Source organism: Eucyclogobius newberryi, unplaced genomic scaffold (assembly GCF_026437365.1).
Source record: "Eucyclogobius newberryi isolate DKJ021-1_F unplaced genomic scaffold, fEucNew1.0.hap1 SCAF_8, whole genome shotgun sequence".
Classification (NCBI taxonomy): domain Eukaryota; kingdom Metazoa; phylum Chordata; class Actinopteri; order Gobiiformes; family Gobiidae; genus Eucyclogobius; species Eucyclogobius newberryi.
The window spans coordinates 2,467,542-2,539,630 of record NW_027316500.1 but is presented as its reverse complement, the minus strand read 5'-3'; positions in this window follow the sequence as shown (position 1 = coordinate 2,539,630).

The window sequence follows — 72,089 nt, the reverse complement described above, 5'->3', positions numbered from 1 at the left end:
CTGAAGAAACTGCAAGAGATATCTAACCCATACTTTCTGTGCAAGAGGGGCTTGTACATCTGCACAACATGTCTTTTAAAGTTTGAACCTATCTTATTGCATTTTTGAGTTATAGCAGTTTTTACTGTTTTATTGCTCCAAAAGCCTTTTCAGCCCATGAACAGTTGTTTGTGAGTTTCGAAAAAAAGTGCAAGAGCTATTCGAACCCTTTTTGCTGGGCAAGTAGGACCTGTAAATCTACACAATATATAATTTAAAGTTTGAGTCTATCATATTAGGTTTTGGATTTATAGCTGTTTTTGTGTCTATTGCTTCAAAAGCATTTTCACATAATTTGTGTTTTCTGAAGAAACTGCAAGAGATATCTAACCCATACTTTCTGTGCAAGAGGGGCTTGTACATCTGCACAACATATCTTTTAAAGTTTGAACCTATCTTATTGCATTTTTGAGTTATAGCAGTTTTTACTGTTTTATTGCTCCAAAAGCCTTTTCAGCCCATGAACAGTTGTTTGTGAGTTTCGAAAAAAGTGCAAGAGCTATTCGAAACCTTTTTGCTGGGCAAGTAGGACCTGTAAATCTACACAATATAGAGTTTAAAGTTTGAGTCTATCATATTAGGTTTTGGATTTATAGCTGTTTTTGTGTCTATTGCTTCAAAAGCATTTTCACATAATTTGTAATTTCTGAAGAAACTGCAAGAGATATCTAACCCATACTTTCTGTGCAAGAGGGGCTTGTACATCTGCACAACATATCTTTTAAAGTTCGAACCTATCTTATTGCATTTTGAGTTATAGCAGTTTTTACTGTTTTATTGCTCCAAAAGCCTTTTCAGCCCATGAACAGTTGTTTGTGATTTTCGAAAAAAAGTGCAAGAGCTATTCGAACCCTTTTTGCTGGGCAAGTAGGACCTGTAAATCTACACAATATAGAGTTTAAAGTTTGAGTCTATCATATTAGGTTTTGGATTTATAGCTGTTTTTGTGTCTATTGCTTCAAAAGCATTTTTACATAATTTGTGTTTTCTGAAGAAACTGCAAGAGATATCTAACCCATACGTTCTGTGCAAGAGGGGCTTGTACATCTGCACAACATGTCTTTTAAAGTTTGAACCCATCTTATTGCATTTTTGAGTTATAGCAGTTTTTACTGTTTTATTGCTCCAAAAGCCTTTTCAGCCCATGAACAGTTGTTTGTGAGTTTCGAAAAAAAGTGCAAGAGCTATTCGAACCCTTTTTGCTGGGCAAGTAGGACCTGTAAATCTACACAATATATAATTTAAAGTTTGAGTCTATCATATTAGGTTTTGGATTTATAGCTGTTTTTGTGTCTATTGCTTCAAAAGCATTTTCACATAATTTGTGTTTTCTGAAGAAACTGCAAGAGATATCTAACCCATACTTTCTGTGCAAGAGGGGCTTGTACATCTGCACAACATGTCTTTTAAAGTTTGAACCTATCTTATTGCATTTTTGAGTTATAGCAGTTTTTACTGTTTTATTGCTCCAAAAGCCTTTTCAGCCCATGAACAGTTGTTTGTGAGTTTCGAAAAAAAGTGCAAGAGCTATTCGAACCCTTTTTGCTGGGCAAGTAGGACCTGTAAATCTACACAATATATAATTTAAAGTTTGAGTCTATCATATTAGGTTTTGGATTTATAGCTGTTTTTGTGTCTATCGCTTCAAAAGCATTTTCACATAATTTGTGTTTTCTGAAGAAACTACAGGAGATATCTAACCCATACTTTCTGTGCAAGAGGGGCTTGTACATCTGCACAACATGTCTTTTAAAGTTCGAACCTATCTTATTGCATTTTTGAGTTATAGCAGTTTTTACTGTTTTATTGCTCCAAAAGCCTTTTCAGCCCATGAACAGTTGTTTGTGATTTTCGAAAAAAAGTGCAAGAGCTATTCGAACCCTTTTTGCTGGGCAAGTAGGACCTGTAAATCTACACAATATATAGTTTAAAGTTTGAGTCTATCATATTAGGTTTTGGATTTATAGCTGTTTTAGTGTCTATCGCTTCAAAAGCATTTTCACATAATTTGTGTTTTCTGAAGAAACTGCAAGAGATATCTAACCCATACTTTCTGTGCAAGAGGGGCTTGTACATCTGCACAACATGTCTTTTAAAGTTTGAACCTATCTTATTGCATTTTTGAGTTATAGCAGTTTTTACTGTTTTATTGCTCCAAAAGCCTTTTCAGCCCATGAACAGTTGTTTGTTAGTTTTGAAAAAAGTGCAAGAGCTATTAAAACCCTTTTTGCTGGGCAAGTAGGACCTGTAAATCTACACAATATATAGTTTAAAGTTTGAGTCTATCATATTAGGTTTTGGATTTATAGCTGTTTTAGTGTCTATCGCTTCAAAAGCATTTTCACATAATTTGTGTTTTCTGAAGAAACTGCAAGAGATATCTAACCCATACTTTCTGTGCAAGAGGGGCTTGTACATCTGCACAACATGTCTTTTAAAGTTTGAACCTATCTTATTGCATTTTTGAGTTATAGCAGTTTTTACTGTTTTATTGCTCCAAAAGCCTTTTCAGCCCATGAACAGTTGTTTGTTAGTTTTGAAAAAAGTGCAAGAGCTATTAAAACCCTTTTTGCTGGGCAAGTAGGACCTGTAAATCTACACAATAAATAGTTTAAAGTTTGAGTCTATCATATTAGGTTTTGGATTTATAGCTGTTTTTGTGTCTATCGCTTCAAAAGCATTTTCACATAATTTGTGTTTTCTGAAGAAACTGCAAGAGATATCTAACCCATACTTTCTGTGCAAGAGGGGCTTGTACATCTGCACAACATGTCTTTTAAAGTTCGAACCTATCTTATTGCATTTTTGAGTTATAGCAGTTTTTACTGTTTTATTGCTCCAAAAGCCTTTTCAGCCCATGAACAGTTGTTTGTGATTTTCGAAAAAAAGTGCAAGAGCTATTAAAACCCTTTTTGCTGGGCAAGTAGGACCTGTAAATCTACACAATATATAGTTTAAAGTTTGAGTCTATCATATTAGGTTTTGGATTTATAGCTGTTTTTGTGTCTATTGCTTCAAAAGCATTTTCACATAATTTGTGTTTTCTGAAGAAACTGCAAGAGATATCTAACCCATACTTTCTGTGCAAGAGGGGCTTGTACATCTGCACAACATGTCTTTTAAAGTTTGAACCTATCTTATTGCATTTTTGAGTTATAGCAGTTTTTACTGTTTTATTGCTCCAAAAGCCTTTTCAGCCCATGAACAATTGTTTGTGAGTTTCGAAAAAAGTGCAAGAGCTATTCGAAACCTTTTTGCTGGGCAAGTAGGACCTGTAAATCTACACAATATAGAGTTTAAAGTTTGAGTCTATCATATTAGGTTTTGGATTTATAGCTGTTTTTGTGTCTATTGCTTCAAAAGCATTTTCACATAATTTGTGTTTTCTGAAGAAACTGCAAGAGATATCTAACCCATACTTTCTGTGCAAGAGGGGCTTGTACATCTGCACAACATGTCTTTTAAAGTTTGAACCTATCTTATTGCATTTTTGAGTTATAGCAGTTTTTACTGTTTTATTGCTCCAAAAGCCTTTTCAGCCCATGAACAGTTGTTTGTGAGTTTCGAAAAAAAGTGCAAGAGCTATTCGAACCCTTTTTGCTGGGCAAGTAGGACCTGTAAATCTACACAATATATAATTTAAAGTTTGAGTCTATCATATTAGGTTTTGGATTTATAGCTGTTTTTGTGTCTATTGCTTCAAAAGCATTTTCACATAATTTGTGTTTTCTGAAGAAACTGCAAGAGATATCTAACCCATACTTTCTGTGCAAGAGGGGCTTGTACATCTGCACAACATGTCTTTTAAAGTTTGAACCTATCTTATTGCATTTTTGAGTTATAGCAGTTTTTACTGTTTTATTGCTCCAAAAGCCTTTTCAGCCCATGAACAGTTGTTTGTGAGTTTCGAAAAAAAGTGCAAGAGCTATTCGAACCCTTTTTGCTGGGCAAGTAGGACCTGTAAATCTACACAATATATAATTTAAAGTTTGAGTCTATCATATTAGGTTTTGGATTTATAGCTGTTTTTGTGTCTATCGCTTCAAAAGCATTTTCACATAATTTGTGTTTTCTGAAGAAACTACAGGAGATATCTAACCCATACTTTCTGTGCAAGAGGGGCTTGTACATCTGCACAACATGTCTTTTAAAGTTCGAACCTATCTTATTGCATTTTTGAGTTATAGCAGTTTTTACTGTTTTATTGCTCCAAAAGCCTTTTCAGCCCATGAACAGTTGTTTGTGATTTTCGAAAAAAAGTGCAAGAGCTATTCGAACCCTTTTTGCTGGGCAAGTAGGACCTGTAAATCTACACAATATATAGTTTAAAGTTTGAGTCTATCATATTAGGTTTTGGATTTATAGCTGTTTTAGTGTCTATCGCTTCAAAAGCATTTTCACATAATTTGTGTTTTCTGAAGAAACTGCAAGAGATATCTAACCCATACTTTCTGTGCAAGAGGGGCTTGTACATCTGCACAACATGTCTTTTAAAGTTTGAACCTATCTTATTGCATTTTTGAGTTATAGCAGTTTTTACTGTTTTATTGCTCCAAAAGCCTTTTCAGCCCATGAACAGTTGTTTGTGATTTTCGAAAAAAAGTGCAAGAGCTATTAAAACCCTTTTTGCTGGGCAAGTAGGACCTGTAAATCTACACAATAAATAGTTTAAAGTTTGAGTCTATCATATTAGGTTTTGGATTTATAGCTGTTTTAGTGTCTATCGCTTCAAAAGCATTTTCACATAATTTGTGTTTTCTGAAGAAACTGCAAGAGATATCTAACCCATACTTTCTGTGCAAGAGGGGCTTGTACATCTGCACAACATGTCTTTTAAAGTTCGAACCTATCTTATTGCATTTTTGAGTTATAGCAGTTTTTACTGTTTTATTGCTCCAAAAGCCTTTTCAGCCCATGAACAGTTGTTTGTGATTTTCGAAAAAAAGTGCAAGAGCTATTAAAACCCTTTTTGCTGGGCAAGTAGGACCTGTAAATCTACACAATATATAGTTTAAAGTTTGAGTCTATCATATTAGGTTTTGGATTTATAGCTGTTTTAGTGTCTATCGCTTCAAAAGCATTTTCACATAATTTGTGTTTTCTGAAGAAACTGCAAGAGATATCTAACCCATACTTTCTGTGCAAGAGGGGCTTGTACATCTGCACAACATGTCTTTTAAAGTTTGAACCTATCTTATTGCATTTTTGAGTTATAGCAGTTTTTACTGTTTTATTGCTCCAAAAGCCTTTTCAGCCCATGAACAATTGTTTGTGAGTTTCGAAAAAAGTGCAAGAGCTATTCGAAACCTTTTTGCTGGGCAAGTAGGACCTGTAAATCTACACAATATAGAGTTTAAAGTTTGAGTCTATCATATTAGGTTTTGGATTTATAGCTGTTTTTGTGTCTATTGCTTCAAAAGCATTTTCACATAATTTGTGTTTTCTGAAGAAACTGCAAGAGATATCTAACCCATACTTTCTGTGCAAGAGGGGCTTGTACATCTGCACAACATGTCTTTTAAAGTTTGAACCTATCTTATTGCATTTTTGAGTTATAGCAGTTTTTACTGTTTTATTGCTCCAAAAGCCTTTTCAGCCCATGAACAGTTGTTTGTGAGTTTCGAAAAAAAGTGCAAGAGCTATTCGAACCCTTTTTGCTGGGCAAGTAGGACCTGTAAATCTACACAATATATAATTTAAAGTTTGAGTCTATCATATTAGGTTTTGGATTTATAGCTGTTTTTGTGTCTATCGCTTCAAAAGCATTTTCACATAATTTGTGTTTTCTGAAGAAACTACAGGAGATATCTAACCCATACTTTCTGTGCAAGAGGGGCTTGTACATCTGCACAACATGTCTTTTAAAGTTCGAACCTATCTTATTGCATTTTTGAGTTATAGCAGTTTTTACTGTTTTATTGCTCCAAAAGCCTTTTCAGCCCATGAACAGTTGTTTGTGATTTTCGAAAAAAAGTGCAAGAGCTATTCGAACCCTTTTTGCTGGGCAAGTAGGACCTGTAAATCTACACAATATATAGTTTAAAGTTTGAGTCTATCATATTAGGTTTTGGATTTATAGCTGTTTTAGTGTCTATCGCTTCAAAAGCATTTTCACATAATTTGTGTTTTCTGAAGAAACTGCAAGAGATATCTAACCCATACTTTCTGTGCAAGAGGGGCTTGTACATCTGCACAACATGTCTTTTAAAGTTTGAACCTATCTTATTGCATTTTTGAGTTATAGCAGTTTTTACTGTTTTATTGCTCCAAAAGCCTTTTCAGCCCATGAACAGTTGTTTGTGATTTTCGAAAAAAAGTGCAAGAGCTATTAAAACCCTTTTTGCTGGGCAAGTAGGACCTGTAAATCTACACAATAAATAGTTTAAAGTTTGAGTCTATCATATTAGGTTTTGGATTTATAGCTGTTTTAGTGTCTATCGCTTCAAAAGCATTTTCACATAATTTGTGTTTTCTGAAGAAACTGCAAGAGATATCTAACCCATACTTTCTGTGCAAGAGGGGCTTGTACATCTGCACAACATGTCTTTTAAAGTTTGAACCTATCTTATTGCATTTTTGAGTTATAGCAGTTTTTACTGTTTTATTGCTCCAAAAGCCTTTTCAGCCCATGAACAATTGTTTGTGAGTTTCGAAAAAAGTGCAAGAGCTATTCGAAACCTTTTTGCTGGGCAAGTAGGACCTGTAAATCTACACAATATAGAGTTTAAAGTTTGAGTCTATCATATTAGGTTTTGGATTTATAGCTGTTTTTGTGTCTATTGCTTCAAAAGCATTTTCACATAATTTGTGTTTTCTGAAGAAACTGCAAGAGATATCTAACCCATACTTTCTGTGCAAGAGGGGCTTGTACATCTGCACAACATATCTTTTAAAGTTTGAACCTATCTTATTGCATTTTTGAGTTATAGCAGTTTTTACTGTTTTATTGCTCCAAAAGCCTTTTCAGCCCATGAACAGTTGTTTGTGAGTTTCGAAAAAAGTGCAAGAGCTATTCGAAACCTTTTTGCTGGGCAAGTAGGACCTGTAAATCTACACAATATAGAGTTTAAAGTTTGAGTCTATCATATTAGGTTTTGGATTTATAGCTGTTTTTGTGTCTATTGCTTCAAAAGCATTTTCACATAATTTGTGTTTTCTGAAGAAACTGCAAGAGATATCTAACCCATACTTTCTGTGCAAGAGGGGCTTGTACATCTGCACAACATGTCTTTTAAAGTTTGAACCTATCTTATTGCATTTTTGAGTTATAGCAGTTTTTACTGTTTTATTGCTCCAAAAGCCTTTTCAGCCCATGAACAGTTGTTTGTGAGTTTCGAAAAAAAGTGCAAGAGCTATTCGAACCCTTTTTGCTGGGCAAGTAGGACCTGTAAATCTACACAATATATAATTTAAAGTTTGAGTCTATCATATTAGGTTTTGGATTTATAGCTGTTTTTGTGTCTATTGCTTCAAAAGCATTTTCACATAATTTGTGTTTTCTGAAGAAACTGCAAGAGATATCTAACCCATACTTTCTGTGCAAGAGGGGCTTGTACATCTGCACAACATATCTTTTAAAGTTTGAACCTATCTTATTGCATTTTTGAGTTATAGCAGTTTTTACTGTTTTATTGCTCCAAAAGCCTTTTCAGCCCATGAACAGTTGTTTGTGAGTTTCGAAAAAAGTGCAAGAGCTATTCGAAACCTTTTTGCTGGGCAAGTAGGACCTGTAAATCTACACAATATAGAGTTTAAAGTTTGAGTCTATCATATTAGGTTTTGGATTTATAGCTGTTTTTGTGTCTATTGCTTCAAAAGCATTTTCACATAATTTGTGTTTTCTGAAGAAACTGCAAGAGATATCTAACCCATACTTTCTGTGCAAGAGGGGCTTGTACATCTGCACAACATATCTTTTAAAGTTTGAACCTATCTTATTGCATTTTTGAGTTATAGCAGTTTTTACTGTTTTATTGCTCCAAAAGCCTTTTCAGCCCATGAACAGTTGTTTGTGAGTTTCGAAAAAAGTGCAAGAGCTATTCGAAACCTTTTTGCTGGGCAAGTAGGACCTGTAAATCTACACAATATAGAGTTTAAAGTTTGAGTCTATCATATTAGGTTTTGGATTTATAGCTGTTTTTGTGTCTATTGCTTCAAAAGCATTTTCACATAATTTGTGTTTTCTGAAGAAACTGCAAGAGATATCTAACCCATACTTTCTGTGCAAGAGGGGCTTGTACATCTGCACAACATGTCTTTTAAAGTTTGAACCTATCTTATTGCATTTTTGAGTTATAGCAGTTTTTACTGTTTTATTGCTCCAAAAGCCTTTTCAGCCCATGAACAGTTGTTTGTGAGTTTCGAAAAAAAGTGCAAGAGCTATTCGAACCCTTTTTGCTGGGCAAGTAGGACCTGTAAATCTACACAATATATAATTTAAAGTTTGAGTCTATCATATTAGGTTTTGGATTTATAGCTGTTTTTGTGTCTATTGCTTCAAAAGCATTTTCACATAATTTGTGTTTTCTGAAGAAACTGCAAGAGATATCTAACCCATACTTTCTGTGCAAGAGGGGCTTGTACATCTGCACAACATATCTTTTAAAGTTTGAACCTATCTTATTGCATTTTTGAGTTATAGCAGTTTTTACTGTTTTATTGCTCCAAAAGCCTTTTCAGCCCATGAACAGTTGTTTGTGAGTTTCGAAAAAAGTGCAAGAGCTATTCGAAACCTTTTTGCTGGGCAAGTAGGACCTGTAAATCTACACAATATAGAGTTTAAAGTTTGAGTCTATCATATTAGGTTTTGGATTTATAGCTGTTTTTGTGTCTATTGCTTCAAAAGCATTTTCACATAATTTGTGTTTTCTGAAGAAACTGCAAGAGATATCTAACCCATACTTTCTGTGCAAGAGGGGCTTGTACATCTGCACAACATATCTTTTAAAGTTCGAACCTATCTTATTGCATTTTGAGTTATAGCAGTTTTTACTGTTTTATTGCTCCAAAAGCCTTTTCAGCCCATGAACAGTTGTTTGTGATTTTCGAAAAAAAGTGCAAGAGCTATTCGAACCCTTTTTGCTGGGCAAGTAGGACCTGTAAATCTACACAATATAGAGTTTAAAGTTTGAGTCTATAATATTAGGTTTTGGATTTATAGCTGTTTTTGTGTCTATTGCTTCAAAAGCATTTTCACATAATTTGTGTTTTCTGAAGAAACTGCAAGAGATATCTAACCCATACTTTCTGTGCAAGAGGGGCTTGTACATCTGCACAACATGTCTTTTAAAGTTTGAACCCATCTTATTGCATTTTTGAGTTATAGCAGTTTTTACTGTTTTATTGCTCCAAAAGCCTTTTCAGCCCATGAACAGTTGTTTGTGAGTTTCGAAAAAAAGTGCAAGAGCTATTCGAACCCTTTTTGCTGGGCAAGTAGGACCTGTAAATCTACACAATATATAATTTAAAGTTTGAGTCTATCATATTAGGTTTTGGATTTATAGCTGTTTTTGTGTCTATTGCTTCAAAAGCATTTTCACATAATTTGTGTTTTCTGAAGAAACTGCAAGAGATATCTAACCCATACTTTCTGTGCAAGAGGGGCTTGTACATCTGCACAACATGTCTTTTAAAGTTTGAACCTATCTTATTGCATTTTTGAGTTATAGCAGTTTTTACTGTTTTATTGCTCCAAAAGCCTTTTCAGCCCATGAACAGTTGTTTGTGAGTTTCGAAAAAAAGTGCAAGAGCTATTCGAACCCTTTTTGCTGGGCAAGTAGGACCTGTAAATCTACACAATATATAATTTAAAGTTTGAGTCTATCATATTAGGTTTTGGATTTATAGCTGTTTTTGTGTCTATCGCTTCAAAAGCATTTTCACATAATTTGTGTTTTCTGAAGAAACTACAGGAGATATCTAACCCATACTTTCTGTGCAAGAGGGGCTTGTACATCTGCACAACATGTCTTTTAAAGTTCGAACCTATCTTATTGCATTTTTGAGTTATAGCAGTTTTTACTGTTTTATTGCTCCAAAAGCCTTTTCAGCCCATGAACAGTTGTTTGTGATTTTCGAAAAAAAGTGCAAGAGCTATTCGAACCCTTTTTGCTGGGCAAGTAGGACCTGTAAATCTACACAATATATAGTTTAAAGTTTGAGTCTATCATATTAGGTTTTGGATTTATAGCTGTTTTAGTGTCTATCGCTTCAAAAGCATTTTCACATAATTTGTGTTTTCTGAAGAAACTGCAAGAGATATCTAACCCATACTTTCTGTGCAAGAGGGGCTTGTACATCTGCACAACATGTCTTTTAAAGTTTGAACCTATCTTATTGCATTTTTGAGTTATAGCAGTTTTTACTGTTTTATTGCTCCAAAAGCCTTTTCAGCCCATGAACAGTTGTTTGTTAGTTTTGAAAAAAGTGCAAGAGCTATTAAAACCCTTTTTGCTGGGCAAGTAGGACCTGTAAATCTACACAATATATAGTTTAAAGTTTGAGTCTATCATATTAGGTTTTGGATTTATAGCTGTTTTAGTGTCTATCGCTTCAAAAGCATTTTCACATAATTTGTGTTTTCTGAAGAAACTGCAAGAGATATCTAACCCATACTTTCTGTGCAAGAGGGGCTTGTACATCTGCACAACATGTCTTTTAAAGTTTGAACCTATCTTATTGCATTTTTGAGTTATAGCAGTTTTTACTGTTTTATTGCTCCAAAAGCCTTTTCAGCCCATGAACAGTTGTTTGTTAGTTTTGAAAAAAGTGCAAGAGCTATTAAAACCCTTTTTGCTGGGCAAGTAGGACCTGTAAATCTACACAATAAATAGTTTAAAGTTTGAGTCTATCATATTAGGTTTTGGATTTATAGCTGTTTTTGTGTCTATCGCTTCAAAAGCATTTTCACATAATTTGTGTTTTCTGAAGAAACTGCAAGAGATATCTAACCCATACTTTCTGTGCAAGAGGGGCTTGTACATCTGCACAACATGTCTTTTAAAGTTCGAACCTATCTTATTGCATTTTTGAGTTATAGCAGTTTTTACTGTTTTATTGCTCCAAAAGCCTTTTCAGCCCATGAACAGTTGTTTGTGATTTTCGAAAAAAAAGTGCAAGAGCTATTAAAACCCTTTTTGCTGGGCAAGTAGGACCTGTAAATCTACACAATATATAGTTTAAAGTTTGAGTCTATCATATTAGGTTTTGGATTTATAGCTGTTTTAGTGTCTATCGCTTCAAAAGCATTTTCACATAATTTGTGTTTTCTGAAGAAACTGCAAGAGATATCTAACCCATACTTTCTGTGCAAGAGGGGCTTGTACATCTGCACAACATGTCTTTTAAAGTTTGAACCTATCTTATTGCATTTTTGAGTTATAGCAGTTTTTACTGTTTTATTGCTCCAAAAGCCTTTTCAGCCCATGAACAGTTGTTTGTGAGTTTCGAAAAAAAGTGCAAGAGCTATTCGAACCCTTTTTGCTGGGCAAGTAGGACCTGTAAATCTACACAATATATAATTTAAAGTTTGAGTCTATCATATTAGGTTTTGGATTTATAGCTGTTTTTGTGTCTATTGCTTCAAAAGCATTTTCACATAATTTGTGTTTTCTGAAGAAACTGCAAGAGATATCTAACCCATACTTTCTGTGCAAGAGGGGCTTGTACATCTGCACAACATATCTTTTAAAGTTTGAACCTATCTTATTGCATTTTTGAGTTATAGCAGTTTTTACTGTTTTATTGCTCCAAAAGCCTTTTCAGCCCATGAACAGTTGTTTGTGAGTTTCGAAAAAAGTGCAAGAGCTATTCGAAACCTTTTTGCTGGGCAAGTAGGACCTGTAAATCTACACAATATAGAGTTTAAAGTTTGAGTCTATCATATTAGGTTTTGGATTTATAGCTGTTTTTGTGTCTATTGCTTCAAAAGCATTTTCACATAATTTGTGTTTTCTGAAGAAACTGCAAGAGATATCTAACCCATACTTTCTGTGCAAGAGGGGCTTGTACATCTGCACAACATATCTTTTAAAGTTTGAACCTATCTTATTGCATTTTTGAGTTATAGCAGTTTTTACTGTTTTATTGCTCCAAAAGCCTTTTCAGCCCATGAACAGTTGTTTGTGAGTTTCGAAAAAAGTGCAAGAGCTATTCGAAACCTTTTTGCTGGGCAAGTAGGACCTGTAAATCTACACAATATAGAGTTTAAAGTTTGAGTCTATCATATTAGGTTTTGGATTTATAGCTGTTTTTGTGTCTATTGCTTCAAAAGCATTTTCACATAATTTGTGTTTTCTGAAGAAACTGCAAGAGATATCTAACCCATACTTTCTGTGCAAGAGGGGCTTGTACATCTGCACAACATGTCTTTTAAAGTTTGAACCTATCTTATTGCATTTTTGAGTTATAGCAGTTTTTACTGTTTTATTGCTCCAAAAGCCTTTTCAGCCCATGAACAGTTGTTTGTGAGTTTCGAAAAAAAGTGCAAGAGCTATTCGAACCCTTTTTGCTGGGCAAGTAGGACCTGTAAATCTACACAATATATAATTTAAAGTTTGAGTCTATCATATTAGGTTTTGGATTTATAGCTGTTTTTGTGTCTATTGCTTCAAAAGCATTTTCACATAATTTGTGTTTTCTGAAGAAACTGCAAGAGATATCTAACCCATACTTTCTGTGCAAGAGGGGCTTGTACATCTGCACAACATATCTTTTAAAGTTTGAACCTATCTTATTGCATTTTTGAGTTATAGCAGTTTTTACTGTTTTATTGCTCCAAAAGCCTTTTCAGCCCATGAACAGTTGTTTGTGAGTTTCGAAAAAAGTGCAAGAGCTATTCGAAACCTTTTTGCTGGGCAAGTAGGACCTGTAAATCTACACAATATAGAGTTTAAAGTTTGAGTCTATCATATTAGGTTTTGGATTTATAGCTGTTTTTGTGTCTATTGCTTCAAAAGCATTTTCACATAATTTGTGTTTTCTGAAGAAACTGCAAGAGATATCTAACCCATACTTTCTGTGCAAGAGGGGCTTGTACATCTGCACAACATATCTTTTAAAGTTCGAACCTATCTTATTGCATTTTGAGTTATAGCAGTTTTTACTGTTTTATTGCTCCAAAAGCCTTTTCAGCCCATGAACAGTTGTTTGTGATTTTCGAAAAAAAGTGCAAGAGCTATTCGAACCCTTTTTGCTGGGCAAGTAGGACCTGTAAATCTACACAATATAGAGTTTAAAGTTTGAGTCTATAATATTAGGTTTTGGATTTATAGCTGTTTTTGTGTCTATTGCTTCAAAAGCATTTTCACATAATTTGTGTTTTCTGAAGAAACTGCAAGAGATATCTAACCCATACTTTCTGTGCAAGAGGGGCTTGTACATCTGCACAACATGTCTTTTAAAGTTTGAACCCATCTTATTGCATTTTTGAGTTATAGCAGTTTTTACTGTTTTATTGCTCCAAAAGCCTTTTCAGCCCATGAACAGTTGTTTGTGAGTTTCGAAAAAAAGTGCAAGAGCTATTCGAACCCTTTTTGCTGGGCAAGTAGGACCTGTAAATCTACACAATATATAATTTAAAGTTTGAGTCTATCATATTAGGTTTTGGATTTATAGCTGTTTTTGTGTCTATTGCTTCAAAAGCATTTTCACATAATTTGTGTTTTCTGAAGAAACTGCAAGAGATATCTAACCCATACTTTCTGTGCAAGAGGGGCTTGTACATCTGCACAACATGTCTTTTAAAGTTTGAACCTATCTTATTGCATTTTTGAGTTATAGCAGTTTTTACTGTTTTATTGCTCCAAAAGCCTTTTCAGCCCATGAACAGTTGTTTGTGAGTTTCGAAAAAAAGTGCAAGAGCTATTCGAACCCTTTTTGCTGGGCAAGTAGGACCTGTAAATCTACACAATATATAATTTAAAGTTTGAGTCTATCATATTAGGTTTTGGATTTATAGCTGTTTTTGTGTCTATCGCTTCAAAAGCATTTTCACATAATTTGTGTTTTCTGAAGAAACTACAGGAGATATCTAACCCATACTTTCTGTGCAAGAGGGGCTTGTACATCTGCACAACATGTCTTTTAAAGTTCGAACCTATCTTATTGCATTTTTGAGTTATAGCAGTTTTTACTGTTTTATTGCTCCAAAAGCCTTTTCAGCCCATGAACAGTTGTTTGTGATTTTCGAAAAAAAGTGCAAGAGCTATTCGAACCCTTTTTGCTGGGCAAGTAGGACCTGTAAATCTACACAATATATAGTTTAAAGTTTGAGTCTATCATATTAGGTTTTGGATTTATAGCTGTTTTAGTGTCTATCGCTTCAAAAGCATTTTCACATAATTTGTGTTTTCTGAAGAAACTGCAAGAGATATCTAACCCATACTTTCTGTGCAAGAGGGGCTTGTACATCTGCACAACATGTCTTTTAAAGTTTGAACCTATCTTATTGCATTTTTGAGTTATAGCAGTTTTTACTGTTTTATTGCTCCAAAAGCCTTTTCAGCCCATGAACAGTTGTTTGTTAGTTTTGAAAAAAGTGCAAGAGCTATTAAAACCCTTTTTGCTGGGCAAGTAGGACCTGTAAATCTACACAATATATAGTTTAAAGTTTGAGTCTATCATATTAGGTTTTGGATTTATAGCTGTTTTAGTGTCTATCGCTTCAAAAGCATTTTCACATAATTTGTGTTTTCTGAAGAAACTGCAAGAGATATCTAACCCATACTTTCTGTGCAAGAGGGGCTTGTACATCTGCACAACATGTCTTTTAAAGTTTGAACCTATCTTATTGCATTTTTGAGTTATAGCAGTTTTTACTGTTTTATTGCTCCAAAAGCCTTTTCAGCCCATGAACAGTTGTTTGTTAGTTTTGAAAAAAGTGCAAGAGCTATTAAAACCCTTTTTGCTGGGCAAGTAGGACCTGTAAATCTACACAATAAATAGTTTAAAGTTTGAGTCTATCATATTAGGTTTTGGATTTATAGCTGTTTTTGTGTCTATCGCTTCAAAAGCATTTTCACATAATTTGTGTTTTCTGAAGAAACTGCAAGAGATATCTAACCCATACTTTCTGTGCAAGAGGGGCTTGTACATCTGCACAACATGTCTTTTAAAGTTCGAACCTATCTTATTGCATTTTTGAGTTATAGCAGTTTTTACTGTTTTATTGCTCCAAAAGCCTTTTCAGCCCATGAACAGTTGTTTGTGATTTTCGAAAAAAAGTGCAAGAGCTATTAAAACCCTTTTTGCTGGGCAAGTAGGACCTGTAAATCTACACAATATATAGTTTAAAGTTTGAGTCTATCATATTAGGTTTTGGATTTATAGCTGTTTTAGTGTCTATCGCTTCAAAAGCATTTTCACATAATTTGTGTTTTCTGAAGAAACTGCAAGAGATATCTAACCCATACTTTCTGTGCAAGAGGGGCTTGTACATCTGCACAACATGTCTTTTAAAGTTTGAACCTATCTTATTGCATTTTTGAGTTATAGCAGTTTTTACTGTTTTATTGCTCCAAAAGCCTTTTCAGCCCATGAACAATTGTTTGTGAGTTTCGAAAAAAGTGCAAGAGCTATTCGAAACCTTTTTGCTGGGCAAGTAGGACCTGTAAATCTACACAATATAGAGTTTAAAGTTTGAGTCTATCATATTAGGTTTTGGATTTATAGCTGTTTTTGTGTCTATTGCTTCAAAAGCATTTTCACATAATTTGTGTTTTCTGAAGAAACTGCAAGAGATATCTAACCCATACTTTCTGTGCAAGAGGGGCTTGTACATCTGCACAACATGTCTTTTAAAGTTTGAACCTATCTTATTGCATTTTTGAGTTATAGCAGTTTTTACTGTTTTATTGCTCCAAAAGCCTTTTCAGCCCATGAACAGTTGTTTGTTAGTTTTGAAAAAAGTGCAAGAGCTATTAAAACCCTTTTTGCTGGGCAAGTAGGACCTGTAAATCTACACAATAAATAGTTTAAAGTTTGAGTCTATCATATTAGGTTTTGGATTTATAGCTGTTTTAGTGTCTATCGCTTCAAAAGCATTTTCACATAATTTGTGTTTTCTGAAGAAACTGCAAGAGATATCTAACCCATACTTTCTGTGCAAGAGGGGCTTGTACATCTGCACAACATGTCTTTTAAAGTTTGAACCTATCTTATTGCATTTTTGAGTTATAGCAGTTTTTACTGTTTTATTGCTCCAAAAGCCTTTTCAGCCCATGAACAGTTGTTTGTGAGTTTTGAAAAAAGTGCAAGAGCTATTCAAACCCTTTTTGCTGGGCAAGTAGGACCTGTAAATCTACACAATATAGAGTTTAAAGTTTGAGTCTATCATATTAGGTTTTGGATTTATAGCTGTTTTAGTGTCCATCGCTTCAAAAGCATTTTCACATAATTTGTGTTTTCTGAAGAAACTGCAAGAGATATCTAACCCATACTTTCTGTGCAAGAGGGGCTTGTACATCTGCACAACATGTCTTTTATAGTTTGAACCTATCTTATTGCATTTTTGAGTTATAGCAGTTTTTACTGTTTTATTGCTCCAAAAGCCTTTTCAGCCCATGAACAGTTGTTTGTGAGTTTCGAAAAAAAGTGCAAGAGGTATTCAAACCCTTTTTGGTGGGCAAGTAGGACCTGTAAATCTACACAATATATAGTTTAAAGTTTGAGTCTATCATATTAGGTTTTCGATTTATAGCTGTTTTAGTGTCTATCGCTTCAAAAGCATTTTCACATAATTTGTGTTTTCTGAAGAAACTGCAAGAGATATCTAACCCATACTTTCTGTGCAAGAGGGGCTTGTACATCTGCACAACATATCTTTTAAAGTTCGAACCTATCTTATTGCATTTTGAGTTATAGCAGTTTTTACTGTTTTATTGCTCCAAAAGCCTTTTCAGCCCATGAACAGTTGTTTGTGAGTTTCGAAAAAAAGTGCAAGAGCTATTCGAACCCTTTTTGCTGGGCAAGTAGGACCTGTAAATCTACACAATATATAATTTAAAGTTTGAGTCTATCATATTAGGTTTTGGATTTATAGCTGTTTTTGTGTCTATTGCTTCAAAAGCATTTTCACATAATTTGTGTTTTCTGAAGAAACTGCAAGAGATATCTAACCCATACTTTCTGTGCAAGAGGGGCTTGTACATCTGCACAACATGTCTTTTAAAGTTTGAACCTATCTTATTGCATTTTTGAGTTATAGCAGTTTTTACTGTTTTATTGCTCCAAAAGCCTTTTCAGCCCATGAACAGTTGTTTGTGAGTTTCGAAAAAAAGTGCAAGAGCTATTCGAACCCTTTTTGCTGGGCAAGTAGGACCTGTAAATCTACACAATATATAATTTAAAGTTTGAGTCTATCATATTAGGTTTTGGATTTATAGCTGTTTTTGTGTCTATCGCTTCAAAAGCATTTTCACATAATTTGTGTTTTCTGAAGAAACTACAGGAGATATCTAACCCATACTTTCTGTGCAAGAGGGGCTTGTACATCTGCACAACATGTCTTTTAAAGTTCGAACCTATCTTATTGCATTTTTGAGTTATAGCAGTTTTTACTGTTTTATTGCTCCAAAAGCCTTTTCAGCCCATGAACAGTTGTTTGTGATTTTCGAAAAAAAGTGCAAGAGCTATTCGAACCCTTTTTGCTGGGCAAGTAGGACCTGTAAATCTACACAATATATAGTTTAAAGTTTGAGTCTATCATATTAGGTTTTGGATTTATAGCTGTTTTAGTGTCTATCGCTTCAAAAGCATTTTCACATAATTTGTGTTTTCTGAAGAAACTGCAAGAGATATCTAACCCATACTTTCTGTGCAAGAGGGGCTTGTACATCTGCACAACATGTCTTTTAAAGTTTGAACCTATCTTATTGCATTTTTGAGTTATAGCAGTTTTTACTGTTTTATTGCTCCAAAAGCCTTTTCAGCCCATGAACAGTTGTTTGTTAGTTTTGAAAAAAGTGCAAGAGCTATTAAAACCCTTTTTGCTGGGCAAGTAGGACCTGTAAATCTACACAATATATAGTTTAAAGTTTGAGTCTATCATATTAGGTTTTGGATTTATAGCTGTTTTAGTGTCTATCGCTTCAAAAGCATTTTCACATAATTTGTGTTTTCTGAAGAAACTGCAAGAGATATCTAACCCATACTTTCTGTGCAAGAGTAGCTTGTACATCTGCACAACATATCTTTTAAAGTTTGAACCTATCTTATTGCATTTTTGAGTTATAGCAGTTTTTACTGTTTTATTGCTCCAAAAGCCTTTTCAGCCTATGAACAGTTGTTTGTGAGTTTCGAAAAAAAGTGCAAGAGCTATTCAAACCATTTTTGCTGGGCAAGTAGGACCTGTAAATCTACACAATATATAGTTTAAAGTTTGAGTCTATCATATTAGGTTTTGGATTTATAGCTGTTTTTGTGTATATTGCTTCAAAAGCATTTACACATAATTTGTGTTTTCTGAAGAAACTACAGGAGATATCTAACCCATACTTTCTGTGCAAGAGGGGCTTGTACATCTGCACAACATGTCTTTTAAAGTTTGAACCTATCTTATTGCATTTTTGAGTTATAGCAGTTTTTACTGTTTTATTGCTCCAAAAGCCTTTTCAGCCCATGAACAGTTGTTTGTGAGTTTCGAAAAAAGTGCAAGAGCTATTCGAACCCTTTTTGCTGGGCAAGTAGGACCTGTAAATCTACACAATATATAATTTAAAGTTTGAGTCTATCATATTAGGTTTTGGATTTATAGCTGTTTTTGTGTCTATTGCTTCAAAAGCATTTTCACATAATTTGTGTTCTCTGAAGAAACTGCAAGAGATATCTAACCCATACTTTCTGTGCAAGAGGGGCTTGTACATCTGCACAACATGTCTTTTAAAGTTTGAACCTATCTTATTGCATTTTTGAGTTATAGCAGTTTTTACTGTTTTATTGCTCCAAAAGCCTTTTCAGCCCATGAACAGTTGTTTGTGAGTTTCGAAAAAAAAGTGCAAGAGCTATTCGAACCCTTTTTGCTGGGCAAGTAGGACCTGTAAATCTACATAATATATAGTTTAAAGTTTGAGTCTATCATATTAGGTTTTGGATTTATAGCTGTTTTTGTGTATATTGCTTCAAAAGCATTTACACATAATTTGTGTTTTCTGAAGAAACTACAGGAGATATCTAACCCATACTTTCTGTGCAAGAGGGGCTTGTACATCTGCACAACATGTCTTTTAAAGTTTGAACCTATCTTATTGCATTTTTGAGTTATAGCAGTTTTTACTGTTTTATTGCTCCAAAAGCCTTTTCAGCCCATGAACAGTTGTTTGTGAGTTTTGAAAAAAGTGCAAGAGCTATTCAAACCCTTTTTGCTGGGCAAGTAGGACCTGTAAATCTACACAATATAGAGTTTAAAGTTTGAGTCTATCATATTAGGTTTTGGATTTATAGCTGTTTTAGTGTCTATCGCTTCAAAAGCATTTTCACATAATTTGTGTTTTCTGAAGAAACTGCAAGAGATATCTAACCCATACTTTCTGTGCAAGAGTAGCTTGTACATCTGCACAACATATCTTTTAAAGTTTGAACCTATCTTATTGCATTTTTGAGTTATAGCAGTTTTTACAGTTTTATGCTCCAAAAGCCTTTTCAGCCTATGAACAGTTGTTTGTGAGTTTCGAAAAAAAGTGCAAGAGCTATTCAAACCATTTTTGCTGGGCAAGTAGGACCTGTAAATCTACACAATATATAGTTTAAAGTTTGAGTCTATCATATTAGGTTTTGGATTTATAGCTGTTTTTGTGTATATTGCTTCAAAAGCATTTACACATAATTTGTGTTTTCTGAAGAAACTACAGGAGATATCTAACCCATACTTTCTGTGCAAGAGGGGCTTGTACATCTGCACAACATGTCTTTTAAAGTTTGAACCTATCTTATTGCATTTTTGAGTTATAGCAGTTTTTACTGTTTTATTGCTCCAAAAGCCTTTTCAGCCCATGAACAGTTGTTTGTGAGTTTCGAAAAAAAGTGCAAGAGCTATTCAAACCATTTTTGCTGGGCAAGTAGGACCTGTAAATCTACACAATATATAGTTTAAAGTTTGAGTCTATCATATTAGGTTTGGGATTTATAGCTGTTTTTGTGTCTATTGCTTCAAAAGCATTTTCAAATAATTTGTGTTTTCTGAAGAAACCGCAAGAGATATCTAACCCATACTTTCTGTGCAAGAGGGGCTTGTACATCTGCACAACATGTCTTTTAAAGTTTGAACCTATCTTATTGCATTTTTGAGTTATAGCAGTTTTTACTGTTTTATTGCTCCAAAAGCCTTTTCAGCCCATGAACAGTTGTTTGTGAGTTTCGAAAAAAAAGTGCAAGAGCTATTCGAACCCTTTTTGCTGGGCAAGTAGGACCTGTAAATCTACATAATATATAGTTTAAAGTTTGAGTCTATCATATTAGGTTTTGGATTTATAGCTGTTTTTGTGTATATTGCTTCAAAAGCATTTACACATAATTTGTGTTTTCTGAAGAAACTACAGGAGATATCTAACCCATACTTTCTGTGCAAGAGGGGCTTGTACATCTGCACAACATGTCTTTTAAAGTTTGAACCTATCTTATTGCATTTTTGAGTTATAGCAGTTTTTACTGTTTTATTGCTCCAAAAGCCTTTTCAGCCCATGAACAGTTGTTTGTGAGTTTTGAAAAAAGTGCAAGAGCTATTCAAACCCTTTTTGCTGGGCAAGTAGGACCTGTAAATCTACACAATATAGAGTTTAAAGTTTGAGTCTATCATATTAGGTTTTGGATTTATAGCTGTTTTAGTGTCTATCGCTTCAAAAGCATTTTCACATAATTTGTGTTTTCTGAAGAAACTGCAAGAGATATCTAACCCATACTTTCTGTGCAAGAGTAGCTTGTACATCTGCACAACATATCTTTTAAAGTTTGAACCTATCTTATTGCATTTTTGAGTTATAGCAGTTTTTACTGTTTTATTGCTCCAAAAGCCTTTTCAGCCTATGAACAGTTGTTTGTGAGTTTCGAAAAAAAGTGCAAGAGCTATTCAAACCATTTTTGCTGGGCAAGTAGGACCTGTAAATCTACACAATATATAGTTTAAAGTTTGAGTCTATCATATTAGGTTTTGGATTTATAGCTGTTTTTGTGTATATTGCTTCAAAAGCATTTACACATAATTTGTGTTTTCTGAAGAAACTACAGGAGATATCTAACCCATACTTTCTGTGCAAGAGGGGCTTGTACATCTGCACAACATGTCTTTTAAAGTTTGAACCTATCTTATTGCATTTTTGAGTTATAGCAGTTTTTACTGTTTTATTGCTCCAAAAGCCTTTTCAGCCCATGAACAATTGTTTGTGAGTTTCGAAAAAAGTGCAAGAGCTATTCGAAACCTTTTTGCTGGGCAAGTAGGACCTGTAAATCTACACAATATAGAGTTTAAAGTTTGAGTCTATCATATTAGGTTTTGGATTTATAGCTGTTTTTGTGTCTATTGCTTCAAAAGCATTTTCACATAATTTGTGTTTTCTGAAGAAACTGCAAGAGATATCTAACCCATACTTTCTGTGCAAGAGGGGCTTGTACATCTGCACAACATGTCTTTTAAAGTTTGAACCTATCTTATTGCATTTTTGAGTTATAGCAGTTTTTACTGTTTTATTGCTCCAAAAGCCTTTTCAGCCCATGAACAGTTGTTTGTTAGTTTTGAAAAAAGTGCAAGAGCTATTAAAACCCTTTTTGCTGGGCAAGTAGGACCTGTAAATCTACACAATAAATAGTTTAAAGTTTGAGTCTATCATATTAGGTTTTGGATTTATAGCTGTTTTAGTGTCTATCGCTTCAAAAGCATTTTCACATAATTTGTGTTTTCTGAAGAAACTGCAAGAGATATCTAACCCATACTTTCTGTGCAAGAGGGGCTTGTACATCTGCACAACATGTCTTTTAAAGTTTGAACCTATCTTATTGCATTTTTGAGTTATAGCAGTTTTTACTGTTTTATTGCTCCAAAAGCCTTTTCAGCCCATGAACAGTTGTTTGTGAGTTTTGAAAAAAGTGCAAGAGCTATTCAAACCCTTTTTGCTGGGCAAGTAGGACCTGTAAATCTACACAATATAGAGTTTAAAGTTTGAGTCTATCATATTAGGTTTTGGATTTATAGCTGTTTTAGTGTCCATCGCTTCAAAAGCATTTTCACATAATTTGTGTTTTCTGAAGAAACTGCAAGAGATATCTAACCCATACTTTCTGTGCAAGAGGGGCTTGTACATCTGCACAACATGTCTTTTATAGTTTGAACCTATCTTATTGCATTTTTGAGTTATAGCAGTTTTTACTGTTTTATTGCTCCAAAAGCCTTTTCAGCCCATGAACAGTTGTTTGTGAGTTTCGAAAAAAAGTGCAAGAGGTATTCAAACCCTTTTTGGTGGGCAAGTAGGACCTGTAAATCTACACAATATATAGTTTAAAGTTTGAGTCTATCATATTAGGTTTTCGATTTATAGCTGTTTTAGTGTCTATCGCTTCAAAAGCATTTTCACATAATTTGTGTTTTCTGAAGAAACTGCAAGAGATATCTAACCCCTACTTTCTGTGCAAGAGGGGCTTGTACATCTGCACAACATATCTTTTAAAGTTCGAACCTATCTTATTGCATTTTGAGTTATAGCAGTTTTTACTGTTTTATTGCTCCAAAAGCCTTTTCAGCCCATGAACAGTTGTTTGTGAGTTTCGAAAAAAAGTGCAAGAGCTATTCGAACCCTTTTTGCTGGGCAAGTAGGACCTGTAAATCTACACAATATATAATTTAAAGTTTGAGTCTATCATATTAGGTTTTGGATTTATAGCTGTTTTTGTGTCTATTGCTTCAAAAGCATTTTCACATAATTTGTGTTTTCTGAAGAAACTGCAAGAGATATCTAACCCATACTTTCTGTGCAAGAGGGGCTTGTACATCTGCACAACATGTCTTTTAAAGTTTGAACCTATCTTATTGCATTTTTGAGTTATAGCAGTTTTTACTGTTTTATTGCTCCAAAAGCCTTTTCAGCCCATGAACAGTTGTTTGTGAGTTTCGAAAAAAAGTGCAAGAGCTATTCGAACCCTTTTTGCTGGGCAAGTAGGACCTGTAAATCTACACAATATATAATTTAAAGTTTGAGTCTATCATATTAGGTTTTGGATTTATAGCTGTTTTTGTGTCTATCGCTTCAAAAGCATTTTCACATAATTTGTGTTTTCTGAAGAAACTACAGGAGATATCTAACCCATACTTTCTGTGCAAGAGGGGCTTGTACATCTGCACAACATGTCTTTTAAAGTTCGAACCTATCTTATTGCATTTTTGAGTTATAGCAGTTTTTACTGTTTTATTGCTCCAAAAGCCTTTTCAGCCCATGAACAGTTGTTTGTGATTTTCGAAAAAAAGTGCAAGAGCTATTCGAACCCTTTTTGCTGGGCAAGTAGGACCTGTAAATCTACACAATATATAGTTTAAAGTTTGAGTCTATCATATTAGGTTTTGGATTTATAGCTGTTTTAGTGTCTATCGCTTCAAAAGCATTTTCACATAATTTGTGTTTTCTGAAGAAACTGCAAGAGATATCTAACCCATACTTTCTGTGCAAGAGGGGCTTGTACATCTGCACAACATGTCTTTTAAAGTTTGAACCTATCTTATTGCATTTTTGAGTTATAGCAGTTTTTACTGTTTTATTGCTCCAAAAGCCTTTTCAGCCCATGAACAGTTGTTTGTTAGTTTTGAAAAAAGTGCAAGAGCTATTAAAACCCTTTTTGCTGGGCAAGTAGGACCTGTAAATCTACACAATATATAGTTTAAAGTTTGAGTCTATCATATTAGGTTTTGGATTTATAGCTGTTTTAGTGTCTATCGCTTCAAAAGCATTTTCACATAATTTGTGTTTTCTGAAGAAACTGCAAGAGATATCTAACCCATACTTTCTGTGCAAGAGTAGCTTGTACATCTGCACAACATATCTTTTAAAGTTTGAACCTATCTTATTGCATTTTTGAGTTATAGCAGTTTTTACTGTTTTATTGCTCCAAAAGCCTTTTCAGCCCATGAACAGTTGTTTGTGAGTTTCGAAAAAAAAGTGCAAGAGCTATTCGAACCCTTTTTGCTGGGCAAGTAGGACCTGTAAATCTACATAATATATAGTTTAAAGTTTGAGTCTATCATATTAGGTTTTGGATTTATAGCTGTTTTTGTGTATATTGCTTCAAAAGCATTTACACATAATTTGTGTTTTCTGAAGAAACTACAGGAGATATCTAACCCATACTTTCTGTGCAAGAGGGGCTTGTACATCTGCACAACATGTCTTTTAAAGTTTGAACCTATCTTATTGCATTTTTGAGTTATAGCAGTTTTTACTGTTTTATTGCTCCAAAAGCCTTTTCAGCCCATGAACAGTTGTTTGTGAGTTTTGAAAAAAGTGCAAGAGCTATTCAAACCCTTTTTGCTGGGCAAGTAGGACCTGTAAATCTACACAATATAGAGTTTAAAGTTTGAGTCTATCATATTAGGTTTTGGATTTATAGCTGTTTTAGTGTCTATCGCTTCAAAAGCATTTTCACATAATTTGTGTTTTCTGAAGAAACTGCAAGAGATATCTAACCCATACTTTCTGTGCAAGAGTAGCTTGTACATCTGCACAACATATCTTTTAAAGTTTGAACCTATCTTATTGCATTTTTGAGTTATAGCAGTTTTTACAGTTTTATGCTCCAAAAGCCTTTTCAGCCTATGAACAGTTGTTTGTGAGTTTCGAAAAAAAGTGCAAGAGCTATTCAAACCATTTTTGCTGGGCAAGTAGGACCTGTAAATCTACACAATATATAGTTTAAAGTTTGAGTCTATCATATTAGGTTTTGGATTTATAGCTGTTTTTGTGTATATTGCTTCAAAAGCATTTACACATAATTTGTGTTTTCTGAAGAAACTACAGGAGATATCTAACCCATACTTTCTGTGCAAGAGGGGCTTGTACATCTGCACAACATGTCTTTTAAAGTTTGAACCTATCTTATTGCATTTTTGAGTTATAGCAGTTTTTACTGTTTTATTGCTCCAAAAGCCTTTTCAGCCCATGAACAGTTGTTTGTGAGTTTCGAAAAAAAGTGCAAGAGCTATTCAAACCATTTTTGCTGGGCAAGTAGGACCTGTAAATCTACACAATATATAGTTTAAAGTTTGAGTCTATCATATTAGGTTTGGGATTTATAGCTGTTTTTGTGTCTATTGCTTCAAAAGCATTTTCAAATAATTTGTGTTTTCTGAAGAAACCGCAAGAGATATCTAACCCATACTTTCTGTGCAAGAGGGGCTTGTACATCTGCACAACATGTCTTTTAAAGTTTGAACCTATCTTATTGCATTTTTGAGTTATAGCAGTTTTTACTGTTTTATTGCTCCAAAAGCCTTTTCAGCCCATGAACAGTTGTTTGTGAGTTTCGAAAAAAAAGTGCAAGAGCTATTCGAACCCTTTTTGCTGGGCAAGTAGGACCTGTAAATCTACATAATATATAGTTTAAAGTTTGAGTCTATCATATTAGGTTTTGGATTTATAGCTGTTTTTGTGTATATTGCTTCAAAAGCATTTACACATAATTTGTGTTTTCTGAAGAAACTACAGGAGATATCTAACCCATACTTTCTGTGCAAGAGGGGCTTGTACATCTGCACAACATGTCTTTTAAAGTTTGAACCTATCTTATTGCATTTTTGAGTTATAGCAGTTTTTACTGTTTTATTGCTCCAAAAGCCTTTTCAGCCCATGAACAGTTGTTTGTGAGTTTTGAAAAAAGTGCAAGAGCTATTCAAACCCTTTTTGCTGGGCAAGTAGGACCTGTAAATCTACACAATATAGAGTTTAAAGTTTGAGTCTATCATATTAGGTTTTGGATTTATAGCTGTTTTAGTGTCTATCGCTTCAAAAGCATTTTCACATAATTTGTGTTTTCTGAAGAAACTGCAAGAGATATCTAACCCATACTTTCTGTGCAAGAGTAGCTTGTACATCTGCACAACATATCTTTTAAAGTTTGAACCTATCTTATTGCATTTTTGAGTTATAGCAGTTTTTACTGTTTTATTGCTCCAAAAGCCTTTTCAGCCTATGAACAGTTGTTTGTGAGTTTCGAAAAAAAGTGCAAGAGCTATTCAAACCATTTTTGCTGGGCAAGTAGGACCTGTAAATCTACACAATATATAGTTTAAAGTTTGAGTCTATCATATTAGGTTTTGGATTTATAGCTGTTTTTGTGTATATTGCTTCAAAAGCATTTACACATAATTTGTGTTTTCTGAAGAAACTACAGGAGATATCTAACCCATACTTTCTGTGCAAGAGGGGCTTGTACATCTGCACAACATGTCTTTTAAAGTTTGAACCTATCTTATTGCATTTTTGAGTTATAGCAGTTTTTACTGTTTTATTGCTCCAAAAGCCTTTTCAGCCCATGAACAGTTGTTTGTGAGTTTCGAAAAAAAGTGCAAGAGCTATTCAAACCATTTTTGCTGGGCAAGTAGGACCTGTAAATCTACACAATATATAGTTTAAAGTTTGAGTCTATCATATTAGGTTTGGGATTTATAGCTGTTTTTGTGTCTATTGCTTCAAAAGCATTTTCAAATAATTTGTGTTTTCTGAAGAAACCGCAAGAGATATCTAACCCATACTTTCTGTGCAAGAGGGGCTTGTACATCTGCACAACATATCTTTTAAAGTTTGAACCTATCTTATTGCATTTTTGAGTTATAGCAGTTTTTACTGTTTTATTGCTCCAAAAGCCTTTTCAGCCCATGAACAATTGTTTGTGAGTTTCGAAAAAAGTGCAAGAGCTATTCGAAACCTTTTTGCTGGGCAAGTAGGACCTGTAAATCTACACAATATAGAGTTTAAAGTTTGATTCTATCATATTAGGTTTTGGATTTATAGCTGTTTTTGTGTCTATTGCTTCAAAAGCATTTTCACATAATTTGTGTTTTCTGAAGAAACTGCAAGAGATATCTAACCCATACTTTCTGTGCAAGAGGGGCTTGTACATCTGCACAACATGTCTTTTAAAGTTTGAACCTATCTTATTGCATTTTTGAGTTATAGCAGTTTTTACTGTTTTATTGCTCCAAAAGCCTTTTCAGCCCATGAACAGTTGTTTGTTAGTTTTGAAAAAAGTGCAAGAGCTATTAAAACCCTTTTTGCTGGGCAAGTAGGACCTGTAAATCTACACAATAAATAGTTTAAAGTTTGAGTCTATCATATTAGGTTTTGGATTTATAGCTGTTTTAGTGTCTATCGCTTCAAAAGCATTTTCACATAATTTGTGTTTTCTGAAGAAACTGCAAGAGATATCTAACCCATACTTTCTGTGCAAGAGGGGCTTGTACATCTGCACAACATGTCTTTTAAAGTTCGAACCTATCTTATTGCATTTTTGAGTTATAGCAGTTTTTACTGTTTTATTGCTCCAAAAGCCTTTTCAGCCCATGAACAGTTGTTTGTGATTTTCGAAAAAAAGTGCAAGAGCTATTCAAACCCTTTTTGCTGGGCAAGTAGGACCTGTAAATCTACACAATATATAGTTTAAAGTTTGAGTCTATCATATTAGGTTTTGGATTTATAGCTGTTTTAGTGTCTATCGCTTCAAAAGCATTTTCACATAATTTGTGTTTTCTGAAGAAACTGCAAGAGATATCTAACCCATACTTTCTGTGCAAGAGGGGCTTGTACATCTGCACAACATGTCTTTTAAAGTTTGAACCTATCTTATTGCATTTTTGAGTTATAGCAGTTTTTACTGTTTTATTGCTCCAAAAGCCTTTTCAGCCCATGAACAATTGTTTGTGAGTTTCGAAAAAAGTGCAAGAGCTATTCGAAACCTTTTTGCTGGGCAAGTAGGACCTGTAAATCTACACAATATATAATTTAAAGTTTGAGTCTATCATATTAGGTTTTGGATTTATAGCTGTTTTTGTGTCTATTGCTTCAAAAGCATTTTCACATAATTTGTGTTTTCTGAAGAAACTGCAAGAGATATCTAACCCATACTTTCTGTGCAAGAGGGGCTTGTACATCTGCACAACATGTCTTTTAAAGTTTGAACCTATCTTATTGCATTTTTGAGTTATAGCAGTTTTTACTGTTTTATTGCTCCAAAAGCCTTTTCAGCCCATGAACAGTTGTTTGTGAGTTTCGAAAAAAAGTGCAAGAGCTATTCGAACCCTTTTTGCTGGGCAAGTAGGACCTGTAAATCTACACAATATATAATTTAAAGTTTGAGTCTATCATATTAGGTTTTGGATTTATAGCTGTTTTTGTGTCTATCGCTTCAAAAGCATTTTCACATAATTTGTGTTTTCTGAAGAAACTACAGGAGATATCTAACCCATACTTTCTGTGCAAGAGGGGCTTGTACATCTGCACAACATGTCTTTTAAAGTTCGAACCTATCTTATTGCATTTTTGAGTTATAGCAGTTTTTACTGTTTTATTGCTCCAAAAGCCTTTTCAGCCCATGAACAGTTGTTTGTGATTTTCGAAAAAAAGTGCAAGAGCTATTCGAACCCTTTTTGCTCGGCAAGTAGGACCTGTAAATCTACACAATATATAGTTTAAAGTTTGAGTCTATCATATTAGGTTTTGGATTTATAGCTGTTTTAGTGTCTATCGCTTCAAAAGCATTTTCACATAATTTGTGTTTTCTGAAGAAACTGCAAGAGATATCTAACCCATACTTTCTGTGCAAGAGGGGCTTGTACATCTGCACAACATGTCTTTTAAAGTTCGAACCTATCTTATTGCATTTTTGAGTTATAGCAGTTTTTACTGTTTTATTGCTCCAAAAGCCTTTTCAGCCCATGAACAGTTGTTTGTGATTTTCGAAAAAAAGTGCAAGAGCTATTCAAACCCTTTTTGCTGGGCAAGTAGGACCTGTAAATCTACACAATATATAGTTTAAAGTTTGAGTCTATCATATTAGGTTTTGGATTTATAGCTGTTTTTGTGTATATTGCTTCAAAAGCATTTACACATAATTTGTGTTTTCTGAAGAAACTACAGGAGATATCTAACCCATACTTTCTGTGCAAGAGGGGCTTGTACATCTGCACAACATGTCTTTTAAAGTTTGAACCTATCTTATTGCATTTTTGAGTTATAGCAGTTTTTACTGTTTTATTGCTCCAAAAGCCTTTTCAGCCCATGAACAGTTGTTTGTGAGTTTCGAAAAAAAGTGCAAGAGCTATTCAAACCATTTTTGCTGGGCAAGTAGGACCTGTAAATCTACACAATATATAGTTTAAAGTTTGAGTCTATCATATTAGGTTTGGGATTTATAGCTGTTTTTGTGTCTATTGCTTCAAAAGCATTTTCAAATAATTTGTGTTTTCTGAAGAAACCGCAAGAGATATCTAACCCATACTTTCTGTGCAAGAGGGGCTTGTACATCTGCACAACATATCTTTTAAAGTTTGAACCTATCTTATTGCATTTTTGAGTTATAGCAGTTTTTACTGTTTTATTGCTCCAAAAGCCTTTTCAGCCCATGAACAATTGTTTGTGAGTTTCGAAAAAAGTGCAAGAGCTATTCGAAACCTTTTTGCTGGGCAAGTAGGACCTGTAAATCTACACAATATAGAGTTTAAAGTTTGATTCTATCATATTAGGTTTTGGATTTATAGCTGTTTTTGTGTCTATTGCTTCAAAAGCATTTTCACATAATTTGTGTTTTCTGAAGAAACTGCAAGAGATATCTAACCCATACTTTCTGTGCAAGAGGGGCTTGTACATCTGCACAACATGTCTTTTAAAGTTTGAACCTATCTTATTGCATTTTTGAGTTATAGCAGTTTTTACTGTTTTATTGCTCCAAAAGCCTTTTCAGCCCATGAACAGTTGTTTGCTAGTTTTGAAAAAAGTGCAAGAGCTATTAAAACCCTTTTTGCTGGGCAAGTAGGACCTGTAAATCTACACAATAAATAGTTTAAAGTTTGAGTCTATCATATTAGGTTTTGGATTTATAGCTGTTTTAGTGTCTATCGCTTCAAAAGCATTTTCACATAATTTGTGTTTTCTGAAGAAACTGCAAGAGATATCTAACCCATACTTTCTGTGCAAGAGGGGCTTGTACATCTGCACAACATGTCTTTTAAAGTTCGAACCTATCTTATTGCATTTTTGAGTTATAGCAGTTTTTACTGTTTTATTGCTCCAAAAGCCTTTTCAGCCCATGAACAGTTGTTTGTGATTTTCGAAAAAAAGTGCAAGAGCTATTCAAACCCTTTTTGCTGGGCAAGTAGGACCTGTAAATCTACACAATATATAGTTTAAAGTTTGAGTCTATCATATTAGGTTTTGGATTTATAGCTGTTTTAGTGTCTATCGCTTCAAAAGCATTTTCACATAATTTGTGTTTTCTGAAGAAACTGCAAGAGATATCTAACCCATACTTTCTGTGCAAGAGGGGCTTGTACATCTGCACAACATGTCTTTTAAAGTTTGAACCTATCTTATTGCATTTTTGAGTTATAGCAGTTTTTACTGTTTTATTGCTCCAAAAGCCTTTTCAGCCCATGAACAATTGTTTGTGAGTTTCGAAAAAAGTGCAAGAGCTATTCGAAACCTTTTTGCTGGGCAAGTAGGACCTGTAAATCTACACAATATATAATTTAAAGTTTGAGTCTATCATATTAGGTTTTGGATTTATAGCTGTTTTTGTGTCTATTGCTTCAAAAGCATTTTCACATAATTTGTGTTTTCTGAAGAAACTGCAAGAGATATCTAACCCATACTTTCTGTGCAAGAGGGGCTTGTACATCTGCACAACATGTCTTTTAAAGTTTGAACCTATCTTATTGCATTTTTGAGTTATAGCAGTTTTTACTGTTTTATTGCTCCAAAAGCCTTTTCAGCCCATGAACAGTTGTTTGTGAGTTTCGAAAAAAAGTGCAAGAGCTATTCGAACCCTTTTTGCTGGGCAAGTAGGACCTGTAAATCTACACAATATATAATTTAAAGTTTGAGTCTATCATATTAGGTTTTGGATTTATAGCTGTTTTTGTGTCTATCGCTTCAAAAGCATTTTCACATAATTTGTGTTTTCTGAAGAAACTACAGGAGATATCTAACCCATACTTTCTGTGCAAGAGGGGCTTGTACATCTGCACAACATGTCTTTTAAAGTTCGAACCTATCTTATTGCATTTTTGAGTTATAGCAGTTTTTACTGTTTTATTGCTCCAAAAGCCTTTTCAGCCCATGAACAGTTGTTTGTGATTTTCGAAAAAAAGTGCAAGAGCTATTCGAACCCTTTTTGCTCGGCAAGTAGGACCTGTAAATCTACACAATATATAGTTTAAAGTTTGAGTCTATCATATTAGGTTTTGGATTTATAGCTGTTTTAGTGTCTATCGCTTCAAAAGCATTTTCACATAATTTGTGTTTTCTGAAGAAACTGCAAGAGATATCTAACCCATACTTTCTGTGCAAGAGGGGCTTGTACATCTGCACAACTTGTCTTTTAAAGTTTGAACCTATCTTATTGCATTTTTGAGTTATAGCAGTTTTTACTGTTTTATTGCTCCAAAAGCCTTTTCAGCCCATGAACAGTTGTTTGTGAGTTTCGAAAAAAAGTGCAAGAGCTATTCAAACCATTTTTGCTGGGCAAGTAGGACCTGTAAATCTACACAATATATAGTTTAAAGTTTGAGTCTATCATATTAGGTTTGGGATTTATAGCTGTTTTTGTGTCTATTGCTTCAAAAGCATTTTCAAATAATTTGTGTTTTCTGAAGAAACCGCAAGAGATATCTAACCCATACTTTCTGTGCAAGAGGGGCTTGTACATCTGCACAACATATCTTTTAAAGTTTGAACCTATCTTATTGCATTTTTGAGTTATAGCAGTTTTTACTGTTTTATTGCTCCAAAAGCCTTTTCAGCCCATGAACAATTGTTTGTGAGTTTCGAAAAAAGTGCAAGAGCTATTCGAAACCTTTTTGCTGGGCAAGTAGGACCTGTAAATCTACACAATATAGAGTTTAAAGTTTGAGTCTATCATATTAGGTTTTGGATTTATAGCTGTTTTTGTGTCTATTGCTTCAAAAGCATTTTCACATAATTTGTGTTTTCTGAAGAAACTGCAAGAGATATCTAACCCATACTTTCTGTGCAAGAGGGGCTTGTACATCTGCACAACATGTCTTTTAAAGTTTGAACCTATCTTATTGCATTTTTGAGTTATAGCAGTTTTTACTGTTTTATTGCTCCAAAAGCCTTTTCAGCCCATGAACAGTTGTTTGTGAGTTTCGAAAAAAAGTGCAAGAGCTATTCGAAACCTTTTTGCTGGGCAAGTAGGACCTGTAAATCTACACAATATATAATTTAAAGTTTGAGTCTATCATATTAGGTTTTGGATTAATAGCTGTTTTTGTGTCTATTGCTTCAAAAGCATTTTCACATAATTTGTGTTTTCTGAAGAAACTGCAAGAGATATCTAACCCATACTTTCTGTGCAAGAGGGGCTTGTACATCTGCACAACATATCTTTTAAAGTTTGAACCTATCTTATTGCATTTTTGAGTTATAGCAGTTTTTACTGTTTTATTGCTCCAAAAGCCTTTTCAGCCCATGAACAGTTGTTTGTGAGTTTCGAAAAAAGTGCAAGAGCTATTCGAAACCTTTTTGCTGGGCAAGTAGGACCTGTAAATCTACACAATATAGAGTTTAAAGTTTGAGTCTATCATATTAGGTTTTGGATTTATAGCTGTTTTTGTGTCTATTGCTTCAAAAGCATTTTCACATAATTTGTGTTTTCTGAAGAAACTGCAAGAGATATCTAACCCATACTTTCTGTGCAAGAGGGGCTTGTACATCTGCACAACATATCTTTTAAAGTTCGAACCTATCTTATTGCATTTTGAGTTATAGCAGTTTTTACTGTTTTATTGCTCCAAAAGCCTTTTCAGCCCATGAACAGTTGTTTGTGATTTTCGAAAAAAAGTGCAAGAGCTATTCGAACCCTTTTTGCTGGGCAAGTAGGACCTGTAAATCTACACAATATAGAGTTTAAAGTTTGAGTCTATCATATTAGGTTTTGGATTTATAGCTGTTTTTGTGTCTATTGCTTCAAAAGCATTTTCACATAATTTGTGTTTTCTGAAGAAACTGCAAGAGATATCTAACCCATACTTTCTGTGCAAGAGGGGCTTGTACATCTGCACAACATGTCTTTTAAAGTTTGAACCTATCTTATTGCATTTTTGAGTTATAGCAGTTTTTACTGTTTTATTGCTCCAAAAGCCTTTTCAGCCCATGAACAGTTGTTTGTGAGTTTCGAAAAAAAGTGCAAGAGCTATTCGAACCCTTTTTGCTGGGCAAGTAGGACCTGTAAATCTACACAATATATAATTTAAAGTTTGAGTCTATCATATTAGGTTTTGGATTTATAGCTGTTTTTGTGTCTATTGCTTCAAAAGCATTTTCACATAATTTGTGTTTTCTGAAGAAACTGCAAGAGATATCTAACCCATACTTTCTGTGCAAGAGGGGCTTGTACATCTGCACAACATGTCTTTTAAAGTTTGAACCTATCTTATTGCATTTTTGAGTTATAGCAGTTTTTACTGTTTTATTGCTCCAAAAGCCTTTTCAGCCCATGAACAGTTGTTTGTGAGTTTCGAAAAAAAGTGCAAGAGCTATTCGAACCCTTTTTGCTGGGCAAGTAGGACCTGTAAATCTACACAATATATAATTTAAAGTTTGAGTCTATCATATTAGGTTTTGGATTTATAGCTGTTTTAGTGTCTATCGCTTCAAAAGCATTTTCACATAATTTGTGTTTTCTGAAGAAACTGCAAGAGATATCTAACCCATACTTTCTGTGCAAGAGGGGCTTGTACATCTGCACAACATGTCTTTTAAAGTTTGAACCTATCTTATTGCATTTTTGAGTTATAGCAGTTTTTACTGTTTTATTGCTCCAAAAGCCTTTTCAGCCCATGAACAGTTGTTTGTTAGTTTTGAAAAAAGTGCAAGAGCTATTAAAACCCTTTTTGCTGGGCAAGTAGGACCTGTAAATCTACACAATAAATAGTTTAAAGTTTGAGTCTATCATATTAGGTTTTGGATTTATAGCTGTTTTAGTGTCTATCGCTTCAAAAGCATTTTCACATAATTTGTGTTTTCTGAAGAAACTGCAAGAGATATCTAACCCATACTTTCTGTGCAAGAGGGGCTTGTACATCTGCACAACATGTCTTTTAAAGTTCGAACCTATCTTATTGCATTTTTGAGTTATAGCAGTTTTTACTGTTTTATTGCTCCAAAAGCCTTTTCAGCCCATGAACAGTTGTTTGTGATTTTCGAAAAAAAGTGCAAGAGCTATTAAAACCCTTTTTGCTGGGCAAGTAGGACCTGTAAATCTACACAATATATAATTTAAAGTTTGAGTCTATCATATTAGGTTTTGGATTTATAGCTGTTTTTGTGTCTATCGCTTCAAAAGCATTTTCACATAATTTGTGTTTTCTGAAGAAACTACAGGAGATATCTAACCCATACTTTCTGTGCAAGAGGGGCTTGTACATCTGCACAACATGTATTTTAAAGTTCGAACCTATCTTATTGCATTTTTGAGTTATAGCAGTTTTTACTGTTTTATTGCTCCAAAAGCCTTTTCAGCCCATGAACAGTTGTTTGTGATTTTCGAAAAAAAGTGCAAGAGCTATTCGAACCCTTTTTGCTGGGCAAGTAGGACCTGTAAATCTACACAATATATAGTTTAAAGTTTGAGTCTATCATATTAGGTTTTGGATTTATAGCTGTTTTAGTGTCTATCGCTTCAAAAGCATTTTCACATAATTTGTGTTTTCTGAAGAAACTGCAAGAGATATCTAACCCATACTTTCTGTGCAAGAGGGGCTTGTACATCTGCACAACATGTCTTTTAAAGTTTGAACCTATCTTATTGCATTTTTGAGTTATAGCAGTTTTTACTGTTTTATTGCTCCAAAAGCCTTTTCAGCCCATGAACAGTTGTTTGTTAGTTTTGAAAAAAGTGCAAGAGCTATTAAAACCCTTTTTGCTGGGCAAGTAGGACCTGTAAATCTACACAATAAATAGTTTAAAGTTTGAGTCTATCATATTAGGTTTTGGATTTATAGCTGTTTTAGTGTCTATCGCTTCAAAAGCATTTTCACATAATTTGTGTTTTCTGAAGAAACTGCAAGAGATATCTAACCCATACTTTCTGTGCAAGAGGGGCTTGTACATCTGCACAACATGTCTTTTAAAGTTCGAACCTATCTTATTGCATTTTTGAGTTATAGCAGTTTTTACTGTTTTATTGCTCCAAAAGCCTTTTCAGCCCATGAACAGTTGTTTGTGATTTTCGAAAAAAAGTGCAAGAGCTATTCAAACCCTTTTTGCTGGGCAAGTAGGACCTGTAAATCTACACAATATATAGTTTAAAGTTTGAGTCTATCATATTAGGTTTTGGATTTATAGCTGTTTTAGTGTCTATCGCTTCAAAAGCATTTTCACATAATTTGTGTTTTCTGAAGAAACTGCAAGAGATATCTAACCCATACTTTCTGTGCAAGAGGGGCTTGTACATCTGCACAACATGTCTTTTAAAGTTTGAACCTATCTTATTGCATTTTTGAGTTATAGCAGTTTTTACTGTTTTATTGCTCCAAAAGCCTTTTCAGCCCATGAACAATTGTTTGTGAGTTTCGAAAAAAGTGCAAGAGCTATTCGAAACCTTTTTGCTGGGCAAGTAGGACCTGTAAATCTACACAATATAGAGTTTAAAGTTTGAGTCTATCATATTAGGTTTTGGATTTATAGCTGTTTTTGTGTCTATTGCTTCAAAAGCATTTTCACATAATTTGTGTTTTCTGAAGAAACTGCAAGAGATATCTAACCCATACTTTCTGTGCAAGAGGGGCTTGTACATCTGCACAACATGTCTTTTAAAGTTTGAACCTATCTTATTGCATTTTTGAGTTATAGCAGTTTTTACTGTTTTATTGCTCCAAAAGCCTTTTCAGCCCATGAACAGTTGTTTGTGAGTTTTGAAAAAAGTGCAAGAGCTATTCAAACCCTTTTTGCTGGGCAAGTAGGACCTGTAAATCTACACAATATAGAGTTTAAAGTTTGAGTCTATCATATTAGGTTTTGGATTTATAGCTGTTTTAGTGTCCATCGCTTCAAAAGCATTTTCACATAATTTGTGTTTTCTGAAGAAACTGCAAGAGATATCTAACCCATACTTTCTGTGCAAGAGGGGCTTGTACATCTGCACAACATGTCTTTTATAGTTTGAACCTATCTTATTGCATTTTTGAGTTATAGCAGTTTTTACTGTTTTATTGCTCCAAAAGCCTTTTCAGCCCATGAACAGTTGTTTGTGAGTTTCGAAAAAAAGTGCAAGAGGTATTCAAACCCTTTTTGGTGGGCAAGTAGGACCTGTAAATCTACACAATATATAGTTTAAAGTTTGAGTCTATCATATTAGGTTTTCGATTTATAGCTGTTTTAGTGTCTATCGCTTCAAAAGCATTTTCACATAATTTGTGTTTTCTGAAGAAACTGCAAGAGATATCTAACCCATACTTTCTGTGCAAGAGGGGCTTTTACATCTGCACAACATGTCTTTTAAAGTTTGAACCTATCTTATTGCATTTTTGAGTTATAGCAGTTTTTACTGTTTTATTGCTCCAAAAGCCTTTTCAGCCCATGAACAGTTGTTTTTGAGTTTCGAAAAAAAGTGCAAGAGCTATTCGAACCCTTTTTGCTGGGCAAGTAGGACCTGTAAATCTACATAATATATAGTTTAAAGTTTGAGTCTATCATATTAGGTTTTGGATTTATAGCTGTTTTTGTGTCTATTGCTTCAAAAGCATTTACACATAATTTGTGTTTTCTGAAGAAACTACAGGAGATATCTAACCCATACTTTCTGTGCAAGAGGGGCTTGTACATCTGCACAACATGTCTTTTAAAGTTTGAACCTATCTTATTGCATTTTTGAGTTATAGCAGTTTTTACTGTTTTATTGCTCCAAAAGCCTTTTCAGCCCATGAACAGTTGTTTGTGAGTTTTGAAAAAAGTGCAAGAGCTATTCAAACCCTTTTTGCTGGGCAAGTAGGACCTGTAAATCTACACAATATAGAGTTTAAAGTTTGAGTCTATCATATTAGGTTTTGGATTTATAGCTGTTTTAGTGTCTATCGCTTCAAAAGCATTTTCACATAATTTGTGTTTTCTGAAGAAACTGCAAGAGATATCTAACCCATACTTTCTGTGCAAGAGTAGCTTGTACATCTGCACAACATATGTTTTAAAGTTTGAACCTATCTTATTGCATTTTTGAGTTTTAGCAGGTTTTACTGTTTTATTGCTCCAAAAGCCTTTTCAGCCTATGAATAGTTGTTTGTGAGTTTCGAAAAAAAGTGCAAGAGCTATTCAAACCATTTTTGCTGGGCAAGTAGGACCTGTAAATCTACACAATATATAGTTTAAAGTTTGAGTCTATCATATTAGGTTCTGGATTTATAGCTGTTTTTGTGTATATTGCTTCAAAAGCATTTACACATAATTTGTGTTTTCTGAAGAAACTACAGGAGATATCTAACCCATACTTTCTGTGCAAGAGGGGCTTGTACATCTGCACAACATGTCTTTTAAAGTTTGAACCTATCTTATTGCATTTTTGAGTTATAGCAGTTTTTACTGTTTTATTGCTCCAAAAGCCTTTTCAGCCCATGAACAGTTGTTTGTGAGTTTCGAAAAAAAGTGCAAGAGCTATTCGAACCCTTTTTGCTGGGCAAGTAGGACCTGTAAATCTACACAATATATAATTTAAAGTTTGAGTCTATCATATTAGGTTTTGGATTTATAGCTGTTTTTGTGTCTATTGCTTCAAAAGCATTTTCACATAATTTGTGTTTTCTGAAGAAACTGCAAGAGATATCTAACCCATACTTTCTGTGCAAGAGGGGCTTGTACATCTGCACAACATGTCTTTTAAAGTTTGAACCTATCTTATTGCATTTTTGAGTTATAGCAGTTTTTACTGTTTTATTGCTCCAAAAGCCTTTTCAGCCCATGAACAGTTGTTTGTGAGTTTCGAAAAAAAAGTGCAAGAGCTATTCGAACCCTTTTTGCTGGGCAAGTAGGACCTGTAAATCTACATAATATATAGTTTAAAGTTTGAGTCTATCATATTAGGTTTTGGATTTATAGCTGTTTTTGTGTATATTGCTTCAAAAGCATTTACACATAATTTGTGTTTTCTGAAGAAACTACAGGAGATATCTAACCCATACTTTCTGTGCAAGAGGGGCTTGTACATCTGCACAACATGTCTTTTAAAGTTTGAACCTATCTTATTGCATTTTTGAGTTATAGCAGTTTTTACTGTTTTATTGCTCCAAAAGCCTTTTCAGCCCATGAACAGTTGTTTGTGAGTTTCGAAAAAAAGTGCAAGAGCTATTCGAACCCTTTTTGCTGGGCAAGTAGGACCTGTAAATCTACACAATATATAATTTAAAGTTTGAGTCTATCATATTAGGTTTTGGATTTATAGCTGTTTTTGTGTATATTGCTTCAAAAGCATTTACACATAATTTGTGTTTTCTGAAGAAACTACAGGAGATATCTAACCCATACTTTCTGTGCAAGAGGGGCTTGTACATCTGCACAACATGTCTTTTAAAGTTTGAACCTATCTTATTGCATTTTTGAGTTATAGCAGTTTTTACTGTTTTATTGCTCCAAAAGCCTTTTCAGCCCATGAACAGTTGTTTGTGAGTTTTGAAAAAAGTGCAAGAGCTATTCAAACCCTTTTTGCTGGGCAAGTAGGACCTGTAAATCTACACAATATAGAGTTTAAAGTTTGAGTCTATCATATTAGGTTTTGGATTTATAGCTGTTTTAGTGTCTATCGCTTCAAAAGCATTTTCACATAATTTGTGTTTTCTGAAGAAACTGCAAGAGATATCTAACCCATACTTTCTGTGCAAGAGTAGCTTGTACATCTGCACAACATATCTTTTAAAGTTTGAACCTATCTTATTGCATTTTTGAGTTATAGCAGTTTTTACTGTTTTATTGCTCCAAAAGCCTTTTCAGCCTATGAACAGTTGTTTGTGAGTTTCGAAAAAAAGTGCAAGAGCTATTCAAACCATTTTTGCTGGGCAAGTAGGACCTGTAAATCTACACAATATATAGTTTAAAGTTTGAGTCTATCATATTAGGTTTTGGATTTATAGCTGTTTTTGTGTATATTGCTTCAAAAGCATTTACACATAATTTGTGTTTTCTGAAGAAACTACAGGAGATATCTAACCCATACTTTCTGTGCAAGAGGGGCTTGTACATCTGCACAACATGTCTTTTAAAGTTTGAACCTATCTTATTGCATTTTTGAGTTATAGCAGTTTTTACTGTTTTATTGCTCCAAAAGCCTTTTCAGCCCATGAACAGTTGTTTGTGAGTTTCGAAAAAAGTGCAAGAGCTATTCGAACCCTTTTTGCTGGGCAAGTAGGACCTGTAAATCTACACAATATATAATTTAAAGTTTGAGTCTATCATATTAGGTTTTGGATTTATAGCTGTTTTTGTGTCTATTGCTTCAAAAGCATTTTCACATAATTTGTGTTTTCTGAAGAAACTGCAAGAGATATCTAACCTATACTTTCTGTGCAAGAGGGGCTTGTACATCTGCACAACATGTCTTTTAAAGTTTGAACCTATCTTATTGCATTTTTGAGTTATAGCAGTTTTTACTGTTTTATTGCTCCAAAAGCCTTTTCAGCCCATGAACAGTTGTTTGTGAGTTTCGAAAAAAAAGTGCAAGAGCTATTCGAACCCTTTTTGCTGGGCAAGTAGGACCTGTAAATCTACATAATATATAGTTTAAAGTTTGAGTCTATCATATTAGGTTTTGGATTTATAGCTGTTTTTGTGTATATTGCTTCAAAAGCATTTACACATAATTTGTGTTTTCTGAAGAAACTACAGGAGATATCTAACCCATACTTTCTGTGCAAGAGGGGCTTGTACATCTGCACAACATGTCTTTTAAAGTTTGAACCTATCTTATTGCATTTTTGAGTTATAGCAGTTTTTACTGTTTTATTGCTCCAAAAGCCTTTTCAGCCCATGAACAGTTGTTTGTGAGTTTTGAAAAAAGTGCAAGAGCTATTCAAACCCTTTTTGCTGGGCAAGTAGGACCTGTAAATCTACACAATATAGAGTTTAAAGTTTGAGTCTATCATATTAGGTTTTGGATTTATAGCTGTTTTAGTGTCTATCGCTTCAAAAGCATTTTCACATAATTTGTGTTTTCTGAAGAAACTGCAAGAGATATCTAACCCATACTTTCTGTGCAAGAGTAGCTTGTACATCTGCACAACATATCTTTTAAAGTTTGAACCTATCTTATTGCATTTTTGAGTTATAGCAGTTTTTACTGTTTTATTGCTCCAAAAGCCTTTTCAGCCTATGAACAATTGTTTGTGAGTTTCGAAAAAAAGTGCAAGAGCTATTCAAACCATTTTTGCTGGGCAAGTAGGACCTGTAAATCTACACAATATATAGTTTAAAGTTTGAGTCTATCATATTAGGTTTTGGATTTATAGCTGTTTTTGTGTATATTGCTTCAAAAGCATTTACACATAATTTGTGTTTTCTGAAGAAACTACAGGAGATATCTAACCCATACTTTCTGTGCAAGAGGGGCTTGTACATCTGCACAACATGTCTTTTAAAGTTTGAACCTATCTTATTGCATTTTTGAGTTATAGCAGTTTTTACTGTTTTATTGCTCCAAAAGCCTTTTCAGCCCATGAACAGTTGTTTGTGAGTTTCGAAAAAAAGTGCAAGAGCTATTCAAACCATTTTTGCTGGGCAAGTAGGACCTGTAAATCTACACAATATATAGTTTAAAGTTTGAGTCTATCATATTAGGTTTGGGATTTATAGCTGTTTTTGTGTCTATTGCTTCAAAAGCATTTTCAAATAATTTGTGTTTTCTGAAGAAACCGCAAGAGATATCTAACCCATACTTTCTGTGCAAGAGGGGCTTGTACATCTGCACAACATGTCTTTTAAAGTTTGAACCTATCTTATTGCATTTTTGAGTTATAGCAGTTTTTACTGTTTTATTGCTCCAAAAGCCTTTTCAGCCCATGAACAGTTGTTTGTGAGTTTCGAAAAAAAAGTGCAAGAGCTATTCGAACCCTTTTTGCTGGGCAAGTAGGACCTGTAAATCTACATAATATATAGTTTAAAGTTTGAGTCTATCATATTAGGTTTTGGATTTATAGCTGTTTTTGTGTATATTGCTTCAAAAGCATTTACACATAATTTGTGTTTTCTGAAGAAACTACAGGAGATATCTAACCCATACTTTCTGTGCAAGAGGGGCTTGTACATCTGCACAACATGTCTTTTAAAGTTTGAACCTATCTTATTGCATTTTTGAGTTATAGCAGTTTTTACTGTTTTATTGCTCCAAAAGCCTTTTCAGCCCATGAACAGTTGTTTGTGAGTTTTGAAAAAAGTGCAAGAGCTATTCAAACCCTTTTTGCTGGGCAAGTAGGACCTGTAAATCTACACAATATAGAGTTTAAAGTTTGAGTCTATCATATTAGGTTTTGGATTTATAGCTGTTTTAGTGTCTATCGCTTCAAAAGCATTTTCACATAATTTGTGTTTTCTGAAGAAACTGCAAGAGATATCTAACCCATACTTTCTGTGCAAGAGTAGCTTGTACATCTGCACAACATATCTTTTAAAGTTTGAACCTATCTTATTGCATTTTTGAGTTATAGCAGTTTTTACTGTTTTATTGCTCCAAAAGCCTTTTCAGCCTATGAACAGTTGTTTGTGAGTTTCGAAAAAAAGTGCAAGAGCTATTCAAACCATTTTTGCTGGGCAAGTAGGACCTGTAAATCTACACAATATATAGTTTAAAGTTTGAGTCTATCATATTAGGTTTTGGATTTATAGCTGTTTTTGTGTATATTGCTTCAAAAGCATTTACACATAATTTGTGTTTTCTGAAGAAACTACAGGAGATATCTAACCCATACTTTCTGTGCAAGAGGGGCTTGTACATCTGCACAACATATCTTTTAAAGTTTGAACCTATCTTATTGCATTTTTGAGTTATAGCAGTTTTTACTGTTTTATTGCTCCAAAAGCCTTTTCAGCCCATGAACAATTGTTTGTGAGTTTCGAAAAAAGTGCAAGAGCTATTCGAAACCTTTTTGCTGGGCAAGTAGGACCTGTAAATCTACACAATATAGAGTTTAAAGTTTGATTCTATCATATTAGGTTTTGGATTTATAGCTGTTTTTGTGTCTATTGCTTCAAAAGCATTTTCACATAATTTGTGTTTTCTGAAGAAACTGCAAGAGATATCTAACCCATACTTTCTGTGCAAGAGGGGCTTGTACATCTGCACAACATGTCTTTTAAAGTTTGAACCTATCTTATTGCATTTTTGAGTTATAGCAGTTTTTACTGTTTTATTGCTCCAAAAGCCTTTTCAGCCCATGAACAGTTGTTTGTGAGTTTCGAAAAAAAGTGCAAGAGCTATTCGAACCCTTTTTGCTGGGCAAGTAGGACCTGTAAATCTACACAATATATAATTTAAAGTTTGAGTCTATCATATTAGGTTTTGGATTTATAGCTGTTTTTGTGTCTATTGCTTCAAAAGCATTTTCACATAATTTGTGTTTTCTGAAGAAACTGCAAGAGATATCTAACCCATACTTTCTGTGCAAGAGGGGCTTGTACATCTGCACAACATATCTTTTAAAGTTCGAACCTATCTTATTGCATTTTGAGTTATAGCAGTTTTTACTGTTTTATTGCTCCAAAAGCCTTTTCAGCCCATGAACAGTTGTTTGTGATTTTCGAAAAAAAGTGCAAGAGCTATTCGAACCCTTTTTGCTGGGCAAGTAGGACCTGTAAATCTACACAATATAGAGTTTAAAGTTTGAGTCTATCATATTAGGTTTTGGATTTATAGCTGTTTTTGTGTCTATTGCTTCAAAAGCATTTTCACATAATTTGTGTTTTCTGAAGAAACTGCAAGAGATATCTAACCCATACTTTCTGTGCAAGAGGGGCTTGTACATCTGCACAACATGTCTTTTAAAGTTTGAACCTATCTTATTGCATTTTTGAGTTATAGCAGTTTTTACTGTTTTATTGCTCCAAAAGCCTTTTCAGCCCATGAACAGTTGTTTGTGAGTTTCGAAAAAAAGTGCAAGAGCTATTCGAACCCTTTTTGCTGGGCAAGTAGGACCTGTAAATCTACACAATATATAATTTAAAGTTTGAGTCTATCATATTAGGTTTTGGATTTATAGCTGTTTTTGTGTCTATTGCTTCAAAAGCATTTTCACATAATTTGTGTTTTCTGAAGAAACTGCAAGAGATATCTAACCCATACTTTCTGTGCAAGAGGGGCTTGTACATCTGCACAACATGTCTTTTAAAGTTTGAACCTATCTTATTGCATTTTTGAGTTATAGCAGTTTTTACTGTTTTATTGATCCAAAAGCCTTTTCAGCCCATGAACAGTTGTTTGTGAGTTTCGAAAAAAAGTGCAAGAGCTATTCGAACCCTTTTTGCTGGGCAAGTAGGACCTGTAAATCTACACAATATATAATTTAAAGTTTGAGTCTATCATATTAGGTTTTGGATTTATAGCTGTTTTTGTGTCTATCGCTTCAAAAGCATTTTCACATAATTTGTGTTTTCTGAAGAAACTACAGGAGATATCTAACCCATACTTTCTGTGCAAGAGGGGCTTGTACATCTGCACAACATGTCTTTTAAAGTTCGAACCTATCTTATTGCATTTTTGAGTTATAGCAGTTTTTACTGTTTTATTGCTCCAAAAGCCTTTTCAGCCCATGAACAGTTGTTTGTGATTTTCGAAAAAAAGTGCAAGAGCTATTCGAACCCTTTTTGCTGGGCAAGTAGGACCTGTAAATCTACACAATATATAGTTTAAAGTTTGAGTCTATCATATTAGGTTTTGGATTTATAGCTGTTTTAGTGTCTATCGCTTCAAAAGCATTTTCACATAATTTGTGTTTTCTGAAGAAACTGCAAGAGATATCTAACCCATACTTTCTGTGCAAGAGGGGCTTGTACATCTGCACAACATGTCTTTTAAAGTTTGAACCTATCTTATTGCATTTTTGAGTTATAGCAGTTTTTACTGTTTTATTGCTCCAAAAGCCTTTTCAGCCCATGAACAGTTGTTTGTTAGTTTTGAAAAAAGTGCAAGAGCTATTAAAACCCTTTTTGCTGGGCAAGTAGGACCTGTAAATCTACACAATAAATAGTTTAAAGTTTGAGTCTATCATATTAGGTTTTGGATTTATAGCTGTTTTAGTGTCTATCGCTTCAAAAGCATTTTCACATAATTTGTGTTTTCTGAAGAAACTGCAAGAGATATCTAACCCATACTTTCTGTGCAAGAGGGGCTTGTACATCTGCACAACATGTCTTTTAAAGTTCGAACCTATCTTATTGCATTTTTGAGTTATAGCAGTTTTTACTGTTTTATTGCTCCAAAAGCCTTTTCAGCCCATGAACAGTTGTTTGTGATTTTCGAAAAAAAGTGCAAGAGCTATTCAAACCCTTTTTGCTGGGCAAGTAGGACCTGTAAATCTACACAATATATAGTTTAAAGTTTGAGTCTATCATATTAGGTTTTGGATTTATAGCTGTTTTAGTGTCTATCGCTTCAAAAGCATTTTCACATAATTTGTGTTTTCTGAAGAAACTGCAAGAGATATCTAACCCATACTTTCTGTGCAAGAGGGGCTTGTACATCTGCACAACATGTCTTTTAAAGTTTGAACCTATCTTATTGCATTTTTGAGTTATAGCAGTTTTTACTGTTTTATTGCTCCAAAAGCCTTTTCAGCCCATGAACAATTGTTTGTGAGTTTCGAAAAAAGTGCAAGAGCTATTCGAAACCTTTTTGCTGGGCAAGTAGGACCTGTAAATCTACACAATATAGAGTTTAAAGTTTGAGTCTATCATATTAGGTTTTGGATTTATAGCTGTTTTTGTGTCTATTGCTTCAAAAGCATTTTCACATAATTTGTGTTTTCTGAAGAAACTGCAAGAGATATCTAACCCATACTTTCTGTGCAAGAGGGGCTTGTACATCTGCACAACATGTCTTTTAAAGTTTGAACCTATCTTATTGCATTTTTGAGTTATAGCAGTTTTTACTGTTTTATTGCTCCAAAAGCCTTTTCAGCCCATGAACAGTTGTTTGTGAGTTTTGAAAAAAGTGCAAGAGCTATTCAAACCCTTTTTGCTGGGCAAGTAGGACCTGTAAATCTACACAATATAGAGTTTAAAGTTTGAGTCTATCATATTAGGTTTTGGATTTATAGCTGTTTTAGTGTCCATCGCTTCAAAAGCATTTTCACATAATTTGTGTTTTCTGAAGAAACTGCAAGAGATATCTAACCCATACTTTCTGTGCAAGAGGGGCTTGTACATCTGCACAACATGTCTTTTATAGTTTGAACCTATCTTATTGCATTTTTGAGTTATAGCAGTTTTTACTGTTTTATTGCTCCAAAAGCCTTTTCAGCCCATGAACAGTTGTTTGTGAGTTTCGAAAAAAAGTGCAAGAGGTATTCAAACCCTTTTTGGTGGGCAAGTAGGACCTGTAAATCTACACAATATATAGTTTAAAGTTTGAGTCTATCATATTAGGTTTTCGATTTATAGCTGTTTTAGTGTCTATCGCTTCAAAAGCATTTTCACATAATTTGTGTTTTCTGAAGAAACTGCAAGAGATATCTAACCCATACTTTCTGTGCAAGAGGGGCTTTTACATCTGCACAACATGTCTTTTAAAGTTTGAACCTATCTTATTGCATTTTTGAGTTATAGCAGTTTTTACTGTTTTATTGCTCCAAAAGCCTTTTCAGCCCATGAACAGTTGTTTTTGAGTTTCGAAAAAAAGTGCAAGAGCTATTCGAACCCTTTTTGCTGGGCAAGTAGGACCTGTAAATCTACATAATATATAGTTTAAAGTTTGAGTCTATCATATTAGGTTTTGGATTTATAGCTGTTTTTGTGTCTATTGCTTCAAAAGCATTTACACATAATTTGTGTTTTCTGAAGAAACTACAGGAGATATCTAACCCATACTTTCTGTGCAAGAGGGGCTTGTACATCTGCACAACATGTCTTTTAAAGTTTGAACCTATCTTATTGCATTTTTGAGTTATAGCAGTTTTTACTGTTTTATTGCTCCAAAAGCCTTTTCAGCCCATGAACAGTTGTTTGTGAGTTTTGAAAAAAGTGCAAGAGCTATTCAAACCCTTTTTGCTGGGCAAGTAGGACCTGTAAATCTACACAATATAGAGTTTAAAGTTTGAGTCTATCATATTAGGTTTTGGATTTATAGCTGTTTTAGTGTCTATCGCTTCAAAAGCATTTTCACATAATTTGTGTTTTCTGAAGAAACTGCAAGAGATATCTAACCCATACTTTCTGTGCAAGAGTAGCTTGTACATCTGCACAACATATGTTTTAAAGTTTGAACCTATCTTATTGCATTTTTGAGTTTTAGCAGGTTTTACTGTTTTATTGCTCCAAAAGCCTTTTCAGCCTATGAATAGTTGTTTGTGAGTTTCGAAAAAAAGTGCAAGAGCTATTCAAACCATTTTTGCTGGGCAAGTAGGACCTGTAAATCTACACAATATATAGTTTAAAGTTTGAGTCTATCATATTAGGTTCTGGATTTATAGCTGTTTTTGTGTATATTGCTTCAAAAGCATTTACACATAATTTGTGTTTTCTGAAGAAACTACAGGAGATATCTAACCCATACTTTCTGTGCAAGAGGGGCTTGTACATCTGCACAACATGTCTTTTAAAGTTTGAACCTATCTTATTGCATTTTTGAGTTATAGCAGTTTTTACTGTTTTATTGCTCCAAAAGCCTTTTCAGCCCATGAACAGTTGTTTGTGAGTTTCGAAAAAAAGTGCAAGAGCTATTCGAACCCTTTTTGCTGGGCAAGTAGGACCTGTAAATCTACACAATATATAATTTAAAGTTTGAGTCTATCATATTAGGTTTTGGATTTATAGCTGTTTTTGTGTCTATTGCTTCAAAAGCATTTTCACATAATTTGTGTTTTCTGAAGAAACTGCAAGAGATATCTAACCCATACTTTCTGTGCAAGAGGGGCTTGTACATCTGCACAACATGTCTTTTAAAGTTTGAACCTATCTTATTGCATTTTTGAGTTATAGCAGTTTTTACTGTTTTATTGCTCCAAAAGCCTTTTCAGCCCATGAACAGTTGTTTGTGAGTTTCGAAAAAAAAGTGCAAGAGCTATTCGAACCCTTTTTGCTGGGCAAGTAGGACCTGTAAATCTACATAATATATAGTTTAAAGTTTGAGTCTATCATATTAGGTTTTGGATTTATAGCTGTTTTTGTGTATATTGCTTCAAAAGCATTTACACATAATTTGTGTTTTCTGAAGAAACTACAGGAGATATCTAACCCATACTTTCTGTGCAAGAGGGGCTTGTACATCTGCACAACATGTCTTTTAAAGTTTGAACCTATCTTATTGCATTTTTGAGTTATAGCAGTTTTTACTGTTTTATTGCTCCAAAAGCCTTTTCAGCCCATGAACAGTTGTTTGTGAGTTTTGAAAAAAGTGCAAGAGCTATTCAAACCCTTTTTGCTGGGCAAGTAGGACCTGTAAATCTACACAATATAGAGTTTAAAGTTTGAGTCTATCATATTAGGTTTTGGATTTATAGCTGTTTTAGTGTCTATCGCTTCAAAAGCATTTTCACATAATTTGTGTTTTCTGAAGAAACTGCAAGAGATATCTAACCCATACTTTCTGTGCAAGAGTAGCTTGTACATCTGCACAACATATCTTTTAAAGTTTGAACCTATCTTATTGCATTTTTGAGTTATAGCAGTTTTTACTGTTTTATTGCTCCAAAAGCCTTTTCAGCCTATGAACAGTTGTTTGTGAGTTTCGAAAAAAAGTGCAAGAGCTATTCAAACCCTTTTTGCTGGGCAAGTAGGACCTGTAAATCTACACAATATAGAGTTTAAAGTTTGAGTCTATCATATTAGGTTTTGGATTTATAGCTGTTTTAGTGTCTATCGCTTCAAAAGCATTTTCACATAATTTGTGTTTTCTGAAGAAACTGCAAGAGATATCTAACCCATACTTTCTGTGCAAGAGTAGCTTGTACATCTGCACAACATATGTTTTAAAGTTTGAACCTATCTTATTGCATTTTTGAGTTTTAGCAGGTTTTACTGTTTTATTGCTCCAAAAGCCTTTTCAGCCTATGAATAGTTGTTTGTGAGTTTCGAAAAAAAGTGCAAGAGCTATTCAAACCATTTTTGCTGGGCAAGTAGGACCTGTAAATCTACACAATATATAGTTTAAAGTTTGAGTCTATCATATTAGGTTCTGGATTTATAGCTGTTTTTGTGTATATTGCTTCAAAAGCATTTACACATAATTTGTGTTTTCTGAAGAAACTACAGGAGATATCTAACCCATACTTTCTGTGCAAGAGGGGCTTGTACATCTGCACAACATGTCTTTTAAAGTTTGAACCTATCTTATTGCATTTTTGAGTTATAGCAGTTTTTACTGTTTTATTGCTCCAAAAGCCTTTTCAGCCCATGAACAGTTGTTTGTGAGTTTCGAAAAAAAGTGCAAGAGCTATTCGAACCCTTTTTGCTGGGCAAGTAGGACCTGTAAATCTACACAATATATAATTTAAAGTTTGAGTCTATCATATTAGGTTTTGGATTTATAGCTGTTTTTGTGTCTATTGCTTCAAAAGCATTTTCACATAATTTGTGTTTTCTGAAGAAACTGCAAGAGATATCTAACCCATACTTTCTGTGCAAGAGGGGCTTGTACATCTGCACAACATGTCTTTTAAAGTTTGAACCTATCTTATTGCATTTTTGAGTTATAGCAGTTTTTACTGTTTTATTGCTCCAAAAGCCTTTTCAGCCCATGAACAGTTGTTTGTGAGTTTCGAAAAAAAAGTGCAAGAGCTATTCGAACCCTTTTTGCTGGGCAAGTAGGACCTGTAAATCTACATAATATATAGTTTAAAGTTTGAGTCTATCATATTAGGTTTTGGATTTATAGCTGTTTTTGTGTATATTGCTTCAAAAGCATTTACACATAATTTGTGTTTTCTGAAGAAACTACAGGAGATATCTAACCCATACTTTCTGTGCAAGAGGGGCTTGTACATCTGCACAACATGTCTTTTAAAGTTTGAACCTATCTTATTGCATTTTTGAGTTATAGCAGTTTTTACTGTTTTATTGCTCCAAAAGCCTTTTCAGCCCATGAACAGTTGTTTGTGAGTTTCGAAAAAAAGTGCAAGAGCTATTCGAACCCTTTTTGCTGGGCAAGTAGGACCTGTAAATCTACACAATATATAATTTAAAGTTTGAGTCTATCATATTAGGTTTTGGATTTATAGCTGTTTTTGTGTATATTGCTTCAAAAGCATTTACACATAATTTGTGTTTTCTGAAGAAACTACAGGAGATATCTAACCCATACTTTCTGTGCAAGAGGGGCTTGTACATCTGCACAACATGTCTTTTAAAGTTTGAACCTATCTTATTGCATTTTTGAGTTATAGCAGTTTTTACTGTTTTATTGCTCCAAAAGCCTTTTCAGCCCATGAACAGTTGTTTGTGAGTTTTGAAAAAAGTGCAAGAGCTATTCAAACCCTTTTTGCTGGGCAAGTAGGACCTGTAAATCTACACAATATAGAGTTTAAAGTTTGAGTCTATCATATTAGGTTTTGGATTTATAGCTGTTTTAGTGTCTATCGCTTCAAAAGCATTTTCACATAATTTGTGTTTTCTGAAGAAACTGCAAGAGATATCTAACCCATACTTTCTGTGCAAGAGTAGCTTGTACATCTGCACAACATATCTTTTAAAGTTTGAACCTATCTTATTGCATTTTTGAGTTATAGCAGTTTTTACTGTTTTATTGCTCCAAAAGCCTTTTCAGCCTATGAACAGTTGTTTGTGAGTTTCGAAAAAAAGTGCAAGAGCTATTCAAACCATTTTTGCTGGGCAAGTAGGACCTGTAAATCTACACAATATATAGTTTAAAGTTTGAGTCTATCATATTAGGTTTTGGATTTATAGCTGTTTTTGTGTATATTGCTTCAAAAGCATTTACACATAATTTGTGTTTTCTGAAGAAACTACAGGAGATATCTAACCCATACTTTCTGTGCAAGAGGGGCTTGTACATCTGCACAACATGTCTTTTAAAGTTTGAACCTATCTTATTGCATTTTTGAGTTATAGCAGTTTTTACTGTTTTATTGCTCCAAAAGCCTTTTCAGCCCATGAACAGTTGTTTGTGAGTTTTGAAAAAAGTGCAAGAGCTATTCAAACCCTTTTTGCTGGGCAAGTAGGACCTGTAAATCTACACAATATAGAGTTTAAAGTTTGAGTCTATCATATTAGGTTTTGGATTTATAGCTGTTTTAGTGTCTATCGCTTCAAAAGCATTTTCACATAATTTGTGTTTTCTGAAGAAACTGCAAGAGATATCTAACCCATACTTTCTGTGCAAGAGTAGCTTGTACATCTGCACAACATATGTTTTAAAGTTTGAACCTATCTTATTGCATTTTTGAGTTATAGCAGTTTTTACTGTTTTATTGCTCCAAAAGCCTTTTCAGCCTATGAACAGTTGTTTGTGAGTTTCGAAAAAAAGTGCAAGAGCTATTCAAACCATTTTTGCTGGGCAAGTAGGACCTGTAAATCTACACAATATATAGTTTAAAGTTTGAGTCTATCATATTAGGTTCTGGATTTATAGCTGTTTTTGTGTATATTGCTTCAAAAGCATTTACACATAATTTGTGTTTTCTGAAGAAACTACAGGAGATATCTAACCCATACTTTCTGTGCAAGAGGGGCTTGTACATCTGCACAACATGTCTTTTAAAGTTTGAACCTATCTTATTGCATTTTTGAGTTATAGCAGTTTTTACTGTTTTATTGCTCCAAAAGCCTTTTCAGCCCATGAACAGTTGTTTGTGAGTTTCGAAAAAAAGTGCAAGAGCTATTCGAACCCTTTTTGCTGGGCAAGTAGGACCTGTAAATCTACACAATATATAATTCAAAGTTTGAGTCTATCATATTAGGTTTTGGATTTATAGCTGTTTTTGTGTCTATTGCTTCAAAAGCATTTTCACATAATTTGTGTTTTCTGAAGAAACTGCAAGAGATATCTAACCCATACTTTCTGTGCAAGAGGGGCTTGTACATCTGCACAACATGTCTTTTAAAGTTTGAACCTATCTTATTGCATTTTTGAGTTATAGCAGTTTTTACTGTTTTATTGCTCCAAAAGCCTTTTCAGCCCATGAACAGTTGTTTGTGAGTTTCGAAAAAAAAGTGCAAGAGCTATTCGAACCCTTTTTGCTGGGCAAGTAGGACCTGTAAATCTACATAATATATAGTTTAAAGTTTGAGTCTATCATATTAGGTTTTGGATTTATAGCTGTTTTTGTGTATATTGCTTCAAAAGCATTTACACATAATTTGTGTTTTCTGAAGAAACTACAGGAGATATCTAACCCATACTTTCTGTGCAAGAGGGGCTTGTACATCTGCACAACATGTCTTTTAAAGTTTGAACCTATCTTATTGCATTTTTGAGTTATAGCAGTTTTTACTGTTTTATTGCTCCAAAAGCCTTTTCAGCCCATGAACAGTTGTTTGTGAGTTTTGAAAAAAGTGCAAGAGCTATTCAAACCCTTTTTGCTGGGCAAGTAGGACCTGTAAATCTACACAATATAGAGTTTAAAGTTTGAGTCTATCATATTAGGTTTTGGATTTATAGCTGTTTTAGTGTCTATCGCTTCAAAAGCATTTTCACATAATTTGTGTTTTCTGAAGAAACTGCAAGAGATATCTAACCCATACTTTCTGTGCAAGAGTAGCTTGTACATCTGCACAACATATCTTTTAAAGTTTGAACCTATCTTATTGCATTTTTGAGTTATAGCAGTTTTTACTGTTTTATTGCTCCAAAAGCCTTTTCAGCCTATGAACAGTTGTTTGTGATTTTCGAAAAAAAGTGCAAGAGCTATTCGAACCCTTTTTGCTGGGCAAGTAGGACCTGTAAATCTACACAATATAGAGTTTAAAGTTTGAGTCTATCATATTAGGTTTTGGATTTATAGCTGTTTTTGTGTCTATTGCTTCAAAAGCATTTTCACATAATTTGTGTTTTCTGAAGAAACTGCAAGAGATATCTAACCCATACTTTCTGTGCAAGAGGGGCTTGTACATCTGCACAACATGTCTTTTAAAGTTTGAACCTATCTTATTGCATTTTTGAGTTATAGCAGTTTTTACTGTTTTATTGCTCCAAAAGCCTTTTCAGCCCATGAACAGTTGTTTGTGAGTTTCGAAAAAAAGTGCAAGAGCTATTCGAACCCTTTTTGCTGGGCAAGTAGGACCTGTAAATCTACACAATATATAATTTAAAGTTTGAGTCTATCATATTAGGTTTTGGATTTATAGCTGTTTTTGTGTATATTGCTTCAAAAGCATTTACACATAATTTGTGTTTTCTGAAGAAACTACAGGAGATATCTAACCCATACTTTCTGTGCAAGAGGGGCTTGTACATCTGCACAACATATCTTTTAAAGTTTGAACCTATCTTATTGCATTTTTGAGTTATAGCAGTTTTTACTGTTTTATTGCTCCAAAAGCCTTTTCAGCCTATGAACAGTTGTTTGTGAGTTTCGAAAAAAAGTGCAAGAGCTATTCAAACCATTTTTGCTGGGCAAGTAGGACCTGTAAATCTACACAATATATAGTTTAAAGTTTGAGTCTATCATATTAGGTTTTGGATTTATAGCTGTTTTTGTGTATATTGCTTCAAAAGCATTTACACATAATTTGTGTTTTATGAAGAAACTACAGGAGATATCTAACCCATACTTTCTGTGCAAGAGGGGCTTGTACATCTGCACAACATGTCTTTTAAAGTTTGAACCTATCTTATTGCATTTTTGAGTTATAGCAGTTTTTACTGTTTTATTGCTCCAAAAGCCTTTTCAGCCCATGAACAGTTGTTTGTGAGTTTCGAAAAAAAGTGCAAGAGCTATTCAAACCATTTTTGCTGGGCAAGTAGGACCTGTAAATCTACACAATATATAGTTTAAAGTTTGAGTCTATCATATTAGGTTTTGGATTTATAGCTGTTTTTGTGTATATTGCTTCAAAAGCATTTACACATAATTTGTGTTTTCTGAAGAAACTACAGGAGATATCTAACCCATACTTTCTGTGCAAGAGGGGCTTGTACATCTGCACAACATGTCTTTTAAAGTTTGAACCTATCTTATTGCATTTTTGAGTTATAGCAGTTTTTACTGTTTTATTGCTCCAAAAGCCTTTTCAGCCCATGAACAGTTGTTTGTGAGTTTTGAAAAAAGTGCAAGAGCTATTCAAACCCTTTTTGCTGGGCAAGTAGGACCTGTAAATCTACACAATATAGAGTTTAAAGTTTGAGTCTATCATATTAGGTTTTGGATTTATAGCTGTTTTAGTGTCTATCGCTTCAAAAGCATTTTCACATAATTTGTGTTTTCTGAAGAAACTGCAAGAGATATCTAACCCATACTTTCTGTGCAAGAGTAGCTTGTACATCTGCACAACATATCTTTTAAAGTTTGAACCTATCTTATTGCATTTTTGAGTTATAGCAGTTTTTACTGTTTTATTGCTCCAAAAGCCTTTTCAGCCTATGAACAGTTGTTTGTGATTTTCGAAAAAAAGTGCAAGAGCTATTCGAACCCTTTTTGCTGGGCAAGTAGGACCTGTAAATCTACACAATATAGAGTTTAAAGTTTGAGTCTATCATATTAGGTTTTGGATTTATAGCTGTTTTTGTGTCTATTGCTTCAAAAGCATTTTCACATAATTTGTGTTTTCTGAAGAAACTGCAAGAGATATCTAACCCATACTTTCTGTGCAAGAGGGGCTTGTATATCTGCACAACATGTCTTTTAAAGTTTGAACCTATCTTATTGCATTTTTGAGTTATAGCAGTTTTTACTGTTTTATTGCTCCAAAAGCCTTTTCAGCCCATGAACAGTTGTTTGTGAGTTTCGAAAAAAAGTGCAAGAGCTATTCGAACCCTTTTTGCTGGGCAAGTAGGACCTGTAAATCTACACAATATATAATTTAAAGTTTGAGTCTATCATATTAGGTTTTGGATTTATAGCTGTTTTTGTGTATATTGCTTCAAAAGCATTTACACATAATTTGTGTTTTCTGAAGAAACTACAGGAGATATCTAACCCATACTTTCTGTGCAAGAGGGGCTTGTACATCTGCACAACATATCTTTTAAAGTTTGAACCTATCTTATTGCATTTTTGAGTTATAGCAGTTTTTACTGTTTTATTGCTCCAAAAGCCTTTTCAGCCTATGAACAGTTGTTTGTGAGTTTCGAAAAAAAGTGCAAGAGCTATTCAAACCATTTTTGCTGGGCAAGTAGGACCTGTAAATCTACACAATATATAGTTTAAAGTTTGAGTCTATCATATTAGGTTTTGGATTTATAGCTGTTTTTGTGTATATTGCTTCAAAAGCATTTACACATAATTTGTGTTTTATGAAGAAACTACAGGAGATATCTAACCCATACTTTCTGTGCAAGAGGGGCTTGTACATCTGCACAACATGTCTTTTAAAGTTTGAACCTATCTTATTGCATTTTTGAGTTATAGCAGTTTTTACTGTTTTATTGCTCCAAAAGCCTTTTCAGCCCATGAACAGTTGTTTGTGAGTTTCGAAAAAAAGTGCAAGAGCTATTCAAACCATTTTTGCTGGGCAAGTAGGACCTGTAAATCTACACAATATATAGTTTAAAGTTTGAGTCTATCATATTAGGTTTGGGATTTATAGCTGTTTTTGTGTCTATTGCTTCAAAAGCATTTTCAAATAATTTGTGTTTTCTGAAGAAACCGCAAGAGATATCTAACCCATACTTTCTGTGCAAGAGGGGCTTGTACATCTGCACAACATATCTTTTAAAGTTTGAACCTATCTTATTGCATTTTGAGTTATAGCAGTTTTTACTGTTTTATTGCTCCAAAAGCCTTTTCAGCCCATGAACAGTTGTTTGTGAGTTTCGAAAAAAGTGCAAGAGCTATTCGAAACCTTTTTGCTGGGCAAGTAGGACCTGTAAATCTACACAATATAGAGTTTAAAGTTTGAGTCTATCATATTAGGTTTTGGATTTATAGCTGTTTTTGTGTCTATTGCTTCAAAAGCATTTTCACATAATTTGTGTTTTCTGAAGAAACTGCAAGAGATATCTAACCCATACTTTCTGTGCAAGAGGGGCTTGTACATCTGCACAACATATCTTTTAAAGTTTGAACCTATCTTATTGCATTTTTGAGTTATAGCAGTTTTTACTGTTTTATTGCTCCAAAAGCCTTTTCAGCCCATGAACAGTTGTTTGTGAGTTTCGAAAAAAAGTGCAAGAGCTATTCGAACCCTTTTTGCTGGGCAAGTAGGACCTGTAAATCTACACAATATATAATTTAAAGTTTGAGTCTATCATATTAGGTTTTGGATTTATAGCTGTTTTTGTGTCTATTGCTTCAAAAGCATTTTCACATAATTTGTGTTTTCTGAAGAAACTGCAAGAGATATCTAACCCATACTTTCTGTGCAAGAGGGGCTTGTACATCTGCACAACATGTCTTTTAAAGTTTGAACCTATCTTATTGCATTTTTGAGTTATAGCAGTTTTTACTGTTTTATTGCTCCAAAAGCCTTTTCAGCCCATGAACAGTTGTTTGTGAGTTTCGAAAAAAAGTGCAAGAGCTATTCGAACCCTTTTTGCTGGGCAAGTAGGACCTGTAAATCTACACAATATATAATTTAAAGTTTGAGTCTATCATATTAGGTTTTGGATTTATAGCTGTTTTTGTGTCTATTGCTTCAAAAGCATTTTCACATAATTTGTGTTTTCTGAAGAAACTGCAAGAGATATCTAACCCATACTTTCTGTGCAAGAGGGGCTTTTACATCTGCACAACATATCTTTTAAAGTTTGAACCTATCTTATTGCATTTTTGAGTTATAGCAGTTTTTACTGTTTTATTGCTCCAAAAGCCTTTTCAGCCCATGAACAGTTGTTTGTGAGTTTCGAAAAAAGTGCAAGAGCTATTCGAAACCTTTTTGCTGGGCAAGTAGGACCTGTAAATCTACACAATATAGAGTTTAAAGTTTGAGTCTATCATATTAGGTTTTGGATTTATAGCTGTTTTTGTGTCTATTGCTTCAAAAGCATTTTCACATAATTTGTGTTTTCTGAAGAAACTGCAAGAGATATCTAACCCATACTTTCTGTGCAAGAGGGGCTTGTACATCTGCACAACATATCTTTTAAAGTTCGAACCTATCTTATTGCATTTTGAGTTATAGCAGTTTTTACTGTTTTATTGCTCCAAAAGCCTTTTCAGCCCATGAACAGTTGTTTGTGATTTTCGAAAAAAAGTGCAAGAGCTATTCGAACCCTTTTTGCTGGGCAAGTAGGACCTGTAAATCTACACAATATAGAGTTTAAAGTTTGAGTCTATCATATTAGGTTTTGGATTTATAGCTGTTTTTGTGTCTATTGCTTCAAAAGCATTTTCACATAATTTGTGTTTTCTGAAGAAACTGCAAGAGATATCTAACCCATACTTTCTGTGCAAGAGGGGCTTGTACATCTGCACAACATGTCTTTTAAAGTTCGAACCTATCTTATTGCATTTTGAGTTATAGCAGTTTTTACTGTTTTATTGCTCCAAAAGTCTTTTCAGCCCATGAACAGTTGTTTGTGATTTTCGAAAAAAAGTGCAAGAGCTATTCGAACCCTTTTTGCTGGGCAAGTAGGACCTGTAAATCTACACAATATAGAGTTTAAAGTTTGAGTCTATCATATTAGGTTTTGGATTTATAGCTGTTTTTGTGTCTATTGCTTCAAAAGCATTTTCACATAATTTGTGTTTTCTGAAGAAACTGCAAGAGATATCTAACCCATACTTTCTGTGCAAGAGGGGCTTGTACATCTGCACAACATGTCTTTTAAAGTTTGAACCTATCTTATTGCATTTTTGAGTTATAGCAGTTTTTACTGTTTTATTGCTCCAAAAGCCTTTTCAGCCCATGAACAGTTGTTTGTGAGTTTCGAAAAAAAGTGCAAGAGCTATTCGAACCCTTTTTGCTGGGCAAGTAGGACCTGTAAATCTACACAATATATAATTTAAAGTTTGAGTCTATCATATTAGGTTTTGGATTTATAGCTGTTTTTGTGTCTATTGCTTCAAAAGCATTTTCACATAATTTGTGTTTTCTGAAGAAACTGCAAGAGATATCTAACCCATACTTTCTGTGCAAGAGGGGCTTGTACATCTGCACAACATGTCTTTTAAAGTTTGAACCTATCTTATTGCATTTTTGAGTTATAGCAGTTTTTACTGTTTTATTGCTCCAAAAGCCTTTTCAGCCCATGAACAGTTGTTTGTGAGTTTCGAAAAAAAGTGCAAGAGCTATTCGAACCCTTTTTGCTGGGCAAGTAGGACCTGTAAATCTACACAATATATAATTTAAAGTTTGAGTCTATCATATTAGGTTTTGGATTTATAGCTGTTTTTGTGTCTATCGCTTCAAAAGCATTTTCACATAATTTGTGTTTTCTGAAGAAACTACAGGAGATATCTAACCCATACTTTCTGTGCAAGAGGGGCTTGTACATCTGCACAACATGTCTTTTAAAGTTCGAACCTATCTTATTGCATTTTTGAGTTATAGCAGTTTTTACTGTTTTATTGCTCCAAAAGCCTTTTCAGCCCATGAACAGTTGTTTGTGATTTTCGAAAAAAAGTGCAAGAGCTATTCGAACCCTTTTTGCTGGGCAAGTAGGACCTGTAAATCTACACAATATATAGTTTAAAGTTTGAGTCTATCATATTAGGTTTTGGATTTATAGCTGTTTTAGTGTCTATCGCTTCAAAAGCATTTTCACATAATTTGTGTTTTCTGAAGAAACTGCAAGAGATATCTAACCCATACTTTCTGTGCAAGAGGGGCTTGTACATCTGCACAACATGTCTTTTAAAGTTTGAACCTATCTTATTGCATTTTTGAGTTATAGCAGTTTTTACTGTTTTATTGCTCCAAAAGCCTTTTCAGCCCATGAACAGTTGTTTGTGAGTTTCGAAAAAAAGTGCAAGAGCTATTCAAACCATTTTTGCTGGGCAAGTAGGACCTGTAAATCTACACAATATATAGTTTAAAGTTTGAGTCTATCATATTAGGTTTGGGATTTATAGCTGTTTTTGTGTCTATTGCTTCAAAAGCATTTTCAAATAATTTGTGTTTTCTGAAGAAACCGCAAGAGATATCTAACCCATACTTTCTGTGCAAGAGGGGCTTGTACATCTGCACAACATATCTTTTAAAGTTTGAACCTATCTTATTGCATTTTGAGTTATAGCAGTTTTTACTGTTTTATTGCTCCAAAAGCCTTTTCAGCCCATGAACAGTTGTTTGTGAGTTTCGAAAAAAGTGCAAGAGCTATTCGAAACCTTTTTGCTGGGCAAGTAGGACCTGTAAATCTACACAATATAGAGTTTAAAGTTTGAGTCTATCATATTAGGTTTTGGATTTATAGCTGTTTTTGTGTCTATTGCTTCAAAAGCATTTTCACATAATTTGTGTTTTCTGAAGAAACTGCAAGAGATATCTAACCCATACTTTCTGTGCAAGAGGGGCTTGTACATCTGCACAACATATCTTTTAAAGTTTGAACCTATCTTATTGCATTTTTGAGTTATAGCAGTTTTTACTGTTTTATTGCTCCAAAAGCCTTTTCAGCCCATGAACAGTTGTTTGTGAGTTTCGAAAAAAAGTGCAAGAGCTATTCGAACCCTTTTTGCTGGGCAAGTAGGACCTGTAAATCTACACAATATATAATTTAAAGTTTGAGTCTATCATATTAGGTTTTGGATTTATAGCTGTTTTTGTGTCTATTGCTTCAAAAGCATTTTCACATAATTTGTGTTTTCTGAAGAAACTGCAAGAGATATCTAACCCATACTTTCTGTGCAAGAGGGGCTTGTACATCTGCACAACATGTCTTTTAAAGTTTGAACCTATCTTATTGCATTTTTGAGTTATAGCAGTTTTTACTGTTTTATTGCTCCAAAAGCCTTTTCAGCCCATGAACAGTTGTTTGTGAGTTTCGAAAAAAAGTGCAAGAGCTATTCGAACCCTTTTTGCTGGGCAAGTAGGACCTGTAAATCTACACAATATATAATTTAAAGTTTGAGTCTATCATATTAGGTTTTGGATTTATAGCTGTTTTTGTGTCTATTGCTTCAAAAGCATTTTCACATAATTTGTGTTTTCTGAAGAAACTGCAAGAGATATCTAACCCATACTTTCTGTGCAAGAGGGGCTTTTACATCTGCACAACATATCTTTTAAAGTTTGAACCTATCTTATTGCATTTTTGAGTTATAGCAGTTTTTACTGTTTTATTGCTCCAAAAGCCTTTTCAGCCCATGAACAGTTGTTTGTGAGTTTCGAAAAAAGTGCAAGAGCTATTCGAAACCTTTTTGCTGGGCAAGTAGGACCTGTAAATCTACACAATATAGAGTTTAAAGTTTGAGTCTATCATATTAGGTTTTGGATTTATAGCTGTTTTTGTGTCTATTGCTTCAAAAGCATTTTCACATAATTTGTGTTTTCTGAAGAAACTGCAAGAGATATCTAACCCATACTTTCTGTGCAAGAGGGGCTTGTACATCTGCACAACATATCTTTTAAAGTTCGAACCTATCTTATTGCATTTTGAGTTATAGCAGTTTTTACTGTTTTATTGCTCCAAAAGCCTTTTCAGCCCATGAACAGTTGTTTGTGATTTTCGAAAAAAAGTGCAAGAGCTATTCGAACCCTTTTTGCTGGGCAAGTAGGACCTGTAAATCTACACAATATAGAGTTTAAAGTTTGAGTCTATCATATTAGGTTTTGGATTTATAGCTGTTTTTGTGTCTATTGCTTCAAAAGCATTTTCACATAATTTGTGTTTTCTGAAGAAACTGCAAGAGATATCTAACCCATACTTTCTGTGCAAGAGGGGCTTGTACATCTGCACAACATGTCTTTTAAAGTTCGAACCTATCTTATTGCATTTTGAGTTATAGCAGTTTTTACTGTTTTATTGCTCCAAAAGTCTTTTCAGCCCATGAACAGTTGTTTGTGATTTTCGAAAAAAAGTGCAAGAGCTATTCGAACCCTTTTTGCTGGGCAAGTAGGACCTGTAAATCTACACAATATAGAGTTTAAAGTTTGAGTCTATCATATTAGGTTTTGGATTTATAGCTGTTTTTGTGTCTATTGCTTCAAAAGCATTTTCACATAATTTGTGTTTTCTGAAGAAACTGCAAGAGATATCTAACCCATACTTTCTGTGCAAGAGGGGCTTGTACATCTGCACAACATGTCTTTTAAAGTTTGAACCTATCTTATTGCATTTTTGAGTTATAGCAGTTTTTACTGTTTTATTGCTCCAAAAGCCTTTTCAGCCCATGAACAGTTGTTTGTGAGTTTCGAAAAAAAGTGCAAGAGCTATTCGAACCCTTTTTGCTGGGCAAGTAGGACCTGTAAATCTACACAATATATAATTTAAAGTTTGAGTCTATCATATTAGGTTTTGGATTTATAGCTGTTTTTGTGTCTATTGCTTCAAAAGCATTTTCACATAATTTGTGTTTTCTGAAGAAACTGCAAGAGATATCTAACCCATACTTTCTGTGCAAGAGGGGCTTGTACATCTGCACAACATGTCTTTTAAAGTTTGAACCTATCTTATTGCATTTTTGAGTTATAGCAGTTTTTACTGTTTTATTGCTCCAAAAGCCTTTTCAGCCCATGAACAGTTGTTTGTGAGTTTCGAAAAAAAGTGCAAGAGCTATTCGAACCCTTTTTGCTGGGCAAGTAGGACCTGTAAATCTACACAATATATAATTTAAAGTTTGAGTCTATCATATTAGGTTTTGGATTTATAGCTGTTTTTGTGTCTATCGCTTCAAAAGCATTTTCACATAATTTGTGTTTTCTGAAGAAACTACAGGAGATATCTAACCCATACTTTCTGTGCAAGAGGGGCTTGTACATCTGCACAACATGTCTTTTAAAGTTCGAACCTATCTTATTGCATTTTTGAGTTATAGCAGTTTTTACTGTTTTATTGCTCCAAAAGCCTTTTCAGCCCATGAACAGTTGTTTGTGATTTTCGAAAAAAAGTGCAAGAGCTATTCGAACCCTTTTTGCTGGGCAAGTAGGACCTGTAAATCTACACAATATATAGTTTAAAGTTTGAGTCTATCATATTAGGTTTTGGATTTATAGCTGTTTTAGTGTCTATCGCTTCAAAAGCATTTTCACATAATTTGTGTTTTCTGAAGAAACTGCAAGAGATATCTAACCCATACTTTCTGTGCAAGAGGGGCTTGTACATCTGCACAACATGTCTTTTAAAGTTTGAACCTATCTTATTGCATTTTTGAGTTATAGCAGTTTTTACTGTTTTATTGCTCCAAAAGCCTTTTCAGCCCATGAACAGTTGTTTGTTAGTTTTGAAAAAAGTGCAAGAGCTATTAAAACCCTTTTTGCTGGGCAAGTAGGACCTGTAAATCTACACAATAAATAGTTTAAAGTTTGAGTCTATCATATTAGGTTTTGGATTTATAGCTGTTTTAGTGTCTATCGCTTCAAAAGCATTTTCACATAATTTGTGTTTTCTGAAGAAACTGCAAGAGATATCTAACCCATACTTTCTGTGCAAGAGGGGCTTGTACATCTGCACAACATGTCTTTTAAAGTTCGAACCTATCTTATTGCATTTTTGAGTTATAGCAGTTTTTACTGTTTTATTGCTCCAAAAGCCTTTTCAGCCCATGAACAGTTGTTTGTGATTTTCGAAAAAAAGTGCAAGAGCTATTCAAACCCTTTTTGCTGGGCAAGTAGGACCTGTAAATCTACACAATATAGAGTTTAAAGATTGAGTCTATCATATTAGGTTTTGGATTTATAGCTGTTTTAGTGTCCATCGCTTCAAAAGCATTTTCACATAATTTGTGTTTTCTGAAGAAACTGCAAGAGATATCTAACCCATACTTTCTGTGCAAGAGGGGCTTGTACATCTGCACAACATGTCTTTTATAGTTTGAACCTATCTTATTGCATTTTTGAGTTATAGCAGTTTTTACTGTTTTATTGCTCCAAAAGCCTTTTCAGCCCATGAACAGTTGTTTGTGAGTTTCGAAAAAAAGTGCAAGAGGTATTCAAACCCTTTTTGGTGGGCAAGTAGGACCTGTAAATCTACACAATATATAGTTTAAAGTTTGAGTCTATCATATTAGGTTTTCGATTTATAGCTGTTTTAGTGTCTATCGCTTCAAAAGCATTTTCACATAATTTGTGTTTTCTGAAGAAACTGCAAGAGATATCTAACCCATACTTTCTGTGCAAAAGGGGCTTTTACATCTGCACAACATGTCTTTTAAAGTTTGAACCTATCTTATTGCATTTTTGAGTTATTGCAGTTTTTACTGTTTTATTGCTCCAAAAGCCTTTTCAGCCCATGAACAGTTGTTTTTGAGTTTCGAAAAAAAGTGCAAGAGCTATTCGAACCCTTTTTGCTGGGCAAGTAGGACCTGTAAATCTACATAATATATAGTTTAAAGTTTGAGTCTATCATATTAGGTTTTGGATTTATAGCTGTTTTTGTGTCTATTGCTTCAAAAGCATTTACACATAATTTGTGTTTTCTGAAGAAACTACAGGAGATATCTAACCCATACTTTCTGTGCAAGAGGGGCTTGTACATCTGCACAACATGTCTTTTAAAGTTTGAACCTATCTTATTGCATTTTTGAGTTATAGCAGTTTTTACTGTTTTATTGCTCCAAAAGCCTTTTCAGCCCATGAACAGTTGTTTGTGAGTTTTGAAAAAAGTGCAAGAGCTATTCAAACCCTTTTTGCTGGGCAAGTAGGACCTGTAAATCTACACAATATAGAGTTTAAAGTTTGAGTCTATCATATTAGGTTTTGGATTTATAGCTGTTTTAGTGTCTATCGCTTCAAAAGCATTTTCACATAATTTGTGTTTTCTGAAGAAACTGCAAGAGATATCTAACCCATACTTTCTGTGCAAGAGGGGCTTGTACATCTGCACAACATGTCTTTTAAAGTTTGAACCTATCTTATTGCATTTTTGAGTTATAGCAGTTTTTACTGTTTTATTGCTCCAAAAGCCTTTTCAGCCCATGAACAGTTGTTTGTTAGTTTTGAAAAAAGTGCAAGAGCTATTAAAACCCTTTTTGCTGGGCAAGTAGGACCTGTAAATCTACACAATAAATAGTTTAAAGTTTGAGTCTATCATATTAGGTTTTGGATTTATAGCTGTTTTAGTGTCTATCGCTTCAAAAGCATTTTCACATAATTTGTGTTTTCTGAAGAAACTGCAAGAGATATCTAACCCATACTTTCTGTGCAAGAGGGGCTTGTACATCTGCACAACATGTCTTTTAAAGTTCGAACCTATCTTATTGCATTTTTGAGTTATAGCAGTTTTTACTGTTTTATTGCTCCAAAAGCCTTTTCAGCCCATGAACAGTTGTTTGTGATTTTCGAAAAAAAGTGCAAGAGCTATTCAAACCCTTTTTGCTGGGCAAGTAGGACCTGTAAATCTACACAATATAGAGTTTAAAGTTTGAGTCTATCATATTAGGTTTTGGATTTATAGCTGTTTTAGTGTCCATCGCTTCAAAAGCATTTTCACATAATTTGTGTTTTCTGAAGAAACTGCAAGAGATATCTAACCCATACTTTCTGTGCAAGAGGGGCTTGTACATCTGCACAACATGTCTTTTATAGTTTGAACCTATCTTATTGCATTTTTGAGTTATAGCAGTTTTTACTGTTTTATTGCTCCAAAAGCCTTTTCAGCCCATGAACAGTTGTTTGTGAGTTTCGAAAAAAAGTGCAAGAGGTATTCAAACCCTTTTTGGTGGGCAAGTAGGACCTGTAAATCTACACAATATATAGTTTAAAGTTTGAGTCTATCATATTAGGTTTTCGATTTATAGCTGTTTTAGTGTCTATCGCTTCAAAAGCATTTTCACATAATTTGTGTTTTCTGAAGAAACTGCAAGAGATATCTAACCCATACTTTCTGTGCAAGAGGGGCTTTTACATCTGCACAACATGTCTTTTAAAGTTTGAACCTATCTTATTGCATTTTTGAGTTATTGCAGTTTTTACTGTTTTATTGCTCCAAAAGCCTTTTCAGCCCATGAACAGTTGTTTTTGAGTTTCGAAAAAAAGTGCAAGAGCTATTCGAACCCTTTTTGCTGGGCAAGTAGGACCTGTAAATCTACATAATATATAGTTTAAAGTTTGAGTCTATCATATTAGGTTTTGGATTTATAGCTGTTTTTGTGTCTATTGCTTCAAAAGCATTTACACATAATTTGTGTTTTCTGAAGAAACTACAGGAGATATCTAACCCATACTTTCTGTGCAAGAGGGGCTTGTACATCTGCACAACATGTCTTTTAAAGTTTGAACCTATCTTATTGCATTTTTGAGTTATAGCAGTTTTTACTGTTTTATTGCTCCAAAAGCCTTTTCAGCCCATGAACAGTTGTTTGTGAGTTTTGAAAAAAGTGCAAGAGCTATTCAAACCCTTTTTGCTGGGCAAGTAGGACCTGTAAATCTACACAATATAGAGTTTAAAGTTTGAGTCTATCATATTAGGTTTTGGATTTATAGCTGTTTTAGTGTCTATCGCTTCAAAAGCATTTTCACATAATTTGTGTTTTCTGAAGAAACTGCAAGAGATATCTAACCCATACTTTCTGTGCAAGAGGGGCTTTTAAAGTTTGAACCTATCTTATTGCATTTTTGAGTTATAGCAGTTTTTACTGTTCTATTGCTCCAAAAGCCTTTTCAGCCCATGAACAGTTGTTTGTGAGTTTTGAAAAAAGTACAAGAGCTATTAAAACCTAACCCTAACCCTAACCCTAACCCCAACCCTAACCCAACCCTAACCCTAACCCTAACCCTAACCCTAAACCCTATCCCTAAACCCTAACCCTAACCCCAACCCTAACCCACTATAACCCTAACCCTAACCCTAACCCAACCCTAACCCTAACCCTATATAGTTTAAAGTTTGAGTCTATCATATTAGGTTTTGGATTTATAGCTGTTTTAGTGTCTATCGCTTCAAAAGCATTTTCACATAATTTGTGTTTTCTGAAGAAACTGCAAGAGATATCTAACCCATACTTTCTGTGCAAGAGGGGCTTGCACATCTGCACAACATATCTTTTAAAGTTTGAACCTATCTTATTGCATTTTTGAGTTATAGCAGTTTTTACTGTTTTATTGCTCCAAAAGCCTTTTCAGCCCATGAACAGTTGTTTGTGAGTTTCGAAAAAAAGTGCAAGAGCTATTCAAACCCTTTTTGCTGGGCAAGTAGGACCTGTAAATCTACACAATATATAGTTTAAAGTTTGAGTCTATCATATTAGGTTTTGGATTTATAGCTGTTTTTGTGTCTATTGCTTCAAAAGCATTTTCACATAATTTGTGTTTTCTGAAGAAACTACAGGAGATATCTAACCCATACTTTCTGTGCAAGAGGGGCTTGTACATCTGCACAACATGTCTTTTAAAGTTCGAACCTATCTTATTGCATTTTTGAGTTATAGCAGTTTTTACTGTTTTATTGCTCCAAAAGCCTTTTCAGCCCATGAACAGTTGTTTGTGAGTTTTGAAAAAAGTGCAAGAGCTATTCGAACCCTTTTTGCTGGGCAAGTAGGACCTGTAAATCTACACAATATATAGTTTAAAGTTTGAGTCTATCATATTAGGTTTTGGATTTATAGCTGTTTTTGTGTCTATTGCTTCAAAAGCATTTTCACATAATTTGTGTTTTCTGAAGAAACTACAGGAGATATCTAACCCATACTTTCTGTGCAAGAGGGGCTTGTACATCTGCACAACATGTCTTTTAAAGTTCGAACCTATCTTATTGCATTTTTGAGTTATAGCAGTTTTTACTGTTTTATTGCTCCAAAAGCCTTTTCAGCCCATGAACAGTTGTTTGTGATTTTCGAAAAAAAGTGCAAGAGCTATTCGAACCCTTTTTGCTGGGCAAGTAGGACCTGTAAATCTACACAATATAGAGTTTAAAGTTTGAGTCTATCATATTAGGTTTTGGATTTATAGCTGTTTTTGTGTCTATTGCTTCAAAAGCATTTACACATAATTTGTGTTTTCTGAAGAAACTACAGGAGATATCTAACCCATACTTTCTGTGCAAGAGGGGCTTGTACATCTGCACAACATGTCTTTTAAAGTTTGAACCTATCTTATTGCATTTTTGAGTTATAGCAGTTTTTACTGTTTTATTGCTCCAAAAGCCTTTTCAGCCCATGAACAGTTGTTTGTGAGTTTCGAAAAAAAGTGCAAGAGCTATTCAAACCATTTTTGCTGGGCAAGTAGGACCTGTAAATCTACACAATATATAGTTTAAAGTTTGAGTCTATCATATTAGGTTTTGGATTTATAGCTGTTTTTGTGTCTATTTCTTCAAAAGCATTTTCAAATAATTTGTGTTTTCTGAAGAAACTGCAAGAGATATCTAACCCATACTTTCTGTGCAAGAGGGGCTTGTACATCTGCACAACATATCTTTTAAAGTTTGAACCTATCTTATTGCATTTTTGAGTTATAGCAGTTTTTACTGTTTTATTGCTCCAAAAGCCTTTTCAGCCCATGAACAGTTGTTTGTGATTTTCGAAAAAAAGTGCAAGAGCTATTCGAACCCTTTTTGCTGGGCAAGTAGGACCTGTAAATCTACACAATATAGAGTTTAAAGTTTGAGTCTATCATATTAGGTTTTGGATTTATAGCTGTTTTTGTGTCTATTGCTTCAAAAGCATTTACACATAATTTGTGTTTTCTGAAGAAACTACAGGAGATATCTAACCCATACTTTCTGTGCAAGAGGGGCTTGTACATCTGCACAACATGTCTTTTAAAGTTTGAACCTATCTTATTGCATTTTTGAGTTATAGCAGTTTTTACTGTTTTATTGCTCCAAAAGCCTTTTCAGCCCATGAACAGTTGTTTGTGAGTTTCGAAAAAAAGTGCAAGAGCTATTCAAACCATTTTTGCTGGGCAAGTAGGACCTGTAAATCTACACAATATATAGTTTAAAGTTTGAGTCTATCATATTAGGTTTTGGATTTATAGCTGTTTTTGTGTCTATTGCTTCAAAAGCATTTTCACATAATTTGTGTTTTCTGAAGAAACTGCAAGAGATATCTAACCCATACTTTCTGTGCAAGAGGGGCTTGTACATCTGCACAACATGTCTTTTAAAGTTTGAACCTATCTTATTGCATTTTTGAGTTATAGCAGTTTTTACTGTTTTATTGCTCCAAAAGCCTTTTCAGCCCATGAACAGTTGTTTGTGAGTTTCGAAAAAAAGTGCAAGAGCTATTCGAACCCTTTTTGCTGGGCAAGTAGGACCTGTAAATCTACACAATATATAATTTAAAGTTTGAGTCTATCATATTAGGTTTTGGATTTATAGCTGTTTTTGTGTCTATTGCTTCAAAAGCATTTTCACATAATTTGTGTTTTCTGAAGAAACTGCAAGAGATATCTAACCCATACTTTCTGTGCAAGAGGGGCTTGTACATCTGCACAACATGTCTTTTAAAGTTTGAACCTATCTTATTGCATTTTTGAGTTATAGCAGTTTTTACTGTTTTATTGCTCCAAAAGCCTTTTCAGCCCATGAACAGTTGTTTGTGAGTTTCGAAAAAAAGTGCAAGAGCTATTCGAACCCTTTTTGCTGGGCAAGTAGGACCTGTAAATCTACACAATATATAATTTAAAGTTTGAGTCTATCATATTAGGTTTTGGATTTATAGCTGTTTTTGTGTCTATCGCTTCAAAAGCATTTTCACATAATTTGTGTTTTCTGAAGAAACTACAGGAGATATCTAACCCATACTTTCTGTGCAAGAGGGGCTTGTACATCTGCACAACATGTCTTTTAAAGTTCGAACCTATCTTATTGCATTTTTGAGTTATAGCAGTTTTTACTGTTTTATTGCTCCAAAAGCCTTTTCAGCCCATGAACAGTTGTTTGTGATTTTCGAAAAAAAGTGCAAGAGCTATTCGAACCCTTTTTGCTGGGCAAGTAGGACCTGTAAATCTACACAATATATAGTTTAAAGTTTGAGTCTATCATATTAGGTTTTGGATTTATAGCTGTTTTAGTGTCTATCGCTTCAAAAGCATTTTCACATAATTTGTGTTTTCTGAAGAAACTGCAAGAGATATCTAACCCATACTTTCTGTGCAAGAGGGGCTTGTACATCTGCACAACATGTCTTTTAAAGTTTGAACCTATCTTATTGCATTTTTGAGTTATAGCAGTTTTTACTGTTTTATTGCTCCAAAAGCCTTTTCAGCCCATGAACAGTTGTTTGTTAGTTTTGAAAAAAGTGCAAGAGCTATTAAAACCCTTTTTGCTGGGCAAGTAGGACCTGTAAATCTACACAATAAATAGTTTAAAGTTTGAGTCTATCATATTAGGTTTTGGATTTATAGCTGTTTTAGTGTCTATCGCTTCAAAAGCATTTTCACATAATTTGTGTTTTCTGAAGAAACTGCAAGAGATATCTAACCCATACTTTCTGTGCAAGAGGGGCTTGTACATCTGCACAACATGTCTTTTAAAGTTCGAACCTATCTTATTGCATTTTTGAGTTATAGCAGTTTTTACTGTTTTATTGCTCCAAAAGCCTTTTCAGCCCATGAACAGTTGTTTGTGATTTTCGAAAAAAAGTGCAAGAGCTATTCAAACCCTTTTTGCTGGGCAAGTAGGACCTGTAAATCTACACAATATAGAGTTTAAAGATTGAGTCTATCATATTAGGTTTTGGATTTATAGCTGTTTTAGTGTCCATCGCTTCAAAAGCATTTTCACATAATTTGTGTTTTCTGAAGAAACTGCAAGAGATATCTAACCCATACTTTCTGTGCAAGAGGGGCTTGTACATCTGCACAACATGTCTTTTATAGTTTGAACCTATCTTATTGCATTTTTGAGTTATAGCAGTTTTTACTGTTTTATTGCTCCAAAAGCCTTTTCAGCCCATGAACAGTTGTTTGTGAGTTTCGAAAAAAAGTGCAAGAGGTATTCAAACCCTTTTTGGTGGGCAAGTAGGACCTGTAAATCTACACAATATATAGTTTAAAGTTTGAGTCTATCATATTAGGTTTTCGATTTATAGCTGTTTTAGTGTCTATCGCTTCAAAAGCATTTTCACATAATTTGTGTTTTCTGAAGAAACTGCAAGAGATATCTAACCCATACTTTCTGTGCAAAAGGGGCTTTTACATCTGCACAACATGTCTTTTAAAGTTTGAACCTATCTTATTGCATTTTTGAGTTATTGCAGTTTTTACTGTTTTATTGCTCCAAAAGCCTTTTCAGCCCATGAACAGTTGTTTTTGAGTTTCGAAAAAAAGTGCAAGAGCTATTCGAACCCTTTTTGCTGGGCAAGTAGGACCTGTAAATCTACATAATATATAGTTTAAAGTTTGAGTCTATCATATTAGGTTTTGGATTTATAGCTGTTTTTGTGTCTATTGCTTCAAAAGCATTTACACATAATTTGTGTTTTCTGAAGAAACTACAGGAGATATCTAACCCATACTTTCTGTGCAAGAGGGGCTTGTACATCTGCACAACATGTCTTTTAAAGTTTGAACCTATCTTATTGCATTTTTGAGTTATAGCAGTTTTTACTGTTTTATTGCTCCAAAAGCCTTTTCAGCCCATGAACAGTTGTTTGTGAGTTTTGAAAAAAGTGCAAGAGCTATTCAAACCCTTTTTGCTGGGCAAGTAGGACCTGTAAATCTACACAATATAGAGTTTAAAGTTTGAGTCTATCATATTAGGTTTTGGATTTATAGCTGTTTTAGTGTCTATCGCTTCAAAAGCATTTTCACATAATTTGTGTTTTCTGAAGAAACTGCAAGAGATATCTAACCCATACTTTCTGTGCAAGAGGGGCTTGTACATCTGCACAACATGTCTTTTAAAGTTTGAACCTATCTTATTGCATTTTTGAGTTATAGCAGTTTTTACTGTTTTATTGCTCCAAAAGCCTTTTCAGCCCATGAACAGTTGTTTGTTAGTTTTGAAAAAAGTGCAAGAGCTATTAAAACCCTTTTTGCTGGGCAAGTAGGACCTGTAAATCTACACAATAAATAGTTTAAAGTTTGAGTCTATCATATTAGGTTTTGGATTTATAGCTGTTTTAGTGTCTATCGCTTCAAAAGCATTTTCACATAATTTGTGTTTTCTGAAGAAACTGCAAGAGATATCTAACCCATACTTTCTGTGCAAGAGGGGCTTGTACATCTGCACAACATGTCTTTTAAAGTTCGAACCTATCTTATTGCATTTTTGAGTTATAGCAGTTTTTACTGTTTTATTGCTCCAAAAGCCTTTTCAGCCCATGAACAGTTGTTTGTGATTTTCGAAAAAAAGTGCAAGAGCTATTCAAACCCTTTTTGCTGGGCAAGTAGGACCTGTAAATCTACACAATATAGAGTTTAAAGTTTGAGTCTATCATATTAGGTTTTGGATTTATAGCTGTTTTAGTGTCCATCGCTTCAAAAGCATTTTCACATAATTTGTGTTTTCTGAAGAAACTGCAAGAGATATCTAACCCATACTTTCTGTGCAAGAGGGGCTTGTACATCTGCACAACATGTCTTTTATAGTTTGAACCTATCTTATTGCATTTTTGAGTTATAGCAGTTTTTACTGTTTTATTGCTCCAAAAGCCTTTTCAGCCCATGAACAGTTGTTTGTGAGTTTCGAAAAAAAGTGCAAGAGGTATTCAAACCCTTTTTGGTGGGCAAGTAGGACCTGTAAATCTACACAATATATAGTTTAAAGTTTGAGTCTATCATATTAGGTTTTCGATTTATAGCTGTTTTAGTGTCTATCGCTTCAAAAGCATTTTCACATAATTTGTGTTTTCTGAAGAAACTGCAAGAGATATCTAACCCATACTTTCTGTGCAAGAGGGGCTTTTACATCTGCACAACATGTCTTTTAAAGTTTGAACCTATCTTATTGCATTTTTGAGTTATTGCAGTTTTTACTGTTTTATTGCTCCAAAAGCCTTTTCAGCCCATGAACAGTTGTTTTTGAGTTTCGAAAAAAAGTGCAAGAGCTATTCGAACCCTTTTTGCTGGGCAAGTAGGACCTGTAAATCTACATAATATATAGTTTAAAGTTTGAGTCTATCATATTAGGTTTTGGATTTATAGCTGTTTTTGTGTCTATTGCTTCAAAAGCATTTACACATAATTTGTGTTTTCTGAAGAAACTACAGGAGATATCTAACCCATACTTTCTGTGCAAGAGGGGCTTGTACATCTGCACAACATGTCTTTTAAAGTTTGAACCTATCTTATTGCATTTTTGAGTTATAGCAGTTTTTACTGTTTTATTGCTCCAAAAGCCTTTTCAGCCCATGAACAGTTGTTTGTGAGTTTTGAAAAAAGTGCAAGAGCTATTCAAACCCTTTTTGCTGGGCAAGTAGGACCTGTAAATCTACACAATATAGAGTTTAAAGTTTGAGTCTATCATATTAGGTTTTGGATTTATAGCTGTTTTAGTGTCTATCGCTTCAAAAGCATTTTCACATAATTTGTGTTTTCTGAAGAAACTGCAAGAGATATCTAACCCATACTTTCTGT